The following is a 72,089-nucleotide window of genomic DNA, read 5'->3' as shown; positions in this document are numbered from 1 at the left end:
GTTACTCTTGTACATAATAAGAAAATCATTCATTTGAAGTTAGAAAGTATTCAGTGTAATTTATTATTGTCTGTGGGTGAAATACGCTGCAAACAGAAGAAAATTTATGAATTATTCTTTAATTAATACTTGCACTACATAGTCAAGATCCAACACTTCAGCACTTATGCACACACCTTATTGAAAGATATGTACACATCCAGAATTGAAAGATAAAGAAGGGCCTCAATTTGAAGGCAGTGGTGTAAATAGGTGAGAAGTACATAGACATTTACATATGCAGTATATATATTCTTTAATTTTTCTCTTTATTTATTTATTTATTTTTTGAAATGGAGTTTGCTCTTGTTGCCCAGGCTGGAGTGCAATGGCGCGATCTCAGCTCACTGCAACCTTTGCCTCCCAGGTTCAAGTGATTCTCCCGCTTCAGCCTCCTGAGTAGCTGGGATTACAGGCATGCACCACCACGCCCAGCTCATTTTATATTTTTAGTAGATAGGGTTTCTCCATGTTGGTCAGGCTGGTCTCGAACTTCCAACGTCAGGTGATCCACCTGCCTCAGCCTCCCAAAGTGATGGGATTACAGACATGAGCCACCTCGCCTAGCCTCTTTTATTTGAATTACACAAACATTATAGACATTATAATTTCTCTGCTGAGTGATGATATCCAACAACTAGTACCTGGTTATAGCCTAATTTATTAGTACTTCTGAATAATGGCCGTCAGAAGAGAATATAGCTTAAAGGTATTAGAAAAAAGAGTCAAAAATTATACAAAATAAATATAAAGTAAAGAAGAATGAGCCAAGGCCCCAACACTACACTTTGTTCATGTCTAAGACCTATATATGAATTTTGGAGATGGTGAATCTGGCCAATTCCATCTAATACCATTAGCATATTATAATAAAATTCCACTGTTCTGAAAGAAATAATTGATAGACTTTCTTAACAACATTTTATGAATCATGCACATTTTACACTGTAGAAAAATGCATTGACTACAAGACTACCTGAAAATGAACAAATTGATAATTTACTTACACACATGTCCCTATAACTTGGTTACATTGAAATGGGTGCTTAGAAACCGATACCCTCTATCTAACAAATCATTGCATGTGCTTGCAAAACTAAAAAGCCTATTTTTGAATTATTTCATTGAGGGCAAATTGCCAAGGAAGAATTTTTGCCTATAACATAATATTTTTTCACCTATCAACACATATTCTTTAAAGGTTAAAAATTTCAGACAGTTACAGGAGCATTTATTTGGAAACTTAAAGTTAGATGAAATTAGGCTGAGAAACAGGCTTCTCAACGTATGAGATGGTTCTTCATACTATTTCACATCTTACCAACCACACTTCTTACTTGAGACACTGCTGTAACAATATCTCTGCTGAGGTTTTCATCAGTGTCACTCAGATGCTGTTAAAGAAACGTCTCTTTTTTGTGCCAATAACTCTACTCCTGGTTTTTTTGGACACTCACTTATTATTAGTGCTCGGGAGTCCAAACTACTCCAGCAAAACAGTGGAGGATTCAGGGTCATACCTGATGAAGCAACTGACAATACCTAGTGGCTTTAGGAAACTGAGGGGGCGATGAGACCTATAGTGTATCAATACAAAGATATTACTTAAGAGCCATGACGTTAGAAGCTCCAGTTGTATTGCTACCTTTCCTTTTTCTCGTGGTGGAAGAAATTAGCTAGAAGTAGTACATGTAATAATAACACAAAAGAGATATCTCTTGGACATAAAAAGAAAGACATAAAGCTTAAACTTTATGAAGAATATTCACAGGTAATGATTTGGACAACATACAATATAGCAATAACTTTTATCTACCTATTATTCTGAATATTTATTAAAACTACTATACCTCTTATGGACCTGTGGATTTTGTATTGTATTCTAAAATTCAAATTGTTTATACTGACAGGGCCCCACACAAATAGAACATATTTTTCTTTTTTTTGTTTTTTTTAAAATTATTATTATATTTTAAGTTCTAGGGTACATGGGCATAATGTGCAGGTTTGTTACATATGTATACTTGTGCCATGTTGGTGTGCTGCACCCATCAACTCATCAGCACCCATCAACTCGTCATTTACATCAGGTATAACTCCCAATGCAATCCCTCCCTCCTCCCCCCTCCCCATGATAGGCCCCAGTGTGTGATGTTCCCCTTCCCGAGGCCAAGTGATGTCATTATTCAGTTCCCACCTATGAGTGAGAACACACGGTGTTTGGTTTTCTGTTGTTGCGATACTTTGCTGAGAATGATGGTTTCCAGCTGCATCCATCTCCCTACAAAGGACACAAACTCATCCTTTTTTATGGCTGCATAGTATTCCATGGTGTATATGTGCCACATTTTCTTAATCCAGTCTGTCACAGATGGACATTTGGGTTGATTCCAAGTCTTTGCTATTGTGAATAGTGCCGCAATAAACACACGTGTGCATGTGTCTTTATAGCAGCATGATTTATAATCCTTTGGGTATATACCCAGTGATGGGATGGCTGGGTCATATAGTACTTCTAGTTCTAGATCCTTGAGGAATCGCCATACTGTTTACCATAATGGTTGAACTAGTTTACAATCACACCAACAGTGTAAAAGTGTTCCTATTTCTCCACATCCTCTCTAGCACCTGTTGTTTCCTGACATTTTAATGATTGCCATTCTAACTGGTATGAGATGGTATCTCATTGTGGTTTTGATTTGCATTTCTCTGATGGCCAGTGATGATGAGCATTTTTTCATGTGTCTGTTGGCTGTATGAATGTCTTCTTTTGAGAAATGTCTGTTCATACACTTTGCCCATTTTTTGATGGGGTTGTTTGTTTTTTTCTTGCAAATGTGTTTGAGTTCTTTGTAGGTTCTGGATATTATCCCTTTGTCAGATGAGTAGATTGCAAAAATTTTCTCCCATTCTGTAGGTTGCCTGTTCACTCTGACGGTAGTTTCTTTCGCTTTGCAGAAGCTCTTTAGTGTAATTAGATCCCATTTGTAAATTTTGGCTTTTGTTGCCGTTGCTCTTGGTGTTTTAGACATGAAGTCCTTGCCCATTCCTATGTCCTGAATGGTATTACCTATGTTTTCATCTAGGGTTTTTATGGTATTAGGTCTAACATTTAAGTCTCTACTCCATCTTGAATTAATTTTCATATAAAGAGTAAGGAAAGGATCCAGTTTCAGCTTTCTACTTATGGCAAGCCAATTTTCTCAACACCATTTATTAAATAGGGAATCCTTTCCCCATTTCTTGTTTTTCTCAGGTTTATCAAAGATCAGATGGCTGTAGATATGTGGTATTATTTCTGAGGACTCTGTTCTATTCCATTGGTCTATATCTCTGTTTTGGTACCAGTACCATGCTGTTTTGGTTACTGTAGCCTTGTAGTATAGTTTGAAGTCAGGTAGCGTGATGCCTCCAGCTTTGTTCTTTTGACTTAGGATCGTCTTGGCAATGTGGGCTCTTTTTTGGTTCAATATGAACTTTAAAGCAGTTTTTTCCAATTCTGTGAAGAAACTCATTGGTAGCTTGATGGGGATGGCATTGAATCTATAGATTACTTTGGGCAGTATGGCCATTTTCATGGTATTGACTCTTCCTATCCATGAGCATGGTATGTTCTTCCATTTGTTTGTGTCCTCTTTGATTTCACTGAGCAGTGGTTTGTAGTTCTCCTTGAAGAGGTCCTTTACATCCCTTGTAAGTTGGATTCCTAAATATTTTATTCTCTTTGAAGCAATTGTGAATGGAAGTTCATTCATGATTTGACTTTCTGTTTGTCTGTTACTGGTGTATAAGAATGCTTGTGATTTTTGCACATTGATTTTGTATCCTGAGACTTTGCTGAAGTTTCTTATCAGCTTAAGGAGATTTTGGGCTGAGACAATGGGGTTTTCCAAATATACAATCATGTCATCTGCAAACAGGGACAATTTGACTTCTTCTTTTCCTAACGGAATACCCTTGATTTCTTTCTCTTGCCTGATTGCCCTGGCCAGAACTTCCAACACTATGTTGAATAGGAGTGGTGAGAGAGGGCATCCCTGTCTTGTGCCAGGTTTCAAAGGGAATTTTTCCGGTTTTTGTCCATTCAGTATGATATTGGTGATGGGTTTGTCATAAGTAGCTCTTATTATTTTGAGATATGTTCCATCAATACCAAATTTATTGAGCGTTTTTAGCATGAAGGGCTGTTGAATTTTGTCAAAGGCCTTTTCTGCATCTATTGAGATAATCATATGGTTCTTGTCTTTGGTTCTGTTTATTTGCTGGATTACATTAATTGTTTTGTGTATGTTGAACCAGACTTGCATCCCAGGGATGAAGCCCACTTGATCATGGAGGATAAGCTTTTTGATGTGCTGCTGGATATGGTTTACCAGTATTTTATAGAGGATTTTTGTATCAATGTTCATCAGGGATATTGGTCTAAAATTCTCTTTTTTTGTTGTGTCTCTGCCAGGCTTTGGTATCAGGATGATGTTGGCCTCATAAAATGAGTTAGAGAGGATTCCCTCTTTTTCTATTGATTGGAATAGTTTCAGAAGGAATGGTACCAGCTCTTCCTTGTACCTCTGGTAGAATTCAGCTGTGAATCCATCTGGTCCTGGACTTTTTTTGGTTGGTAGGCTATTAATTATTGCCTCAATTTCAGAGCCTCCTATTTGTCTATTCAGGGATTCAGCTTCTTCCTGGTTCAGTCTTGGGAGACTGTAAGTGTCCAGGAAATTATCCATTTCTTCTAGATTTTCCAGTTGATTTGCATGGAGGTGTTTATAGCATTCTCTGATGGTAATTTGTATTTCTGTGGGGTCAGTGGTGATATCCCCTTTATCATTTTTTATTGCGTCTATTTGATTCTTCTCTCTTTTCTTCTTTATTCATTTTGCTAGCGGTCTATCAATTTTGTTGATCTTTTCAAAAAACCAACTCCTGGATTCATTGATTTTTTGGAGGGTTTTTTGTGTCTCTATCTCCTTCAGTTCTGCTCTGATCTTAGTTATTTCTTGCCTTCTGCTAGCTTTTGAATGTGTTTGCTCTTGCTTCTCTAGTTCTTTTAATTGTGATGTTAGAGTGTCCATTTTAGATCTTTCCAGCTTTCTCTTGTGGGCATTTCGTGCTATAAATTTCCCTCTACACACTGCTTTAAATGTGCCCCAGAGATTCTGGTATGTTGTATCTTTGTTCTCACTGGTTTCAAAGAACATCTTTATTTCTGCCTTCATTGCATTATGTACCCAGTAGTCATTCAGGAGCAGGTTATTCAGTTTCCATGTAGTTGAGCAGTTTTGATTGAGTTTCTTAGTCCTGAGTTCTAGTTTGATTGCACTGTGGTCTGAGAGACAGTTTGTTATAATTTCTGTTCTTGTACATTTGCTGAGGAGTGCTTTACTTCCAATTATGTGATCAATTTTGGAATAAGTGTGATGTGGTGCTGAGAAGAATGTTTATTCTGTTGATTTGGGGTGGAGAGTTCTGTAGATGTCTATTAGGTCTGCTTGCTGCAGAGATGAGTTCAATTCCTCGATATCCTTGTTAACTTTCTGTCTCGTTGATCTGTCTAATGTTGACAGTGGAGTGTTGAAGTCTCCCTTTATTATTGTATGGGAGTCTAAGTCTCTTTGTAAGTCTCTAAGGACTTGCTTTATGAATCTGGGTGCTCCTGTATTGGGTGCATATATATTTAGGAGGGTTAGCTCTTCCTGTTGAATTGATCCCTTTACCATTATGTAATGGCCTTCTTTGTCTCTTTTGATCTTTGATGGTTTAAAGTCTGTTTTATCAGAGACTAGGATTGCAACCCCTGCTTTTTTTTGTTCTCCATTTGCTTGGTAGATCTTCCTCCATCCCTTTATTTTGAGCCTATGTATGTCTCTGCATGTGAGATGGGTCTCCTGAGTACAGCAGACTGATGGGTCCTGACTCTTTATCCAGTTTGTCAGTCCATGTTTTTAATTAGACCATTTAGTCCATTTACATTTAAGGTTAATATTGTTATGTGTGAACTTGATCCTACTATTATGATATTAACTGGTTATTTTGCTCATTAGTTGATGCAGTTTCTTCCTAGCCTTGATGGTCTTTACATTTTGGCGTGTTTTTGCAATGGCTGGTACCGGTTGTTCCTTTCCATGTTTAGTGCTTCTTTCAGGGTCTCTTGTAAGGCAGGCCTGGTGGTGACAAAATCTCTAAGCATTTGCTTCTCTGTTAAGGATTTTATTTCTCCTTCACTTATGAAACTTAGTTTGGCTGGATATGAAATTCTGGGTTTAAAATTCTTTTCTTTGAGAATGTTGAATATTGGCCCCCACTCTCTTCTGGCTTGTAGAGTTTCTACTGAGAGATCTGCTGTGAGTCTGATGGGCTTCCCTTTGTGGGTAACCCGACCTTTCTCTCTGGCTGCCCTTAAGATTTTTTCCTTCATTTCAACTTTGGTGAATCTGGCAATTATGTGTCTTGGAGTTGCTCTTCTCGAGGAGTATCTTTGTGGCGTTCTCTGTATTTCCTGAATTTGAATGTTGGCCTGCCCTACTAGGTTGGGGAAGTTCTCCTGGATGATATCCTGAAGAGTGTTTTCCAACTTGGTTCCATTTTCCCCTTCACTTTCAGGCACCCCAATCCGAAGTAGATTTGGTCTTTTTACATAATCCCGTACTTCTTGAAGCCTTTGTTCATTTATTTTTCTTCTTTTTTCTTTAGATTTCTCTTCTCGCTTCATTTCATTCATTTGATCCTCAATTACTGATACTCTTTCTTCCAGTTGATCGAGTCGGTTACTGAAGCTTCTGCATTTGTCATGTATTTGCATGTCATGGTTTTCATCTCTGTCAGTTCGTTTATGGCCTTCTCTGCATTAATTATTCTAGTTTTCAATTCTTCCACTCTTTTTTCAAGATTTTTAGTTTCTTTGCACTGGGTACATAATTCCTCCTTTAGCTCTGAGAATTTTGATGGACTGACGCCTTCTTCTCTCATCTCGTCAAAGTCATTCTCCGTCCAACTTTGATCCATTGCTGGCGATGAACTGCATTCCTTTGGAGGGGGAGATGCGCTCTTATTTTTTGAATTTCCATCTTTTCTGACCTGCTTTTTCCCCATCTTTGTGGTTTTATCTGCCTCTGGTCTTTGATGATGGTGACGTACTGATGGGGTCTTGGTGTGGGTCTCCTTCCTGTTTGTTAGTTTTCCTTCTAACAGTCAGGACCCTCAGCTGTAGATCTGTTGGAGGTTACTTGAGGTCCACTCCCGACCCTGTTTGCCTGGGTATCAGCAGCAGAGCCTGCAGAAGATAGAATATTGCTGAACAGTGAGTGTACCTGTCTGATTCTTGCTTTGGAAACTTCCTCTCAGGGGTGTACTCCACTGTGTTAGGTGTGGGGTGTCGGTCTGCCCCTAGTGGAGGATGTCTCTCAGTTAGGCTACTCAGGGGTCAGGGACCCACTTGAGCAGGCAGTCTGTCCCTTCTCACATCTCAACCTCCATGTTTGGAGATCCACTGCTCTCTTCAAAGCTGTCAGACAGAGTCGTTTGAGTCTGCAGAGGTTTCTGCTGCTTTTTTTTTTTTTTTTTTTTTTTTTTTTTTTGTTGTTGTTGTTGTTGATTAGCTCTGCCCTGTCCCCAGAGGTGAAGTGTACAGAGACAGGCAGGGCTCCTGGAGCTGCTGTGAGCTCTACCCAGTTCGATCTTCCCAGCAGCTTTGTTTACCTACTTAAGTCTCAGCAATGGTGGGCGCCCCTCCCCCAGCCTCGCTGCTGCCTTGCAGTTAGATCGCAGGCTGCTGTGCTAGCAATGAGGGAGGCAGTCATGGGACCCTCCCAGCCAGGTGTGGGATATAATCTCCTGGTGTACCAGTTTGCTAAGACCCTTGGTACAGTGCAGTATTGGGGTGGGAGTTACCCGATTTTCCAGGTGTTGTGTGTCTCAGTTCCCCTGGCTAGGAAAAGAGATTCACTTCCCCCTTGTGCTTCCCAGGTGAGGCAATGCCTCACCTTGCTTCAGCTCTGGCTGGTTGGGCTGCACCAGCTGACCAGCACTGATTGTCTGGCACTCCCTAGTGTGATGAACCCAGTACCTCAGTTGAAAATGCAGAAATCACTTGTTTTCTGTGTTGCTCGTGCTGGGAGCTGGAGACTGGAGCTGTTCCTATTCGGCCATCTTGCTCCGCCCTCCCCCAATAGAACATATTTTTCTAAGGCCTTTTGTAACTTAGGAGTGCCTGCTGTGGATTATTTTTATGAAGTTCTATTAACCACTTGTTAACCATTTTGGTTTTTTTACAATTGTTTTTGGCATCTTTGGCATGAAATCATTCTCATTTTGGAGCAGGTGTTTATTCAGATTCACACACTAAGGTTTTGTGAGGTGAATATGGTAATACTGGCAATAAAATACGTTTTGGAAAATATTACCAGAGTGTGTTTACTGATTTAGTTTTCTTTTCACATTACTTGACTAGGGATAAACTATAGTAATATTCTTTTGGGGTTGAGAACAATTAAAGCAAATTCAAAGAAAACAAATGTGGGTAATGATAGTGATGACAGTGTAATCATCAATTATTTGCCATTTTGGGGATAAACATTTAGTACTTGAGCACATCTATGAAGAGATTTCAACAGCAGTAATTTTCAACTTACTACTTTCTGATTTCTCTGGCTTGGAAAATCGTCATCCTTAGATCTCCATCTTCTTCTATGTTTTATATTTAATTTCCATTATAGGCAACAGTGCCATATTGGTAGGAATATGGGTGGAACAATCACTTTATGAACCCAAGTGCTTCTTTATTTCCATGCTGGCAGTCCATGACCTAAGCCTCTGTGCCACCATCCTACATACAGTGCTTGAGATTTTCTGGTTCAAAGCTCATGAAATACACTTCAATGCATGTCTTGCCTGGATGTGCTTTATCCACATTTCTTCATGATTTTTTCAAGCCTACTGCTATGGCTTTTGACTGCTATATAGCCATATTCAAATCTCTCAGATACACGCTATTCTAAACGGTGCTCCCATTGTGAAATTTTCTCTGGGGTTTGTGTAATGGGTTGTCATTGTCCTCATCCCAGCTTTTATTCTCATTAAACAGCTAAAATTGTGTGAGACCAATGTACTTTCCTGTACTTATGTCTATAATAGGATAGCATCAAGTTTTTCTGCCATGACCAACATATTAATGGGCTTTTATGCCTCATTGTCATTACTCATCATATGTTAGGTAAATTTTATTCTTACCTAGCTTTCCTATTTGATTATAGTTCTGGGTATTGTTTCCCAAGAAGAGTGAGTCAAGGCTCTCAACACCTGTGTTTACCACATATGTGATGTGCTGCTGGTCTATATTCCCATATTAGAAGTGGCCTTTATTCACCACTTTAGGAAGTAGATCTCACCTGTAGTTCATGTCATCATGGGGAATTCCTTTTATGTAATATGGTGCCTCAATCTAGTTGTTTACTGTTTCATTACAAAGCTGAACCCTTTAACGATCTTAAGGAACAGATATTATTTTCAAGGTATTAAGAAATTAATTCCAGGGCCAAGAAAACTAGATTTCTATAACTAGCCTCTCTTATAAGATTAGAAAATTTATTCTATCATGGGAACCTAATGACACAAATTGCAAATAAGAGAATAACACCACCATTAATGCCACCATTTCCACCCCTTTCTTTGGATGTGATTCCAGGACAAATAAGGAGAATCATGACTATCAATTAAGTTTTCTAGTCACCTACTTCAAGAAAATTATATTTTTTCTGGAAACAAAGATATGTATTTTGGTAGCCCAAAACATAGGGTTTCCCGTTAAAGGTAACACATTAGCATTTTTTCTACAAATACAATATGAGATTGCATATGAACATGAGTACTCTTGAGTCTTACTATTTTAGGTCTGGATGAAGAGCTATAAATTAAAGTAATAGATCCTAAACTATACTGATCTAAGCAAATAAATGGCAGATTGCATGCTGTGGGTGGGTACAAGCTAATTTCCTAAGTTATAAATACATTCTTATCTGAAGTCTTTGAGATCACATTTTTACAATTTGATCACTCTAAAGACTAAAACAAGCAAAGGGCAAATACAATTCAGTGAAGAAAAGACAGTCTTTTCAACAAATGATACTGGAACAACTAGACATTCACGTGCAAAAAGATGAATCTGAACACAGATCTCACACATTTTGAAAAGTTAACTGAAAATGCATCATATACCTAAATGTAAAACACAAAACTATAAAATGACCTATAAAATCTAGGTGACTGTGAGTTTGGCAATGGCTTTATAGATATAGGACCAAAAGTATAACATATGAAAATTTAAAAAAATGACACATTGATTTCATTAAGATTTAAAAGTTTCTGTCTATGAAGAAATACTGTTAAGAGAATGAAAGATAAACAATAGACTGGCTTATCTGATTAAAAAAAAAAAAACAATCTTGTACCAAAAAATAAACCAAAAATCCTTAAAACTCAAGAAAATAAACGTAGTTTTATAAAAGACAAAGAGATCTTAACAGATACTTGACCAAAGAAGATATATGAATAACAAGGAAGAATATGCACAGATCCTTAACAACATATGTATCAGGGAATTACAAATTAAAACAGCAATATAATCACATTACACATCTTTTATGATGGCAAAAATCTAAAATATTGAAGTATTTAAATATTTCTTTATTTCTCTTGCTTTCTTGCTTTTTTTTTTTTTTTTTTTTTTTTTAAATGTTCTGGCTCTGGCTCTTTGCCCAGGTTGGAGTGCAGTGGCACAACCTTGACTCACTGCAAACTCCCTCTCCCGGGTTCCAGCAATTCTCCAACCTCAGCCTTGCAAGTAGCTGGGACTACAGGCACACACCACCATGCCTGGATTATTTTTGTATTTTTAGTAGAGATGGGGTTTCGCTTTGTAGCCCAACTCCTGGGCTCATGTGATCCACCTGCAACAGCCTCCCAAAGTGCTGGGATTACAGGCATGAGTCATATATGTCAGGCATGTGTGTATATATATATGTGTGTGTGTGTATATATATATATATATATGTATATATAAATACATACACACACACACACACACACACAAGCTAGTAGCTCCTTATTCAATGATTGATTCATTTATTATTTACACATTTAGTAATTATAGAGTGCCTCATTTACACCAAGCATAGTGCTAATTCTTGCACTTTCTGCTAAATAGTAGTTAGAATAAGATAAGAAAACATATTATCCGTTATTGAGACCTATACAAATATTGAGAACCATAAAGCATTTTTCAAGTCTTTTACCTCCATTTTTTTCTCCTTGAAACAAGTGTAGACATGTGAACTAAGAAAATTAATATACATTTGCAAGTATTATTGTACAATTCTATACACAGTCATGTGCTAATTTCAGAGATAATAAAAAAAGAAAAGATAGTTTTGTTTATCAAAAAGAGTTCTAAATCAAAATTAAAGAGTTCTATATTATCTGTTTCCTGCTGCCACAAAGTTGTAAGTAGCTATACCTCAGTAAGCTACATTTTTGATATTTAAATTAATAGTGTACTCTAAACTAAGATACATTTAAACCAATGGATTACAATCACTGGTTTCTCATAATAATATCTGGAGGGTTTCAAAAATTACTGTCTTAACTTTCTATAAGATTAAAATTATTTCCAAAAATTCAGTAAAAGAAAAAATTACATAAAAGTCCCTTTTTATTCCTGAGAAAACTAAACCTCCTCAAACAGGGCTGAACACGTGTATAAGCATGTAAAAATTGATGCTGACGCCCCATGATAGGTAATAACTTCTGCTTTCGGCCATAATATGCTCTTATATCAATACAATAGTTTATAATCTTTAAATAGATGTATTATGTAGAATTACGAATGCAGAAATCATATAACAAAAAGGTAGTGTAAGATTCCTGGCAAATATTATACAATATCAAAAAGCAAAAAAATAATAATGTTTCCTACAGTCAAGAAAAACTTCATGGATTAGTGACCTTGAATAAAGTTTGGAATTAGAAATTGGAGAGAATAAATAAAAATGATTTTCAACACACTACTGTGTCACATGTTTGTAGTTAAAAAGGATTTATGAGGCACACATTAAATTAGGCTGTAGAGTCTCATTAGTCACTAACCCTGTCCTTTAGAACCTCCTTTGTGATTCTCTGGTGACTCAATTTCTGTTCTTTAAGTTGGCTTTGGTCAACAACTCATCCAACATACCTACAGCAGACAAATCACTGTGAGTTTACTTTCTTAGTACTGATGCCATCATTGTCTTGAGGACATGCCTACTTCACAGTAGAACTAATATTTTTGAGGAAAAACAAGTGGAGAATTCCTTGGCGGATCTTCTTGATCTTCACACTATAGATGATTGGATTGAGCACAGGTGGAACTAATAAGTAGATATGAGCCATAAAGATATGGATAAGTGGGGAGGAGTGTTTGGCCAAACGATGGATAATAGACAGGCCTATCATAGGCACATACAGAATGAGTACAGCACAGATATGGGATACACATGTGTTGAGGGCCTTAAGCCTCCCCTCATGAGATACAATTCTTAATACTGAGAGAATGATAAAAACATAAGATACTAAAATACCCAACGAGTCCATGTCCCACAGGACAGTGATCAGAACCAACCCATATACAACATTAAACCTGGTGTCAGCACAGGCAAGGTGGATCAGGTCCTGATGTAGACAATAGGAATGAGAAAGGATGTGGGAGTGGCAGAAGGGAAAGAAAGACAGATGAGCTAGAAGTGGAATTATTGCAATAGCACTCCTGAGCATGGCTGCAATTCTTATCTTGGTGATAAGTTTTGGGGTAAGAATGGTTGCATATCGCAGAGGGTGACAGATAGCCACATACCGGTCCAGGGCTATGGCCAAGAGCACAGATGATTCAGTGAAGGAGAAAGTGTGAATGAAAAACATTTGGACCACACAGATATTGAACTGAATCTCTTTGGAAATGGACCACAACACCCTGAAAAGTGTTATCATTGTGGGCAGGGATATTCCCATGTCGGTAAGAGAAAGCATGGCCAGAAAGTAGTACATGAGCTCATGGAGCCTGGGGTCTGTCCAGACAATATGCAGAATGGTACAGTTGCCCATTATTCCAGCAAGGTAGAGAAGACAGAAGGGGATGGAAATCCAGTGGTGAAATTCTTCATAGCCAGGGATACCTGTCAGATAGAATGTGGAGGACAGGGTAGTGCTGGAATTTGAGGTTGACTGTTAAACCACAATCCAATTCCACAATCACCCTCCAATGGAGAAAGCAATAATAAGATCAGGATCTACATCAGAAAAAAACAAAAAGAAAAAAGAAAACAAAACTTAAATGTTTACCTATAGTCATCACTCCTTAACCGATCCCCACATTTCTGATTTGGTTCTCCTCCATTTTACTGGTAGGTATTGTTGGTTAAGTATCCAATTTATAGCCACAAGGATCTTTTTCCCCACATTCTAGATGCAACGCCATTAAATATCATCTCTAAACACAGATCATCTTCTTCCAAAGACATTACCCAAACAGAACAGCACACACAAATTCTAGATTACATTTTTATTTTTCCAATTTTCTAATTTTATTTAGGAATTTTCTTGGCCAGGTTGACTTGTCTTACATAATCATTTTTATGGTGATTTACATTAAATTTGGTTATCTCCCTAAGCTTGATAGTTTCCTTAACAGTGCTAGAATTTCAGAATTCAGGTAACTATTGGCCAGCATGAATCTTGTTCTTACTAACCTATCCCAACTATACTGTCACAAGTCTGGTCTCTTCAGACAATTAACTCTGATATCATTTGATTTTGGCCCATCATCTGCAAGAGCTAAATACAGGTTAAGAGATATGTAGCTGAAATAATTATACATTTTAAAAAGCAAATCTTGTAATAAAAAATATGTAATTTAAGGAAACTAGAAGTGGCAGTACTTCTAAATTTTCAAAATTCAGAGTCTTCCATTATGTTTCAAAACTGATAAATCATTTAGAAACTGATTACTTTTATAAAAAATGCAAAATTATAGATAGAGTCTATGGAAACATAGCACAGAAGAAACCCACTATCCAAAGCAAAAAAACAAGATTTTATAATACATAATGGCCAGAATAAGCCTATCGGCTCTAACCTTAACACTAAATGATTTGTACCAAGAACAAATGAGAAAAATATTTTTCCTTATTTGTGTAGTAAAAAAAAAAAAAAAAAAATACTGAGATAAATCCCACTTGTACCTCATTTATGAATCATTTAAGTTCACCAAAATATTCATACAAAATTTTAAAATCCATGAGACAGACTACTCCCCTTTGTAAGTAAATATAAATGCATTTTTATGTCTTGCAAAGTCTTCTTTGGCCCATGGGGACACTCAAATCCCCTTCAATCTCCTCTAGTCACATGTAGATAAAGTCTCAATATAGCAGATATTTGCCTGGGATGTTTAATAATGGCAATTTTCTAAGAAATGAAAGACTTGTCAACAAAAAATCAAACAAGTAAATTGTTGAAATTGATTTACTCTTTCTGACTGCTTATATTATAATAAAATTCTACCCAAATACTGTGTAAACTGATACTTACTGCCCTTATGTTTTCTTTACTCTGTCTCCCTTACAACTACCTCAAATCAGGGGTCTCTAAACTTGGGCTCGTCTACCTCATCCTTCTGTCTATACTTGCACTCATTATCACCTTCAATGCCCACATTTACAGATCTTATGCTTTCTTTTCATTGATTCCTTTCCTAGTTTTCATCCATGATCGGAACTGGAAAATTATTCTTTGTTGCCTCACTACTTAGTCAGTTCATACCATTTTTTACAAACTCTGATCTTACAAACTCTGTCTCTGACTGCCAAGAAGGGTAAACTTTGCCTTTAATTGAAAGCTGGAAGACATCTGATCTGGAGGCCCATCTGAAAGATACTTAGCTTTCTCTCAATGACTTTTTTTTTGAGGCTTTAAAAAGAACTCCACACCAACTCATCGTTCGCCCTCCATTTCTCTGTCTCTGCAGTCACATCAACCTAGGTTATATTGTGGTTCCCATGCTTGCTCACTTTTTGACTGTAGATAATTTTTTTTTCTAATCTGCACCAAAGTTGCAAAATTTGGTAAATAATAACAATGTGAAATAACTGTGCTGAGAAGTAAAGGAGATATTGTGGGTAAAATACTTATAACAAATCTTTACATGTAATGACCATAAAATAATGATGATGATGATGACAACAATGACAGTGATGACAAAGACTGTAACAAAAACCACAATAATAATAATTATTTGAGATATAGTGGGAATGCAGAAAAAATGAGATTTTGAAGTACCCTCTCATCTAAAAAAATGTAATATGTGGGAATCCCAAAAGTGATCTAAGAAGTCTGTGTGGTGGGTGTTGGATGATGTTAGTTTCATCTCCGTTTCATCCAGTGAAGACTCAGCATAGCCAGGGATAAGAATTTCTTTTTAACCTTATTTTCTACATTGAAGTTCCTCTGATAATTATGATGGACTTCATCATGCACATTTTGTCCATTCAGTGACTTTTTTAAAAGTCTAGTAATTAGAAGTTTCACCGAGAAAAGGAATGAGAGATCCTTGAGACTTCAGTGAGCTACAAATCTGACCAGCCATGTTTGTATTCTGCAGTTACCACGAAATATATTTTCACGATATTTTACATATTTACTGGTATCTGGCCCTCTTATTGTTCTATAACCTCTTATGTTGTAGTGCTGCTTCATTTTGACAGTTTAAATCCTATTGCTTCTGACCCTATCATTTCAAACTCACCCACATGGCCATGTGATCTATTCCATCATGTCCTAGAGAAGAATTAGGGAGTTTGTGGAGTTAATTTGTAAACCTGTAAGTCTAAAAGGACTTATAAAATAAGGTTGAGATCACTGAGCCATATTTCAAGTCATGTTAAAAATCACTGGTACTTGGGATTTGAAGAAACCCTGGAATTTATCAGTGAAATACAAATCATATTCTAAAATTCCTTCTCTGTTATGTCTGAAAATAGCCTTCACCCTGTGAAAATAGCATGTCCATGGACAGAAACCACCTACCCTAAAAGTCAAGGGCATCTTAGGGAAGCTCTGTCTATCTGAAATGTCTGAGTCAGACTAGAGTGCCAGGAACATGAGGATGAATAATAAAATAGTTGGTTTAAATTATCTTCTGTCCTGAACTGAGAACTCCCCCTTCCGGAAGCAGTCCCTGTGTCCTCCTTCTTGCACTTTGGATTTCTGCCCTCCATTTCTGACTCTCAAAGTCTGATGGGCTTCCCTTTGTGGGTAACCCGACCTTTCTCTCTGGCTGCCCTTAAGATTTTTTCCTTCATTTCAACTTTGGTGAATCTGGCAATTATGTGTCTTGGAGTTGCTCTTCTCAAGAAGTGTCTTTGTGGCGTTCTCTGTATTTCCTGAATTTGAATGTTGGCCTGCCCTATTAGGTTGGGGAAGTTCTCCTGGATGATATCCTGAAGAGTGCTTTCCAACTTGGTTCCATTTTCTCCCTCAGTTTCAGGCACCCCAATCAGACGTAGATTTGGTCTTTTTACATAATCCCATACTTCTTGCAGACTTTGTTCCTTTCTTTTTCTTCTTTTTTCTTTAGACTTCTCTTCTCGCTTCATTTCATTCATTTGATCTTCAATCGCTGATACTCTTTCTTCCAGTTGATCGAGATGGTTACCGAAGCTTGTGCATTTGTCACGTGTTTCTCATGTCATGGTTTTCATCTCTGTGAGTTCATTTATTACCTTCTCTGCATTAATTATTCTGGTTATCAATTCTTCCATTCTTTTTTCAAGATTTTTAGTTTCTTTGCGTTGGGTATGTAACTCCTCCTTTAGCTCTGAGAAGTTTGATGGACTGAAGCCTTCTTCTCTCATCTCAGCAAAGTCATTCTCTGTCCAGTTTTGAACCGTTGCTGGTGATGCGCTGCATTCCTTTGGAGGGGGAGATGCGCTCTTATTTTTTGAATTTCCAGCTTTTCTGACCTGCTTTTTCCCCATCTTTGTGGTTTTATCTGCCTCTGGTCTTTGATGATGGTGACGTACTGATAGGGTTTTGGTGTGGGTGTCCTTCCTGTTTGTTAGTTTTCCTTCTAACAGTCAGGACCCTCAGCTGTAGATCTGTTGGAGGTTACTTGAGGTCCACTCCAGACGCTGTTTGCCTGTGTGTCAGCATCAGAGGCTGCAGAAGATAGAATACTGCTAAACAGCGAGTGTACCTGTCTGATTCTTACTTTGGAAGCTTCCTCTCAGGGGTGTACTCCACCGTGTTAGGTGTGAGGTATCGGTCTGCCCCTAGTGGAGGATGTCTCCCAGTTAGGCTACTCAGGGTTCAGGGACCCACTTGAGCAGGCAGTCTGTCCCTTCTCAGATCTCAGCCTCCGTGTTGGGAGATCCACTGCTCTCTTCAAAGCTGTCAGACAGAGTCGTTTGCATCTGCATAGTTTCTGCTGCTTTGTTGTTGTTGTTGTTGTTGTTGTTGTTGTTGTTTAGCTGTGCCCTGTCCCCAGAGGTGGAGTCTACAGAGACTGGCAGGCCTCCTTAAGCTGCTGTGAGCTCCATCCAGTTTGATCTTCCTAGGGCTTTGTTTACCTACTTAAGCCTCAGCAATGGCGGGTGCCCCTTCCCCAGCCTCGCTGCTGCCTTGCAGTTAGATCGCAGACTGCTGTGTTAGCAATGAGGAAGGCTCCGTTGACATGGACCCTCCCGGCCAGGTGTGGGAAATAATCTCCTGGTGTGTCCGTTTGCTTAAAGCGCAGTATTGGGGTGGGTGTTACCCGATTTCCCAGGTGTTGTGTGTCTCAGATCCCCTGGCTAGGAAAAGGGATTCCCTTCCCCCTTGCACTTCCCAGGTGAGGTGATGCCTCGCCCTGCTTCAGCCCTTGCTGGTCGGGCTGCAACAGCTGACCAGCACGATTGTCTGGCACTCCCTAGTGAGATAAACCCAGTACCTCTGTTGAAAATGCAGAAATCAACTGTCTTTTGTGTTGCTGGTGTTGGGAGCTGGAGACTGGAGCTGTTCCTATTCAGCCATCTTGCTCTGCCCCTCGGTCACTTCTTTTGAAAAGTGTTTGTTTGCGCTATTTACCAATTTTTTAATGAGGTTGTTTGTTTTTTGCTTGTTGATTTGTTTAACTTCCTTATAGATTATGGATATTAGATAGTTGTTGGATGCATATTTTGCACACATTTCCTCCCATTCTGTAGGTTGTCTGTTTTCTCTGTGGATAGTTTCTTTTGCTGTACAGAGGCTCTTTGGTTTAATCAGATTCCACTTGTAATTTTTTGTTTTTGTTCCAATTGGTTTTTGAGACTTCATCATAAAATTATGCAAAGACTCATGTCCAGAATGGTATTTCTTAAAATGTTTTCTAGGACTTTTATAGTTCTAGGTTTTACATTTAAGCCTTTTGTCCATCCTGAGTTGATTTTTGTATATGGTGAAATGTAGGAGTTAAGTTTTCATCTTCTGCATATGGCTAGACAGTTATCCCAACAGCATTTATTGAATAGAGAGTCCTTTCGCCATTGCTTGTTATTGTTGGTTTGTTGAAGTTCACATGGTTGTAGGTGTGCAGTTTTATTTCTGGGTTCTCTAACCTGTTCCATTGGTCTATAGGTCTAGTTTTCTATCAGTATCATGCTGTTCTAATCACTGTAGCTTTGAAGTATTGTTTGAGTTGGGTAATGTAACGTCTCCAGCTTTGTTTGTTTTGCTTAGGATTGCTTTGGCTTAATAGGTTTTTTTTTTTTTTTTTTTTTTTTTTTGGCACTAAATTAATTGTAAACTTTTTTATTGAATTTTGTGAAAAATGTCTGGAGTTTGAGAAAAATAACATTGAACCTGTTAATAGCTTTGGGCAGTATGGTCATTTTAAAATATTAATTATTTCTGTCCATGTGCATGGTATATTTTCCATTTCTCTGTGTTATCTCTGATCTTCTTTAACCATGTTATAACCATGTAATTATCATTGTGGAGATCTTTCACCTCTTTTGTTGGCTGTATTCCTACATATTTTATTGTTTTTCTGGCTATTGTGAATGCGATTGTGTTCTTGGTTTGGCTCTCGGATGGGATGTTATTAGTATATAGAAATGCTCCTGGTTTTTTTACATTGATTTTGTATCCTGAAACTTTGCTGATATTATTTATCAGATCTAGGAGCCTTTGAGCAGAAACTATGGGATTTTTCTAGGCATAAAATCATAATGTGTGCTAACAGAGAGAGTTTGAATTAGCATCTTTCTATTGGGATTCCTTTTTTTAAAAAATTTTGCTTGATTTTTCTGGCTAAGACATCCAGTATTATGTTGAATAGGATTGGTAAGATTGGGCCTCCTTGTCTTGTTCTGGTGCTCAAGGAAAATGTTTACACCTTTTGCCTGTTCAGTCAGTTGTTGACTGTGTGTTCACCATAGATGGCTCTTATTTTTATTGTTTATTTTTTGAGGTAAGTGTTTTTGATGCCTAGTTTGTTGAGGGTTTTTTCATAAAGCAATACTGAATTTTATCAAAAATCTTTTCTGCAACTATTGAGATGATCATGTGGTGTCGGTTTTTAGTTCCGTTTATGTGTTGAATCATACTTACTGATTTACATATGTTGAACCAATCTTGAATCCCAGAAATAAAGCCTACTTGTTTGGGATAGATTAATTTCTGATGTGCTGCTGGATTTGGTTCGCTAGTATTTTGCTGAGTATTTTTGTATATATGTTCACCAGGGATATTGACCTGAAGTTTCATGTGTGTTTGTGTGTGTGTGTTTGTCTGACAGGTATTTGTATCAAAATGATGCTGGCATCATAGAATGAGTTAGGAAAGAGTCCCTGCTCCTCCATTTTTTGGAATAGTGTCATTAAACTTGTTACTAGCTCTTCTTTATAAGTCTGGTGGAATTCAGTTGTGAATCCATCTGGTCCAGAGCTTTTTCTGGTTGGTAGTTTTTTTTTTTTTTTTTAATGACTGATTCAATTTCAGAACTCATTATTGCTCTGCTCAGGATTTCAGTTGTTTTAAAGTGCAATCTTGGGAGTTTGTCTGTCCAGGAATTTATCTGTATCTTCTAGATTTTCTAGTTTGTGCACATAGAAGTGTCATAATAGTCTCTGAGGGTGGAGCTCACAGCAGCTCAAGGAAGCTTGCCTGTCTCTGTAGACTCCACCTCGGGGGACAGGGCACAGCTAAACAACAACAACAAAAAAAAAAAAGAAAAAAAAAAAGCAGCAGAAACCTCTGCAGACGCAAACGACTCTGTCTGACAGCTTTGAAGAGAGCACTGGATCTCCCAACATGGAGGTTGAGATCTGAGAAGGGACAGACTGCCTGCTCAAGTGGGTCCCTGAACCCTGAGTACCCTAACTGGGAGACATCCCCCACTAGGGGCAGGCTGACACCCCACACCTCACAGGGTGGAGTACACCCCTGAGAGGAAGCTTCCAAAGTAAGAATCAGACAGGTACATTCACTGTTCAGCAATATTCTATCTTCTGCAACCTCTGCTGCTGATACCCAGGCAAACAGGGTCTGGAGTGGACCTTAAGCAATCTCCAAGAGACCTACAGCTGAGGGTCCTGACTGTTAGAAGGAAAACTATCAAACAGGAAGGACACCTATACCAAAACCCCATCAGTACGACACCATCATCGAAGACCAGAGGCAGATAAAACCACAAAGATGGGGAAAAAGTAGGGCAGAAAACCTGCAAATTGAAAAATAAGAGCGCATCTCCCTCTGCAAAGAAGCGCAGCCCATCGCCAGCAATGGAACAAAGCTGGTCAGAGAATGACTTTGACGAGATGACAGAAGAAGGCTTCAGTCCATCAAACTTCTCAGAGCTAAAGGAGGAATTACGTACCCAGCACAAAGAAACTAAAAATCTAGAAACAGAGGGGAAGAATTCATAGTGAGAATAATTAATGCAAAGAAGGTCATAAATGAACTCACAGAGATGAAAACCATGACACGAGAAATACGTGACAAATGCAAAAGCTTCAGTAACCAACTCGATCAACTGGAAGAAAGAGTATTAGCGATTGAGGATCAAATGAATGAAATAAAGCAAGAAGAGAAATCTAAAAAAAAAAGAAGAAAAAGAAATGAACAAAGCTTGCAAGAAGTATGGGATTATGTATAAAGACCAAATCTATGTCTGATTGGGGTGCCTGAAAGTGAGGGGGAAAATGGAACCAAGTTGGAAAACACTCTTCAGGATATCATCCAGGAGAACTTCCCCAACCTAGTAGGGCAGGCCAACATTCAAATTCAGGAAATACAGAGAACGCCACAAAGATACTCCTCCAGAAGAGCAACTCCAAGACACATAATTGCCAGATTCACCAAAGTTGAAACGAAGGAAAAAATCTTAAGGGCAGCCAGAGAGAAAGGTTGGGTTATCCACAAAGGGAAGCCCATCAGACTCACAGCAGATCTCTCGGCAGAAACTCTACAAGCCAGAAGAGAGTGGGGGCCAATATTCAACATTCTTAAAGAAAAGAATTTTAAACCCAGAATTTCGTATCCAGCCAAACTAAGTTTAATAAGTGAAGGAGAAATAAAATCCTTTACAGATAAGCAAATGCTTAGAGATTTTGTCACCACCAGGCCTGCCTTACAAGAGACCCTGAAGGAAGCACTAAATATGGAAAGGAACAACCGGTACCAGCCATTGCAAAAACACGCCAAAATGTGAAGACCATCGAGGCTAGGAAGAAACTGCATCAACTAATGAGCAAAATAACCAGTTAATATCATAATAGTAGGATCAAGTTCACACATAACAATATTAAACCTAAATGTAAATGGACTAAATGGTCCAATTAAAAGACATGGACTGGCAAACGGGATAAAGAGTCAGGACCCATCACTGTGCTGTATGCAGGACACCCATCTCACATGCAGAGACATACATAGGCTCAAAATAAAGGGATGGAGGAAGATCTACCAAGCAAATGGAGAACAAAAAAAAGCAGGGGTTGCAATCCTAGTCTCTGATAAAACAAACTTTAAACCATCAAAGATCAAAAGAGACAAAGAAGGCCATTACATAATGGTAAACTGATCAATTCAACAGGAAGGGCTAACTATCCTAAATATATATGCACCCAATACAGGAGCACCCAGATTCATAAAGCAAGTCCTTAGAGACTTACAAAGAGATTTAGACTCCCATACAATAATAATGGGAGACGTCAACACTCCACTGTCAACATTAGACAGATCAATGAGACAGAAAGTTAACAAGGATATCCAGGAATTGAACTCATCTCTGCACCAAGCAGACCTAATAGACATCTACAGAACTCTCCACCCCAAATCAACAGAATATACATTCTTCTCAGCAGCACATCACACTTATTCCAAAATTGACCACATAATTGGAAGTAAAGCACTCCTCAGCAAAAGTACAAGAACAGAAATTATAACAAACTGTCTCTCAGACCACAGTGCAATCAAACTAGAACTCAGGACTAAGAAACTCAATCAAAACCGCTCAACTACATGGAAACTGAACAACCTGCTCCTGAGTGACTACTGGGTACATAACGAAATGAAGGCAGAAATAAAGATGTTCTTTGAAACCAATGAGAACAAAGATGCAACATACCAGAATCTCTGGGACACATTTAAAGCAGTGTGTAGAGGGAAATTTATAGCACTAAAAGCCCACAAGAGAAAGCTGGAAAGATCTAAAATGGACACTCTAACATCACAATTAAAAGAACTAGGGAACCAAGAGCAAACACATTCAAAAGCTAGCAGAAGGCAAGAAATAACTAAGATCAGAGCGGAACTGAAGGAGATAGAGACCAAAAAACCCTCCAAAAAATCACTGAATCCAGGAGTTGGTTTTTTGAAAAGATCAACAAAATTGACCGACCACTAGCAAGAATAATAAAGAAGAAAAGAGAGAAGAATCAAATAGACTCAATAAAAAATGATAAAGGGGATGTCACCAACGACCCCACAGAAATACAAGCTACCATCAGAGAATACTATAAACACCTCTACACAAATCAACTAGAAAATCTAGAAGAAATGGATAATTTCCTGGACACTTACAGTCTCCCAAGAATAAACCAGGAAGAAGCTGAATCCCTGAATAGAACAATAGCAGGCTCTGAAATTGAGACAATAATTAACAGTCTACCAACCAAAAAAAGTCCAGATCCAGATGGATTCACAGCTGAATTCTACCAGAGGTACAAGGAGGAGCTGGTACCATTCCTTCTGAAACTATTCCAATCAAGAGAAAAAGAGGGAATCCTGCCTAACTCATTTTATGAGGCCAACATCATCCTGATACCAAAGCCTGGCAGAGACACAACAAAAAAAGAGAATTTTTGACCAATATCCCTGATGAACATCAATGCAAAAATCCTCAATAAAATACTGGCAAACCGGATTCAGCAGCACATCAAAAAGCTTATCCACCATGATCAAGTGGGCTTCATCCCTGGGATGCAAGGCTGGTTCAACATACACAAATCAATAAATGTAATCCATCGTATAAACAGAACCAAAGACAAAAACCACACGAGTATCTCAATAGATAGAGAAAAGGCCTTTGACAAAATTCAACAGCCCTTCATGCTAAAAACACTCAATAAATTCGGTATTGATGGAACGTACCTCAAAATAATAAGAGCTATTTATGACAAACCCACAGCCAATATCATACTGAATGGGCAAAAACTGGAAAAATTCCCTTTGAAAACTGGCACAAGACAGGGATGCCCTCTCTCACCATTCCTATTCAACATAGGTTTGGAATTTCTGGCTAGGACAATCAGGCAAGAGAAAGAAATCAAGGGTATTCAGTTAGGAAAAGAAGAAGTCAAATTGTCCCTGTTTGCAGATGACATGATTGTATATTTAGAAAACCCCACTGTCTCAGCCCAAAATCTCCTTAAGCTGATAAGAAACTTCAGCAAAGTCTCAGGATACAAAATTAATGTGCAAAAATCATAAGCATTCTTATACACCAGTAACAGACAAGCAGAGAGCTGAATCAGGAATGAACTTCCATTCACAATTGCTTCAAAGAGAATAAAATACCTAGCAATCCAACTTACAAGGGATGTAAAGGATCTCTTCAAGAAGAACTACAAACCACTGCTCAGTGAAATAAAGAGGACACTAACAAATGGAAGAACATACCATGTTCATGGATAGGAAGAATCAATATCGTGAAAATGGCCATAGTGCCCAAGGTTATTTATAGATTCAATGCCATCCCCATCAAGCTACCAATGAGTTTCTTCACAGAATTGGAAAAAACTGCTTTAAAGTTCATGTGGAACCAAAAAAGAGCCCGCATTTCCAAGACAATTCTAAGTCAAAAGGACAAAGCTGGAGGCATCACGCTACCTGACTTCAAACTATACTACAAGGCTACAGTAACAAAAACAGCATGGTACTGGTACCAAAACAGAGCTATAGACCAATGGAACAGAACAGAGTCCTCAGAAATAATACCACGCATCTACAGCCATCTGATCTTTGACAACCCTGAGAGAAACAAGAAATGGGGAAAGGATTCCCTGTTTAATAAATGATGTTGGGAAAATTGGCTAGCCATAAGTAGAAAGCTGAAACTGGATCCTTTCCTTACTCCTTATACGAAAATTAATTCAAGATGGATTAGAGACTTAAATGTTAGACCTAATACCATAAAAATTCTAGAAGAAAACCTAGGTCGTATCATTCAGGACATAGGCATGGGCAAGGACTCCGTGTCTAAAACACCAAAAGCAACGGCAGCAAAAGCCAAAATTGACAAATGGGATCTAATTAAACTCAAGAGCTTCCGCACAGCAAAAGAACTACCATCAGAGTGAACAGGCAACCTACAGAATGGGAGAAAATTTTTGCACTCTGCTCATCAGACAAAGGCTAATTTCCAGAACCTACAAAGAACTCAAAACAAATATACAAGAAAAAAACAAACAATCCCATCAAAAAGTGGTCAAAGGATATGAACAGACATTTCTCAAAAGAAGACATTCATACAGCCAACAGACACATGAAAAAATGCTCATCATCAGTGGCCATCAGAGAAATGCAAATCAAAACCACTATGAGATACCATCTCACACCAGTTAGAATGGCAATCATTAAAAAATCAGGAAACAACAGTTGTTGGAGAGGATGTGGAGAAATACGAACACTTTTACACTGTTGGTGGGATTGTAAACTAGTTCAACCATTATGGAAAACAGTATGGCAATTCCTCAAGGATCTAGAACTAGATGTACCATATGACCCAGCCATCCCACTACTGGGTATATACCCAAAGGATTATAAATTATTCTACTACAAAGACACATGCACACGTATGTTTATTGCGGCACTATTCACAATAGCAAAGACTTGGAATCAACCCAAATGTCCATCTGTGACAGACTGGATTAAGAAAATGTGGCACATATACACCATGGAATACTTTGCAGCCATAAAAAAGGATGAGTTTGTGTCCTTTGTAGGGACATGGATGCAGCTGGAAACCATCATTCTTAGCAAACTATCACAAGAAGAGAAAACCAAACACCGCATGTTCTCACTCATAGGTGGGAACTGAACAATGAGATCACTTGGACTCGAGAAGGGGAACATCACACACCGGGGCCTATCATGGGGAGGGGGGAGGGGGGAGGGATTGCATTGGGAGTTATACCTGATGTAAATGACGAGTTGATGGGTGCTGACGAGTTGATGGGTGCAGCACACCAACATGGCACAAGTATAAATATGTAACAAACCTGCACGTTATGCACATGTACCCTAGATCTTAAAGTATAATAATAATAAATAAATAAATAAATAAATAAATAAATAAATAAATAAATAAAATGAGTTGCAAGAAGTAACCAGAATGTTATTGGTGATTGATTAGTCAAGAAAAAAAAAAAAAACCAGTGTTCAAAAAAAAAAAAAAAATAGTCTCTGAAGGTTTTTGTGTGTGTGTGTGAGGTTGCTGGTAATGTACACTTTGTCATTTCTAATTGTGTTTGGATACTGTGTCTCTTTTTCTTTGTTAGTCTAACTAGCAGTCTATCAATCTTACTTATTCTTTCAAATAACAAATTTTGGTTTGTTCATCTTTGGTATTTTTTCTCATATCTGTTTTATTCACTTCAGTTCTGATTCTGAATATTTATATTCTTTTGCTAGCTTTGGGCTTGATTTGCTCTTGTTTTTCCAGTTCTTCAAGGTTATGAGGTTTAGTTTGGCTGAATATGAAATTCTTTTTTGGGATTTCTTTAAAAATGCTAAATATACGTCCCTAATCTCTTCTGACTTAGTGGTTTCTGCTGAAAGGTTTACTGTTAGCCTAATGGGATTCTCTTTTAGGTGGCCTGCCCCTTCTCTCGAGCTGCCTCAAATATTTTTTCTTTTGTGTTGACCTTGTGGAATCCGATGACTATGTGTCTTGTATAATGTCTCACAGGAGTTCTCTACATTTCCTGAATTTGCATGGCAATTCTCTCTCTAGCAGAATTGAGGAAATTTTCATGGGCAAATATATTTTCCAAGTTGCTTACTCTTTTTCCCTCTCCTTCAAGGATGCCAATAAGTTATAGATTTGGTTTATATACATAATCCCTATTTATTGGAAGTTTTGTTTATTTTTCAAATTCTTTTTTCTTTATTTTTGACTGGCTGAGTTAATTTGAATAATTCATCTTTGAATTATTCTTTTCTCAGCTTCTCTATTCTGTCGTTAATACTTCCAGCTGTTTTATGAAATTCTTGTAGTGAATTTTTCAGCTCTATTGGATGTTTGGTTCTTAAAATGACTATTTCCTTTTTTTATTAATCTCTTGAATCATTTTAATGGATCCCTTGGATTCCTCAAAATGGTTTTCAACTTTCTCCTGAATCTTTATTATCTTCATTATAATCCAGATTCTGAATTCTATTTCATTTTAGCCATTTCATTCTGGTTATGAAACATTGCTGGGAAGGTACTGTGGTCATTTAGAAGTAAGAAGACACTCTGGCTTTTAGAATTGCCAGAGTTCTTATACTGGTTCTTTCTCATCTTTGTGGGCTGATGTTTTCTTAACTGTGGTATAATTTGAGAATAGTTAGTTGGCTTCATTTCCAGATGTTTTTAGAGGGCTGAGGCTTTGTGTATTGTCTTTATTTGTGGCCGAATTCTTGTTTTTGGTTTCAAAGTGAGGCATGTTATCAAAGTATTTTTGGTGTTCAAGTTTAGGCTGAAATCCAGCAGATAGCGCTACAGCATAATGGCTGTAGGTAGGCTCTTGTGATCACTGTATTTCCCTGCGTTTGCAAATGTAGGCGTAGTGTGTCTAGTTCTCTGAGACTGTGGGCTTCTCTCCCACTGGAGTGCTGGCAACAGATCTTGGCTTTGTACTTTGGGGCTGTGCACCACAGTCTGGGAGCAAGCTCAAGCTTTTTGTCCCTTGCCCTGTTTCGGGGCAGCAGGATTGGAGACCTTGGCAGTGGCAATGACTTGGGCTTTCCACTTGTCTCATGGGCCTTCTCCCCAGAAAAACTGGTGGGAACAATCAGCCTAGGATAGGGCAGCTGCCTGGTGAAGAGCAGGGAGAATGGAGGTCTTTCAGGGAATACAGTTTGGCCTATTCTCCATAGGGTGGCTGCAGTGTGCTAAAGGTGTGAGTAAAACACTCAGTCCCTTTGTTCTTTTCCTAGCCTGGTGGCAGCAAGAGCAGATACTGCTGCAGTGGAAGTGATGGGGGGCAGTCAGTTGCTTCTGGAAGCTCCACTCCAGAGAAACACAGAACCACTGCCAATGGAAATGTTCAGTTGTGGGTAGGGCAGCTCTGCTGAGGGCCTGAGCCGGAGGCACTACCTGGAGAAAAGCAGTGGGTTAGGGGCTCACAGAGAAGAGAGACTGGGCTACTCTCTACATGGCAGTTGCAGGGTGCTGGAGGTGCCATCAAAGTGATCAGGCTCTTTATTTTTTCCTCCAACATGAGGGCAGCAAGGTAGCACCACTGCAATGCAAATGGGAGAGAACCTGTATTTTGTCTTTGGGATTTCCTCTAAGAGAAATTCAAAGCCACAACCGACTGAAGTGCTCTGATTGGGGCAAGGAAGCTATGCTGGGAGCCCAGGCCAGTGGGCTTTGCCTGGCACCATGTAGTGGAATCGATGCCTGGAGTCTGCTCCTCAGCACTGTGGATGCAACCCCTATCCTGGGGGCATGCAAGAGAGTCTAGCCTCCCTTTTGGTGGAACTATGGCAGCTGATGCTGTGGTGCTGAGGAGTCCAAGGCCCTTGGTGCTCTAAGTGGGTCTGAGCAGCAGCTCTGCACAGACTACATACAGCTCTGCAGGTCAGTCTGGAGGCCCTGGGGAAAAGGGGTCGAGGAGAATCTCCTCTTCTCAGAGTTGCAAAAGTCCATGGCAGAAGTATGAGTCTGTGGGGTCTCTTGTTCACTCATCATTTCTTCATGGTGCAGAGCCTGCCTTGGCTCCACACCAATCCTGGTGAGTGTCTGTCCTGTCTCCCACGTCTCTGCTCACCATGGGTTGTGTGACTTTCTTGATGAAACCCAACATGTCCTCCTGAATGATGCAGTTGAAGAGCTAGTGTTTTACTGGCTCTTCCATCTCTTCTCTGTGAAAGCAGAAAACACTCGCTGCTTCTAGTCAGCTATCTTAACTCCAAACTTCCCAATTTAAAATATTTCACAAGAAAAAACTAAGATCAGAGCAGAACTGAAGGAGATAGAGACACAAAAAAACCCTCCAAAAAATCAATGAATCCAGGAGCTGGTTTTTTGAAAAGATGAAAAAAATTGATAGACCGCTAGCAATATGAATAAAGAAGAAAAGAGAGAAGAATCAAATAGATGCAATAAAAAATGATAAAGGGGATATCACCACCGACACCACAGAAATACAAACTACCATCAGAGAATACTATAAACACCTCTACACGAATAAACTACAAAATCTAGAAGAAATGGATAATTTCCTGGACACTTACACTCTTCCAAGACCAAACCAGGAAGAAGTTGAATCCCTGAATAGACCAATAGCAGGCTCTGAAATTGAAGCAATAATTAATAGCCTACCAACAAAAGAAAGTCCAGGACCAGGCGGATTCACAGCTGAATTCTACCAGAGGTACAAGGAGGAGCTGGTACCATTCCTTCTGAAACTATTCCAATCAATAGAAAAAGAGGAAATCCTCCCTAACCCATTTTATGAGGCCAACATCATCCTGATACCAAAGCCTGGCAGAGACACAACAAAAAAAGAGAATTTTTGACCAATATCCCTGATGAACATCAATGCAAAAATCCTCAATAAAATACTGGCAAATCGGATTCAGCAGCACATCAAAAAGCTTATCCACCATGATCAAGTGGGCTTCATCCCTGGGATGCAAGGCTGGTTCAACATTCGCAAATCAATAAACGTAATCCAGCATGTAAACAGAACCAAAGACAAGAACCACATGATTATCTCAATAGATGCAGAAAGGCTTTTGACAAAATTCAACAGCCCTTCATGCTAAAAACGCTCAATAAATTCGGTATTGATGGAACGTACCTCAAAATAATAAGAGCTATTTATGACAAACCCACAGCCAATATCATACTGAATGGGCAAAAACTGGAAAAATTCCCTTTGAAAACTGGCACAAGACAGGGATGCCCTCTCTCACCACTCCTATTCAACATAGTGTTGGAAGTTCTGGCTAGGGCAATCAGGAAAGAGAAAGAAATCAAGGGTATTCAGTTAGGAAAAGAAGAAGTCAAATTGTCCCTGTTTGCAGATGACATGATCGTATATTTAGAAAACCCCATTGTCTCAGTCCAAAATCTCCTTAAGCTGATAAGCAACTTCAGCAAAGTCTCAGGATACAAAATTAATGTGCAGAAATCACAAGCATTCTTATACACCAGTAACAGACAAACAGAGAGTGAAAACATGAATGAACTTCCATTCACAATTGTTTCAAAGAGAATAGAATACCTAGGAATCCAATTTACAAGGGATATAAAGGACCTCTTCAAGGAGAACTACAAACCACTGCTCAGTGAAATCAAAGAGGACACAAACAAATGGAAGAACATACCATGCTCATGGATAGGAAGACTCAATATCGTGAAAATGGCCATACTGCCCAAGGTTATTTATAGATTCAATGCCATCCCCATCAAGCTACCAATGAATTTCTTCACAGAATTGGAAAAAACTGCTTTAAAGTTCATGTGGAACCAAAAAAGAGCCCGCATTGCCAAGACAATCCTAAGTCAAAAGGACAAAGCTGGAGGCATCACGCTACCTGACTTCAAACTATACTACAAGGCTACAGTAACCAAAACAGCATGGTACTGGTACCAAAACAGAGATATAGACCAATGGAACAGAACAGAGTCCTCAGAAATAATACCACATATCTACAGCCATCTGATCTTTGACAAACCTGAGAGAAACAAGAAATGGGGAAAGGATTCCCTATGTAATAAATGGTGCTGGGAAAATTGGCTAGCCATAAGTAGAAAGCTGAAACTGGATCCTTTTCTTACTCCTTATATGAAAATTAATTCAAGATGGATTAGAGACTTAAATGTTAGACCTAATACCATAAAAACCCTAGAAGAAAACCTAGGTAGTACCATTCAGGACATAGGCATGGGCAAGAACTTCATGTCTAAAACACCAAAAGCAACGACAGCAAAAGCCAAAATTGACAAATGGGATCTAATTAAACTCAAGAGCTTCTGCACAGCTAAAGAAACTACCATCAGAGTGAACAGGCAACCTACAGAATGGGGGAAAATTTTTGCAATCTACTCATCTGACAAAGGGCTAATATCCAGAACCTACAAAGAACTCAATCAAATTTACAAGAAAAAAACAAACAACCCCATCAAAAAGTGGGCAAAGGATATGAACAGACATTTCTCAAAAGAAGACATTCATACAGCCAACAGACACATGAAAAAATGCTCATCATCACTGGCCATCAGAGAAATGCAAATCAAAACCACAATGAGATACCATCTCACACCAGTTAGAATGGCAATCATTAAAATGTCAGGAAACAACAGGTGCTGGAGAGGATGTGGAGAAACAGGAACACTTTTACGCTGTTGGTGGGATTGTAAACTAGTTCAACCATTATGGAAAACAGTATGGCAATTCCTCAAGGATCTAGAACTAGATGTACCATATGACCCAGCCATCCCACTACTGGGTATATACCCAAAGGATTATAAATCATGCTGCTATAAAGACACATGCACACGTATGTTTATTGCAGCACTATTCACAATAGCAAAGACTTGGAATCAACCCAAATGTCCATCTGTGACAGACTGGATTAAGAAAATGTGGCACATATACACCATGGAACACTATGCAGCCATAAGAAAGGATGAGTTTGCGTCCTTTGTAGGGACATGGATGCAGCTGGAGACTATCATTCTTAGCAAACTATCACAAGAAGAGAAAACCAAACACCGCATGTTCTCACTCATAGGTGGGAACTGAACAATGAGATCACCTGGACTCGGGAAGGGGAACATCACACACCGGGGCCTATCATGGGAAGGGGGGAGGGGGGAGGGATTGCATGGGGAGTTATACCTGATATAAATGATGAATTGATGGGTGCTGACGAGTTGATGGGTGCAGCACACCAACATGGCACAAGTATACATATGTAACAAACCTGCACGTTATGCACATGTACCCTAGAACTTAAAGTATAATAATAATAATAAAAAAAAATATATATATATATATAATGTCTTAATAGTTAATGAAGAGAAGGAAACCTTGTTGTACAATCTTCTGTAGCCACACATATCAGTAGGCTGTGTCCAAGGAAATAAAGAGATACACATTAAAACAATTAGAAATTTTATAAAAAGAAATTTCCCTTGATGCCCATATAAAACGATGTCAGGTGAAGAGTGGTAGATTGCCTAAAAGTGATTGCGGATAAACATAAATATGTGTTGTTGAAGTGGAACAAGTTGTTAAAGGCAGAGCCTACAGGAGCTACAATGATAATACATCCTAGATAATTATGTTTACATTGCCTGGTGATGTAAGGATAGAGTAAACATTAGCTCCATGTTCACTGTAATATATGATAATGCATTCATCAAATTAATTTTATTCTATGTACTATAGTAAGTAAAATGATGCAATATAAATTTAGAAATATAAAATATCATCTAATGCAGGTTCTACTATTTATCTTACTATAAATCGAGGGGGGATAATATTACTTATCCCACTAAATTATTAGGAGAACTAAATAAGATTCTATATGAAATTCTCAGCACACATTTCATGGAGAAGAGTAACTATTCAATGTCTGGTAGCTAGTGCTTGTCAGAGCCTGTGATAAACTTCTCTGAGGAGGAAGACATACTACTGGCTTCTTGAGGGAATGTAAAACCAGATAGAGAAATGAGAACATTTTTTTGAATAAAGAGTTGATAAAAGTAAGAAAGTGCCACTAGAAGATGAATTTCCTAAAGCTTAATCGCTTTTCTTAGTTAGATCTGTTAGACTGTATATTCATGTAAGTGGAACAAATGATCACTGTCACAATAGAAAACTGACGTCCCAGTTATGCACAGACCTCGATGGAGTCAATACACTTTACTAATTTAAACTAATTTGGTCATTTCATCTGAGGAATAATCATATTCTCCTTTAAGTTTTTACTAAGCAGATGGGAAAGGTATGTATATGCACACCTTTTTTTAAGTAGATGGGAAAAGTACGTACAAGCACACCATCTTTTTTAAAGAGTTTATGTTAAAAATTTCTTCTGTAACAGCAAAGGTATGCATTTTGTGCAATTTAGATTTCTATAATAATCAGATCAGAAAATGATCATTCCTGGGCTTGGAAGGAAAGAGAAGGAGAAAGAAATAAGAGGATTTCTTAAATGGAGGTGGAGTGAAGTATAAGACAAGAGACAAAAACATAAGGTGTTAATGTCTCTGATACAGAGAAATTTGGATTTCAGGAGATGGAGCATGAGCTGTGATCAATGTGGCAGTAGGACCAGACAACAAAGCTACCAAAAACAATAGGTTGCTCCTATCTTTGAAGTTCTCTTGACATTTTGAAACTCCTCTGCTCAAACTACACAGACAGAGACACACAGACCCATCCCTCCATGCATACTTTCAAACCACAAATTATCTTTTTATTAAAAAATTTTAATAAACCAATCAATGTGCATGTAACTATTTTGTATATAAAATTTGGAAGGGGATCCTGGAAACCTTATTCATACCCTGTTGTTGCTATTAATTAACCAGAGTGTGTCCATTACATTTCCTCCACATGCAATTAATAATACGGTACTAAATTACCTTTGCATCTCTTCCATCTTTAAATGACATGAATCTAGTTCATCTCTCATATTGTTTATAAAACAATCCAAGACACTGCCTGTGGGCAGGGGAGAAGAGAAAGAAGATGGCCATACCAAAGAAAGGTTTGTTGTTGAGAAGTACAGAATAAAGTTAATCTGACTCAATAATCCTCCTACTTCCTCTTAAAATTTGCTACAATGAGAAACTCTTAGCAATAAACAGATCCCAAAGCAAGGAGAACAAACTCACCCAGATAAATAGACAGCTAGTTGAAACGTAAGGACAATGGATTAAACAGCTCTTTCCTGCCGGATTTTGGATTTGGAAAGATATGAATGAATAACTACGTGTCTTTCATCATCTGCCCTTAACTGTTTATCTTCCTGGATTTTCTTAAAATCTGAGCTGATCCCAGGATGATGATGCTGACCTTGCCCCTAGGGAGGTCATTACCTTTCTGAAACTCAACCTTACTTTGTGTCAGAAAGGTATCTATTGCTTAAAAGCACATAGCAAGAAGCTGTTTCCAAGGAATAGGAACCAGGAAATACCAAATCGTAGGATCATTTGAAGTGTGGGAAAAATATCTGAGAAATGGAGAATTTGTAAACTGGAAATGCAGAAGACAGTCATTTGGTCAACTTTCTGGCCTATGGCAAGGTTTATAATGTAAGGAAACAAAATAGTACCTTTTATGTTTGCAAATATAATGATACTACAGCTGCAACTCATATAGCTTACAACTACTACTATTACTATTAATACCACTATTATTACCACTAAAATTATTTGAAACCATCATAGCACTTTGCAAGGTTTTTAAAATCACATTTATTAATGCGATTTAGTCCAATTTGAGAACGCATCATTCTCTACTTTGTTCCATTTTTGACACCACTTTGCACCCTCTCTTTGGCAATATTTATGAAACTTTGAAGTGACCATTTATGCAACTCTACTATCAGAGTATTCTACTCAAGATCTCTAGGTCATGAGTTTCAGAGAATTTTGGGTAATACTTCAAATATAATGTTAGTTTTATAACCCCAAATTTATTGTGATATATTTCTTTGCCATTGAATCCCATTAATTGTGTGCAATATTGTTTTTATTTACTTAGCGTTTTCTTCTTTACTCTTAGATGCAGGACCTGGTGTATCAGTTGAAATATGATGTTACATAATCTGTAATGAATTACACTTAAGGTTGTAACTAAGGATGAACCAATTCCTTAACCTCAACCATCAGGTAATGTTTCATTTGTTAGTTCTAGGATTAAACTCGTAGGACTGTGTAAGAAACTGATGACTGTGCTTTTTTCGCAACGGGTTTGCCGCCAGAACAGAGGTGTCGTGAAAACTACCCCTAAAAGCCAAAATGGGAAAGGAAAAGACTCATATCAACATTGTCATCATTGGACACGTAGATTCGGGCAAGTCCACCACTACTGGCCATCTGATCTACAAATGCGGTGGCATCGACAAAAGAACCATTGAAAAATTTGAGAAGGAGGCTGCTGAGATGGGAAAGGGCTCCTTCAAGTATGCCTGGGTCTTGGATAAACTGAAAGCTGAGCGGGAACGTGGTATCACCATTGATATCTCCTTGTGGAAATTTGAGACCAGCAAGTATTATGTGACTATCATTGACGCCCCAGGACACAGAGACTTCATCAAAAACACGATTACAGGGACATCTCAGGCTGACTGTGCTGTCCTAATTGTTGCTGCTGGTGTTGGTGAATTTGAAGCTGGTATCTCCAAGAATGGGCAGACCCGAGAGCATGCTCTTCTGGCTTACACACTGGGTGTGAAACAACTAATTGTTGGTGTTAACAAAATGGATTCCACTGAGCCACCCTACAGCCAGAAGAGATACGAGGAAATTGTTAAGGAAGTCAGCACTTACATTAAGAAAATTGGCTACAACCCCGACACAGTAGCATTTGTGCCAATTTCTGGTTGGAATGGTGACAACATGCTGGAGCCAAGTGCTAACATGCCTTGGTTCAAGGGATGGAAGGTCACCCGTAAGGATGGCAATGCCAGTGGAACCACGCTGCTTGAGGCTCTGGACTGCATCCTACCACCAACTCGTCCAACTGACAAGCCCTTGCGCCTGCCTCTCCAGGATGTCTACAAAATTGGTGGTATTGGTACTGTTCCTGTTGGCCGAGTGGAGACTGGTGTTCTCAAACCCGGTATGGTGGTCACCTTTGCTCCAGTCAACGTAACGACTGATGTAAAATCTGTCGAAATGCACCATGAAGCTTTGAGTGAAGCTCTTCCTGGGGACAACGTGGGCTTTAATGTCAAGAATGTGTCTGTCAAGGATGTTCGTCGTGGCAACGTTGCTGGTGACAGCAAAAACGACCCACCAATGGAAGCAGCTGGCTTCACTGCTCAGGTGATTATCCTGAACCATCCAGGCCAAATAAGTGCTGGCTATGCCCCTGTGTTGGATTGCCACACGGCTCACATTGCATGCAAGTTTGCTGAGCTGAAGGAAAAGATTGATCGCTGTTCTGGTAAAAAACTGGAAGATGGCCCTAAATTCTTGAAGTCTGGTGATGCTGCCGTTGTTGATATGGTTCCTGGCAAGCCTATGTGTGTTGAGAGCTTCTCAGACTATCCACCTTTGGGTCGCTTTGCTGTTCGTGATATGAGGCAGACAGTTGCGGTGGGTGTCATCAAAGCAGTGGACAAGAAGGCTGCTGGAGCTGGCAAGGTCACCAAGTCTGCCCAGAAAGCTCAGAAGGCTAAATGAATATTATCCCTAATACCTGCCACCCCACTCTTAATCAGTGGTGGAAGAACGGTCTCAGAACTGTTTGTTTCAATTGGCCATTTAAGTTTAGTAGTAAAAGACTGGTTAATGATAACAATGCATCGTAAAACCTTCAGAAGGAAAGGAGAATGTTTTGTGGACCACTTTGGTTTTCTTTTTTGTGTGTGGCAGTTTTAAGTTATTAGTTTTTAAAATCAGTACTTTTTAATGGAAACAACTTGACCAAAAATTTGTCACAGAATTTTGAGACCCATTAAAAAAGTTTAATGAGAAAAAAAAAAAAAAAAAAAGAAACTGATGACTGTGTGTCCCAGAACAATATATACCTTACACACTCAATATTCACTATAATTAAGATATAGCTTTTTCTTCCTTACTTTTTATTGTTTTTCCCCCCTTCTAGATCTATGTCTAAGCAATTTCTCCACAAATAGGCTTCAAAATTGATCACATCTGTTTTCCTTTCTACTCATCTTTTAAAATCTATTCTGCAAATATCTGGCCTTCTTCATTTTGTCCCTTTGTGGTACACAGCCATTGTTAAGCATTTTCTTCTTCTTCTCTCTTTATCAATTACTTCACGATTAGGGATCCATCATTTTTCTTCTGTTGTGTAGCTTCAAGTATCCCTCTCTATCTGTCCCTTCCCTAAACAGATAAGTATGTTCAGTCTTGAAAAATGTCATCTATTGAAACCAAAAGAAATCTAGAGAACTATCTCACTCTTTTCACCACAGCAAAGGTTTTGAAAGAGTCTGTCTTTGATTTTCTCTTTTCCTCATTTCCCATTACCAGTCTTTTCATTCTAACATTACATTGTTTCTTTCTTCTCTATTAAATTTACTCTTCATCACCTTATTAAGTTCACCCATGTTTATAGTTAACAACCTATGTGGGTAATATTTTTTGTCTACAGGGAAGTTAAATATTCAAAACTTGTTATACAATTAGCATCAAAACAGTACGATTTATTCTAGGAGTACAAGGCTTATTGAATTGAAATTCCATCAGTGAAATCCAGCATATTAAGAAGATTAACAAAGGAAGCACTTACATAATCATATCAATAGATGCAAAAAAATGGAACAAATCAATGGCAGTCTTGATAAAAAATTTAAAAATACACATTTAATCATAAGAAAAATAGGACTTAAATAGGCACTTCAAAATGTAAAGGGCGTATAGGAACACTTACAGTTAACATTACATGTAATGGTAAAAGACAATGTTTGTTCTCTACGATTAAGAACAGCATAAGGATGTTTATTCTTACCACTCCAATACTATGTCATAATTGAAAACCTAACATATGCAACGAGGATAGAAAAATGAATAAAATCCATTCGGATTGGAATGGGAGAACTAGTCATCTCTATTTGCAGATAATATGATTGCCTACATGGAAAATATCAAAGCATCTACAAACATTCTCCTGAAACTGAGTTCATCAAGTTACCAGAATAAAAGGTCAATGTACAAAATAAGTTATATTTTAATATATTATCAATAAAATGCAAATCAGATTTTAAAGTATATTTCCAATAGCTAAAAAAGTAACACCTTAGATAATAACCTACAATCTATGTGTAGAATCTGTCTGTTCAAAAATACCACACACTAAAAAAGGACCTAAATACATGCAAATATTTACCAAGCACATGGATTTAAGACACTACACACACACACACACACACACACAATGTGTATTATCTATGAATTGACCTATAGATTTAATACAATTTAATGTATCTATATATTCTACCTAAATTATATGTACAGTGTACGTTATTTCCTTTTCACTGAATAGCATTTTTAGATAAGCAAAAATTCTTATATTTTATACAGTCCAATTTTTTAATCTTTTTCCCAACGTTTATGTTTTTGTATTTGATTCATGATTCATTTGCTTATTCCAAAGTCATAAATAAATCCTCCACATTTTCACTTATAGCTTTATCATTTTACCTTTTACGTGTAAATATAAACTAAATCTAGACTTGACTTTTATTTTCAGGGGTTTGAGATTAGAATCATGGTTCATTTTGCTTCATATAAATATTTACTCAACATTGCATGTTCAAAAGAAAAAAAACTGTTCTTTACTGCATTGTGTTATAACTTTGTCCTATTCAGATAATTGTTCATACATGATCTATTTTATAGATTATACACTTTGCATTAGTCAGCTATTTTTATCTCTGCTTTAAGTCTATAGTAGGCCAGGCGTGGTGGCACATGCTTGCAATCCCAGCACTTTGGGAGGACAAAGCAGGAGGATCGCTTGGGCCCAGGAGTTCAAGACCAACCTGGGCAACATGGTGAAATTTCATCTCTACAAAAAATACAAAAATTAGCCAAGTGTGGTGGTGTGTACCTGAGGTTCCAGCTACTTGAGTAGGGAGGCTGAGGTGGGAGGATAACCTGAGCCTGAGAAATCAATGCATTGATGAGCCGTGATGTTGCCACCGAATTCCAGCCTGGGTGACAGAGTGAGATCTGTCTCAAAAAAAAGAAAAATCTATAGCATAATGATAATCATAATTGCAAACGTAAGACTGAGGTAACTCACTATATCTAGTAGTAGAAACATTTTGATTAGTCATCTGATGACCTGAAGTTATATTATAGTGTAGGTGTGTAGCTACATATAATACAAATATTCTATACTGAGAATACAGAATGCCTGCTTAGATAAAAGCTTCATAAAAAATGAAAAATATTGTAATAATGTACTTGCTATTGCTAATTGATACAACTTACCTAGAGCTTTTATGGGCATACTCTGTGCAGCTTCCTGAAGTTTGAGAAGTTCAGGGAAGATATTATGTACAGACAGGATATGAAAGAAACATTTGCTTGTATTTTGAAAGTCACTCTTTCTGAATTCTGGGCAATCTTACTCTCTTCTATATGCTTATACTCTTTGTTGTCTGAAAAATTTTTTTTTCACAAAGATATTTGTAAGTGAAATAATAATCTACCACATTTGGAACATTTAGCAGAATAATGAATTGCTCTAGCCATGTTAATGGCTTAGTAGAGGATTAGATGAACAGGTTTGAGGTTAAAAAAAAAAAAAATCTAAGATGACTGAAAGAGTAAAGCACTCACTCACTTTTTATTTTATTATAAAATAAAAGTTTTATTTACTAGTGTAAGTGAAAGAAATAACCTAACCATTTACTTGAAGTAACTATCTGGGTGCAGTAGTAATGACAGCTTTATTGTCCGTGAGTCAGGAATATTGCCTTACGGTCACAGAATGATACTGTGCACCATGGAATAAAGTAACTTCAGATATACAATGAAACAATTGACCTAGCTGGTTAAATGGGAAAGGTGCTTCAGGCATAATCTCCCTCACTATGACTTAATAATTACTCACATAAGGATAAAAGCCCAGAAAAAAAGAAAAAAATCGAATGAAGGAAATGTTGCTGATAGACTTATCATCTCTACCTATGGACCATGAAATGATCCTGTCAATAAACTCAGGTATATCTAGCCTGATGTGAATGAAAATGCCACTGGGGTATATGGTGGTCAGAGTTCAAACCAAGACGGGATATTTGAGTGGAGGTAGGAGAGTGTGCCTGCAAGCCTATAGACCAACAGGCTTTGAGTCTCATTCATACTGGGACATGCCTGAGAGTCCCCTCCATGAGACAGGTAAATCAAACTGCTAAATACCAGCCAACCAGGCTAGGATAACTGCAGGAGAGGAAGCTGAGCAGTCAGTCCTGCAGACCATATATATTTATCAATGGTTCCAAGGTCTGGAGTTGATAAGATTTTTCATTCCGCCAAAGCACCAGCTAACGTAGAATCACCTGGGAATTTCTGTGTGCCCACCTGAGTGCTTGAAATTTCTTTAGGCCATCTAGACTTCAATCACAGCTGCAATAGTGATAGTATGAGTTCAACCTACATGATGTTCTAGGGGTGACAAGAATAATGTCAGTGGCATAAGCAGAAACAATACAGCATCGTCCATGAACCTGCACAAAATTCCCTTTGGCCCTGACTCCTGCATAACTACACTCTATATTAAAATCTAAACAACATGCTCTGCTATCATGTTATCATCTAGCAGAGAATCATTGGGGATGTAGTCACACAAAATTATTAAAATGAGAGACTTTTACTTGATGTTTTAAAAGCTCAAGCCAGAAGAATATGAACTATATTTTATTATTTTTTGACTGGAGTATGATTGTGTCCTAAGACTTGATAAAACCCCATTTGAATAATGATGTCAGTGCATTTATCGTTTTTATAAAAGTGGTAAAAGTTATGTTGTTTTATGGTTTAATGCACTATTCCTTTTGTAAATGATAGTCATTGTAAACTTGCTTGTGATACCTGACATCAAAAGGTATTCAGGGCCTAGACAAATTAATTGGCTAGATAATAAGATGATTCATCAGGTTGTGAAGAAGACATTAATGACCGGTTAGATACAAATGTGTGTGATCAAGAACACTGCTTTTTACTATGTTTTTTAATTTAAGGTGTTAATCAACGTTTACAAGTGGAAGTAACAGAAATAAAAAGTACCCAAACCTTTTCCTCTTTCCAAGGGAAAAATCTATAAAAGAATAGCTTTATAGATCTAGTCCCCTGAAGACTTATACAGATGGATCCATAACCCCATAACTGCATTACCAGGCATTATTACTTATTGTAATATAAAATCTGATTGGTAAATTACACCTGGACTACAAATTCTATGAAGGAATTATGTTTACCATGTGGTAATAGTGTCTTTTGGCCTCACTAGTTTGGTATCCACTAATTCACCTGTACCCTTCTTGTGGAGCCCTAAGCCTATGCTCTTGAGATCTGCCAAGATACATTTTGGTTCTTGAGGGTTATAAAGCATGCAGAATCCACATGTACTATTTAATTCTCACTTCTTTACATGTAAGATGTGACCAAGGAGGATTTAAAGCTCTCCTCAGCTTGACTAAACCTTACATAGGCTTTCCCTGATCTCCCTTTCCTTGGAGTATTACCTTAGAAAATGTATAATTGTATATGCTTTCTCAGCCACTTTAAGATGTAAATATTTTCTGGGCCCGGTGGCTCACGCCTATAATCCAAGCACTTCAGGAGGCCAAGGCAGGCGGACTGCCTGAGTTCAGGAGTTCACGACCAGCCTGGGCAACATGGCGAAACCTTGTCTCTACTAAAAACAAAAAATTAGCTGGGCATGGTGGCACTTGCCTATAGTCCCAGCTACTCGGGAGGTTGAGGCAGGAGAATTGCTTGAACCCAGGAGGCGGAGGTTGCAGTACTCCATCCTGGGCGACAGGGTGAAACTCCATTTCAAAAATAAATAAGTGAATAAATAAATAAATAAATATTTTGAAAACCTCTTAGATTTTATAATCCAGGACTGTCTTTCCCAAGGACCTGGGGGCCATCTCTTTGAAATCGAATCATCAAGGAAGATAATGCCCCTATCTTCCAGGCTGTGTGCCAAGTAACGTGGGAGCCTGTATTTGGTGAGCACTTTGCTCTGTGTTGTAAAACTATTAAAACTACTTCCTGGCGAGGCGCGGCTGTCTTATGCCTGTAATTCCAGCACTTTGGGAGGCTGAGGCAGGTGCATTGCCTGAGCTCAGGAGTTTGAGACCACCCTGGGCAACATGGTGAAACCCTGTCTCTACTACAATACAAATAATTAGCTGGCTGTGGTGGCGCACGCCTGTAGTCCCAGCTACTCAGGAGGCTGAGGCAGGAGAATTCCTTGAGTTGCAGAGGCAGGTGGAGGTTTCAGTGAGCAATGATCATGCCACTGCACTCCAGCTTGGGGTACAGAATAAGATTCTGTCAAAAAAGAAAGAAAGAAAGAAAGAAAGAAAGAAAGAAAGAAAGAAAGAAAGAAAGAAAGAAAGAAAGAAAGAAAGAAAGAAAGAAGAAAGAAGGAAGGAAGGAAGGAAGGAAGGAAGGAAGGAAGGAAGGAAGGAAGGAAGGAAGGAAGGAAGGAAGGAAGGAAGGAAGGAAGGAAGGAAGGAAGGAAAAGAAAGAGAAAGAAAAAGAAGGAAGGAAGGAAGGAAGGAAAGAAAGAAAGAGAGAGAAAGAAAGAAGAGAAGAGAAAAGAAAAACTACTTCTTGTAATGAAGATGAGAGAAAGCTTACTTTTTTGTGGGTTAAGGCAATTAGTAAACACAGATGGCCTAAAATTCCCCAATACCAGCTCTTAAGAACTCTCCTACCCTTTTTTAAGTGGAGCTGTGTATTCAGATTTGGTCTGTATTTTCTCTCCTATTGCTAGTAATAATATTGAAATAAAATATAAACTGTTTGCTCATCTTGCCCTGTGTGATTTTTTTAAAATGACAGATGTCTCTTAAGGAAACAAAGAGAATAGTTTTCTTTGTGATCTATGTAGGGTGCAGGCCGCTGCAAGTACTACCCTCACTGAAGATAAATGCCTGGCATGACCCCATTTACATGTTGTATTTCAGATGCGTGTACAAATAACTCTATTATTTGCCATACAGACTACACTGGTTAATGATTGATTGTCTCCCAATTCTAAATTCACTCCTTTTGCCTTCTCTGCAAAAACGGACCTCAGCTTTTTAAGTTTTGTTGTTGTTTTTATAATCATGTGATACAACGCTAAACTTTCTCAATAGGTGGAAATGGTGAAACATTGCAGGAGGAGAAGGCTTTGCTTCCTGGATCTTACATGATCATTGCCCAGACTAACAGTTTGGGTGCCTTCAGTTTCCAGCAGGTTCCTGCTGCTCTTGCAACTTCTTCAGTGTCCTACGTCTGCAGCTCACAAAGCACATAAGGCCCAGTGACCAGCAGCTTTCTTGGAAACCTATGTATGGCTTTTCCTGGCAGCCTAGAGGGCAGATTCCTGGAAAATTCCACTAGAAAAGCATCACAGCCATTTTTTCTGTTTCTCAATGACCATATCTATATTTTTTCTAATGAGGTGTGGATTTCAGACCAAGGAAGGAGAGTTTCATTCTTGGGTACTCTATTTCAACCCTATGGGTACTGACTACTTCTTATATCCAATATCCTATATCCTTTAGGGTTCTCTTCACTTCTTAGTGACTAGTCTTTCATTATTTCAATCCCCTGTTAAAGTTAATAATTGTTTAAATTAAACGTTACTTGTCCAAAGTGTGGTTTCTCTTTTTTTATTGGATTCAGGATACACAGATCAATTATATTGTGGGACAAGATGGTAGTCTTTATGTATGTGGATCTGTAATCGATGCTTTGAAATATTTACATAATAATGCTAAAATGTATTAACAGATGAATTCAGTTCAGTTACTGCTACTTGGTTTTTGAAATGAATAAAACACTATGAACTTGCAAATTCCTTGTGTTTGAACTATCACTCCACTCTACATTTTATACAGTAATTATGACTGCCACTATATGATGTTACCTCTCTAAATTGACATTTGGGATGTTAACTTTTTTTAGATGAAATGTTCAGTATACTTTGTGCATATTGTCTGTAGCTTCAGCCTATACTTCCAATGGTACTTGTGATGTCTAACTTTATGTGTCAGTTGACCATGCTAAGAAATGCTCAGTTAGCTGGTAAAACTTTATCTTAGTGTGTCTGTGAATGTGTCTCTGGAAGAGATTAGCATTTGAATCAAGAACCTAAGTAAAGAAGATCACCTTCACCAATGTGAGTAGACATTATCTCATCTGTCGAGGACCTTAATGGAACAAAAAGTTGGAGAAATGCTAAATTCAGTCTTTGCTTAAGGTGAGAGATCCATTTCTTCTTACCCTTAGACACTGACTGACACTCCTGATTTTTGGGCTTTTGGACTCAGGCTTGGACTTATCATTGGCCCCCTGATTCTCAGGCTTTCGACCTCAGTCTGAATTATACATCACTAGCATTCCTGGTTTGCCACCTTGCAGACAGCAGATCATGAGACCTCTCAGCCTCCATAATTGAGTGAACCAATTTCTATAAAAAATCTCTTTATGTATATGTGTGTGTGTGTGTGTGTATTATTGTGTATTATACATAGTATATATACTCCCTATGTGTTTCTCTGTGTCTATACATATGTATAACAGATACTCTACATATATGTAAAATTGAAAGATATTATAAACAAATAGATCACTTTTCAGAATTAGGTCACTTTTCAGAATTTAAATGCATGTTGTGCTTAGAAACTCACCAATAATTTTAATCATATAGCACAAAAAAATTCAGCATTAGATGATTTATGATGCCCAGTAATAACTTTCTGTAGCTGTTTTGGAATAGATGGTTCTACAGGAAATTTGAAAACCATTAAAATAGTTATAGGCATGTAGCTTTTGGTATTTATTCATCAAGTTGTTATTTGTTATGCCACTGGATAATCCTTGATAAGCAGCCACAAAGAGAAATTCACAATATAATGGCATAAATCCTGGAACTATGAAATGAGGTGTGTAAAATGAGGTATGAAATGAGGCTTGCTAGGAGTAAAGAAGTCTGGATTGATTGATCATGGGAAGACAAAGAATTATACTATAGTTCGTGTGTACAGCTAAGCATTAATAAAAATATCATATTATGAATATACAGAGTGCCTTCTCAGTGAAATATGGTTAGAAAAAAATCATCACAACAACATTTCATAACTTGTAATAGTTTGCATTCACTTCAGAGTTGATAAAGTTAAGTTGGGAAATTTAGTGTGCTCCCTGCTGCCTAGCAACTTCTAGTTCAAACGCTCACAGAAAGTAGAACTTAAAATTGGAAAGGAAAGTAAAATGTCTGTTAAGGAGACGCTCTCAGAATTTCGATCCACTTCAATCTTTTGCCTTCCTAACAAATGAAACACAAAAACATACAATTCAGAGAGGTCTTTGGAATCATAAGAAATATCCTGTGACACTATATAAGTCTTTATATCTAATAGTCTACATACCCCAATTTTGTTCTTCTTTACATTTACCATGACTATAAAGGTGAGGCACTGAGATTCCAGACAAAATATGGAGTTGGTATGGTATTAAACATTTTATTAAAAACATGCGTAAAATTGTGACAATCTGGAGGAAAATAACACAACTATTCGAACACATGGGAAATGAATCAGTGTAGGCAGTAATAAATGAGGGGCTCTGATTATTGAGAGAATGGAGGAACAGAAGAGTAACTGCATTTCTCCAGCTCTTCCTAAAAGGTGTTTCTAATTATGAACATGGGGAAATAAAGTCACACAGGTAACAGTCTTCTGAATGGCAGTTCAACTAGATTATCCTGAGGTTCTACAACACATGTCAAGACAACACAAACAAGCAATCATGAAAAAGTTGTATTGCCACTATATAGTAGGTACAAATGGTGATGTTTCAGGATTTCTGACTTAGTTCTGGTATAAATGGAAGCTATGACACACAGCATTGATCTTTTGTATCTTCCATGACCTATTCACCAGTCTGCCTGCACACCATTAGATGTTCCTTATCTACTTCTAGAGGCCAGACAATTTCACCAGACTTAGAAATTCTTCTGAAAGAAGTCTCATCTCTAATGTCCAGTGTGCATCAGTAAATAATCTTATGAGAATATTCAGTACTAGCCACACTTCTCCTGGTCCCGGAAAATGAGTTATTTATCCCTGGGTCATTTTCATTTGTTCTCAAATGGGGTTTGTTAGAGGAGAGCTTTAATTCAAATCATTCCTTCATCAAAATCTTGAATAATCCATCATTTTTCAGAGCACCAAATGTGGCCTTTACAGAAGAATTGGAAAGGACTGTTCATTTCCAGAGACAGTTAAGGAAAGTTCTGTTCCTAAGTAAATTAAGGACCAGTTACATTTTCTGTTTTGGGTAGATTTGTAGAATCTAGATTTGATGTGGAAGAGGAAATGTAGATTATAGAGGCTGCAAATTCAATGCAAATAATACGAATGGAAAGACATGATAGATTAAATTAGAAGCCAAACACTAATTTGGTACAGAGCTAATATCAGTCTTCAATTGAACACTTTTTATGTCGACCTAGATGTAGTTATAAAAATAAATTGATATCCAGCATGATAATGTGAGCCTCCAGCCGTGAGCACACGGAGTCCAAACTCTCTCCATCTCTAGGAAAGTAAAGCTTTCTCTACATGGTCATAAACATTTGATAGATCACTGCTGGGATCCATAATTCAGAAGAGAAATTTGTGCCACACACTTTTGGATTATCTCGTTTTTTACACCATAGACAATAGGGTTGAGTGCAGGTGGCACAAGGAGGTAAATGGTAGACAACAGAAAATGGGTGGAGGGGGCCACATGTTCAAAATGGTGACTGAAGAAGGAGAAAAAGGCAAGAATATAAAATTCAAGGAAAACAAAAATTTGAGCTGTGCATGTGTTAAATGCTTTGAGCTGTGCCTCCTTTTGGTGTAGACGAAAAACAACTTGGAAAATCAGAACATAGGACACAAGGATAAAAATCATGTCAAATCCCAGAATGGTAAAGGCCACAAAAAGACCACATGCTTTATTGACTTGGATGTCTTCTGTAGCCAGCTTGACAACAGCCATGTGCTCACAGTAAGAGTGGGCAATAAGAATGTAATGGAAAATATGCAGTCTTTTGATAAGAATGGGTAACAGACCAAGCAGCACTGTAGCTCGGATTGCCACTGCCACTATCATGCAAACCAAGATGGAAGGTGTGAGGATGGATGTGTGTCTCAAAGGGTCACAGATGGCAAGGTAGCAGTCAAAGGCCATGGCCAACAGAATACCAGACTCCATGCACTGCATGGCATAGATAAAAACAGCTGAGCTAGGCAGGCATCAAAGGCCATGGAGCAAGACTTGAACCAAAAGATGGCCAACATCTTGGGAGCAATGGCTGCACACAGTCCTATGTCAGTTGCTGCCAGCACAGCCAGGAAGATGTACATGGACTGATGCAAATTACATTCTGCAGGGATGATAATCAGTAAAATGATGTTTCCCAACACAGCCACTGGGCACATGGAAAAAACGAAAGCCAATCCAAAACTGCACATTCTCTAGTCCAGGTATGCCAGTCAAAGTCACAGTTCTGGGGTTCAAATATGACATGTTGATGGATGCCATTGAGGTTGGTATTCTGTCTTTTCACCACTGATTCTGATACCTGTAGAAGAGTATTTGAATGGAAAGTGAAAATTTCTCAGCCTCCCTCTCATGCAACCACAGTGTGTGTTGAGCAAATAAGTCAGTGCCGTGAATGGCAGTTCAACTAGATTATCCTGAGGTTCTACAACACATGTCAAGATAGCACAAGCAAGCAATCATGAAAAAGTTGTACTACAACTATGTGGTAGGTTAAAATGGTGATGTTTCAGGATTTTGGACTTAGCTCTTGTGGAAATGGAAGCTATGACACAGAGCATTGATCTTTTGCATCTTCCATGCCTTATACACTAGTTTGCCTGCACACCACTATTAGGTGTTCCTTCTTTATCTACTTCTAGAGGCCAGACAATTTCACCAGACTTAGAAATTCTCCTGAAAGAAATCTCATTTCTGATGTCCTGTGTACACTAGTACATAATCTTATGAGAGTGTTCAGTATTAGCCACACTTCTCCCGGTCTCAGAAAATGAATTATTTATTCCTGTGTCATTTTCATCTGTTCTCGAATGGGGTTTGTTAAAGGAGAGTTTCAGTTTAAATCATTCCTTCATCAAAATCTTGAATAATCCACCATTTTTCAGAGCACCAAGTGTGGCCTTTAGAGAAGAATTGAAGAGGATTGTTCATTTCCAGAGACAGTTAAGGAAAGTTTATTTTTCCTAAGTAAATTAAGGACCAGTTACGTTTTATGTTTTCGGCAGATTTGTGGAGTCGAAGGAGAAATGTAGAATATAGAGGATTTTTTTTTAATTAGTTTGTTTTTTAACCAAGGCCAAGAATTTTTTTTAAAGAAGAATACAAAGATATCAAATTCAATGAAAAATGAACAAGTTGAAAAAGACAGTATGTATTCAAAAGCAGAACCTGGCTAGTTGGATTAACATGACTGAGAGTGTGTGTGCGCCTATGTGTGTGTGTGTGTGTGTGTGTGTGTGTGTGTGTGTGTGTGTGTGTTCATTTTCCCAGAGGTTAAAGATCCATGGATCACTAGACTCCTTGGGCTCTGGGTAAGACTTCATACCCTACTTTGTATAACTGACTCCCTACTTTCTCTTTTAAATAACTTTATGTAATATTATGAGTAATGAGCTGTGGTTTGAATTCTGAAGATCTGTTGAATATAATGCCCACATCTTAATACTTCCCTAGTTCTACAGTCTTTCCAGATTTTGACTCATGATCCTTTTGGGGGGATTCCATTAAATACAATCTTTTCCCCCTTTAGTCGTAGTTTTATTCATCACTCTCTAATTTTTGAACCGTTTCTCAGTTTGCTTCAAACTGTCCATACCTAAACACAGACCCCAGTTCCTCACATAAAGAGATTTTCTCCATCTGTTAACATCCATACATCCTAAAAAAAGGAAGCCTTTTATGAATAATGGTAAAAATTTCTGTTTCGTTTTCTCTCTGGATAGCAATCTCTTTAAAAATGTTAGATGAGCAGCTGCTTTATTTTCACAGAAAGTACATATTTGGGAGTACAAAAATAATTTGTGGTGTATTAATTCTTATATAACAGAATGGAAAAAACACTAAAATATCTTTGCTTGAGATCCTGCAGCAATACTAATGAGTGGACTGTGGGTAGAACAGCTACAAATAAGGATTAAAGCAATAAACATTGTGGGCCAGGCGCAGCGTCTCACGCCTGTAATCTCAGCACTTTCAGAGGCCGAGGCGGGCAGATCATCTAAGGTCAGGAGTTCGAGAGCAGCCCGCCCAACATGGCGAAACCCCATCTCTACTAAAAGTACAAAAAATTAGTAGGGCATGGTGGCAGGCACCTGTAATCCCTGCTACTTGGGAGTCAGAGGCAGGAGAATCACTTGAACCTGGCAGCTGGAGGTTGCAGTGAGCCGAGATCATGCCACTGCATTCCAGCCTGGATGACTACAGTAAAACTCTGTCAAAAAAAAACTCATAGACTTTGTGAAAAAAAAAATCCCGTTCATGCTGACATGAGATATTTGGGAGTATGTGGTAGAAGGAATGGTGAAGTATGTGGATAATGTTTCTGTTACTTATGAATGAGTTGCCAGAAATGATAGATACTGAAAGAAAAAGATCTCATAAGCTAAAACTGTTAGAATTTCCTTAATCATTCCATAAGTTTCTATTAACCTAAAAGCAAAAATAAATATTGTACTTATCCCTACCCACTTTATCATAATGTCTTTCTTTATCAGATTACCTCTTAGTATTCAACAAGTGATTAAAATCAAGGGCTTGAAAATCAGAAAGATGGCCTGGCTACCAATCCTGGATCCCTCATGTATTATGTGTAGCATCTTGCCTGAGTAGCTTACACACAATTTATTCATCTGCAAATTAAGAACACTAACCCTCACTTCATTGTTAAATGAGATACTGTATAGAAGAGATTAGTGTCTGGAACAATTTAAATATTCAATAAATGGTAGCTTATAATTACTTAGCCTGCTCTCAAACTCCTGGGCTCAAGCAATCTGCCTGCCTCGGCCTTTTAAAGTGCTGGGATTACAGGTGTGAGCCATTATGCCCAGTTTTATTTTATTTTATTTTTTTCTGTAGAGCCTGATATTTTGGCAAGGCAGAAACAGAAAGTAAAATATTCAGAAGAGATAAAAACAAAAAGAAGTAAAGTCTTCTTGATGATAGAAACAAAGAAAGCTAGAAGACAAGAAAAGATCTAGAGTCAAAGAGCTTTCCTCCATCACCTTGGGTATAAGATTAGCCATTCTTCCAAGCAGTCATCAAAAGATCTGATTTGAAGTAAAAAGGTGACATTCTAAAAATGTTTGCAGATTTTTTTTTTGGTGCCGTTAAAAAAAAGGTAATATGATTAAGAAAAAAGTAAATATTTACAGCACTCCTCCTTTATAGGCTTCTGAGTACGTAGTAATTTAATGGGGGAAATATATACATGTAAATTACCTCAAACCCACTTTCTATAAGAGACAACAGGGTATGAGCTTAAGAGCTTGATGACTCTTAACTTTTTAAAATAATCTAACTGTTTTCATATAATGGGTGTCTTATTCTTGCCCACTGAGTGGAAGCCAAAGAAAAGAATAGACGATCTCTGACAGAGACAAGAAGGAAAAATGGAGGTTGGGAAGTCCTTTGACCTGACAGAGAGAAGTTTGAGGTGCTGGGCAAATAAATAAGATATGAAATACTTAGAAACTGTATGATTCTCCTCTCCATCCCTTACTTTCTACATTGCTCAGACGTCTATCTCACTTACACCCAATGGTAGATTGCTATTAATTATTCTTTTTAATTTTCCTAAATTAGGAAATATTAGAATTAATTGGCATTCAATTGACTAGACTCTAAAACACTTGGTCACAAACTTGCTTATGTAATTAATTATTTGGAGAACAGAAACACATGAAGATATTACCTAATTACTTATGAAAATATTTTAAGTCTAAATTATATTAATCTATCCCTTCATTTTTTTATGAAAAATTATAAACACAGAAGAAACATGGACAAAGGACTCATTGAGTTAAGTAAGATTTAAAGCCACTATTCTATCAATTTTTTCTAGGTGAACTGCCATCACAGCCATATCCACTCTCAGTGGATCCCACTTTGCACAGGGAGAAACTTACCTGCGTAGAGTTGAAGACTGGTCTATTATGTGATTAAGTTGGTTTTATCACTTGTTTCTACCAAAATTTTCAGCACATATAGATATTAATGGAAGAGTCACTGGGTTTTCCTGAAGGCCTGGACTAACCATAGAGCATCATTATCCTTCTGGTGTCCCTAGAATATCATTATCCTTCTGAGTCCCAGGCTTCCTTACCAGGAGCAAGTAGGTCTCAGACCTGGAATGCAAGGTCATAAAGTTTTCTGATTTTTAGAAGAAAAGAGTCTCTCAGGAAACAGAACCAGGAAATATCTGGTTTTGCTCACATTCAGAGTAAGTTGATTATGGGCTCATTAGGAATGCAATCAAGTGAATATGAGAGATGGAGATTTCCTAAGAAGTAGAAATGAAGATTAATTATCTTTTCTGTTCTATCATCTGGCAAGTCCTTTAACTGCAGTGGAAGAGTAGGAGCTATTCTGCTTATAAATAGTGTAGTAATACTATTACTACTACAATTACGTGATACACTTTACTCCATTGCCTTGCCCAATATTGAATAGTAAATTTAAATACCCCTTTTTCAGGGACAAGATTTCCAAGTTTTCTCTGTTGATTGAGACATCAGATATTTCATTTTTTTCTCCTTTCTTGATAGAAATTGAGACTAACTTCAGTGACAATGTGTATACAGTTTCATTGATCTGCTCAAAGTCTTCAGATAACAAGTTTTATAGAATATATCCATAATGTGTTTTTCCTTCAAAATATCTGGGGATATTGTAGGGAAAAACAACTGTAGGTTGTTTTTCTAACTTCAGAGTTTTTAGCATTTCACCTGGTATGTAAGGTCAATAATCCACTGATTGTAATTATGAAGCTGACAAACTGCCTTCCTCTAGAAGACTCCTAGGTAACAGTATTTTAGATTATAATGAACAAAGTATAGATTTTTTTGGTCTGTTAGAATGTGGTTTAACTGCCTGGCACTCACTTTCCAGTCTCATGTGAGAACATTGCTGATTGGTTTATGTTCAGTGTTCCAGCAATCTTACATGGTCAGTAGCTACCCAGCTTCAAAATCACTTGTCCAACCTCATTATGCATACAAAATTCATTGAGTTGTAGAGGAAAGAATAAAATATTTTTTGGACTATCAGTTGTCTTTTTTTTCTTACTCTCAGTTTCCTTAGAAGTTTTTTCCTTCCTCTTCTACCTCTTTTTTAATTTTCCTGTTGACTTGCTTGTTTATAATTCCAATTTTTATCTTAGATTCAGGGGTTACATTTGCAGTTTTGCATAATACATGATGCTGAGGTTTGGAAAACAAATGCTTTCACCTCACATATAGTGAGCATAGTACCTCAAATTTAGTTTTTCATCCCTTGCCTCCCTCTCCCCCTCCCTTTCTATTTATCCCCGGTATCTATTATTCCCATCTTTATGTCCATGAGTACTCAATGTTTAGCTCCCACTGGGGATGACCTCCAGCTTTTCTTCTTCTTTTTTTTCCTTTCCTTTTCTACCACTTATTTTTCTCTTTCTCCTTCTCTCTCTTATCCTTTTATTTTTTGTCAGTTTCACTGAGTCCCAAAGGGTCAAGTCTCATTAATCTTCTACACTTAAATGGACACTGGTACATTTCACTAACTCCCCCACATTTTTCCTATAGGCATATATAAATGTTAAATTATCATTAAAATAACATAATGTCTCTTTTGCATAAAAATATTCCTGAGACTTTCCCATTTGATAACAGGTTATATTTATGTTTTTGCTCACATATCATATTAATATGGTTTTATGGTTTTTGCTCTCTACTGCAAGTTTCCACACAAGGAAACACATATCTACTTTATGGCCCAGCAATTGTACTATTTGGTGTTTACTCAAGAGAAGCAAACATGTAAGTTCACAATAAGATTTGTATACTATTTTTATACCAGTTTCTGCACAATAGCACTACAATGAAAACAATCCAAATGTCCATCAAAAGAATAATGGGTCATAAGCATTCAGTTTGATGAAATTTGACATGTGTATACTATTGCATAACCAACATACAAATTAAGTTATTAAAAACTTCCAATACCCAGAAAGATCCCTCATGCCCCATTCTAGCCATTCTGCAACTAAATTCCTCACTCTAGGTATCTTGATACTTTACTGATTTTTATCAAAGATTAATTTGTTTTTTCTTAATTTTATTTAATTTTCATTTTAAAACAGAAGTTGGAGTGGATTAAGCAAAAACTATAATAATGTATTTCAAACAGAGGGATTGCATTAACAAAGGAAGGAGTCCTGAACTGTAGCATACAGATCTATCTATACCCACTTAAGTAAAATTATGTATAGGAATCTGTGTGTGTTTGTGTGTGTGTGTGTGTTAAACATTATTTACTATACCAGAGACACCTTTGACAGATTGTTGACCATTAACAGAGGGTCAATGAAGTCATATTTGCAACTGTACAATAGAAAAGTCAGTCTGAAAACTGATGTAAGAACTTGAAGATGAAAACGTAGTGAGAAAATACATTTAAAAGTGGTTGAAATCATTTAAGCAAGAGATGAGACACATATTTACTTCGATCAAAGGATGCATCAGAACTCCCCTCTTATTTCCTCTTATCTCTAGAGAATTTTGTCTTCTATTTATATACTTCACATATAGTTCACTTAAAGATCTTAAAAATTCTGTCTACAAGTGAAGGTATGCATTGCTTTGACCATAGCCATTATCTGCATCTGAGGTGATGTTATTTTAAACAGAAACCTCCTCTACATGGTTCTGGGAGCTATAAGCCAGGATGAAGTCATGATACACAACAGTGCATTTCAGGTGCAAACAGAAGCTTTATAATGTCACATTTATTCTCTGTTGTCAGAACTGCACTCAGAAAATATCTTTCATTGAAGAGTCCTTTCTAAAATCCTCTCTAACATAGGGGTCATCTGAAATGGGTCAGGCATGTGAGTAGAATCACATGATATTTGTACATTTTATGACTGGCTTATTTCACTAAGCATAATGTAAGTTTCATCCAGGTTGTAGCATGTGTAAGAATGTCATCATTTTTAAGGTTGAATAAATATTCCATTGTATGTATATACCACATTTTATTTATCCATGCATTTGTTTATAGGTATTGTGTTGTTTCCACCTTTTGGAGATTATAAATTGTAGGGTACAGCTCCACGGGGTCGATGGGTTTTTCTCCCCATGTGCGGAGACGAGAGATTGTAGAAATAAAGACACAAGACAAAAAGATAAGAGAAAGGACAGCTGGACCCGAGGGCCACTACCACCAAGACGCGGAGACCGGTAGTGGCCCCGAATGCCAGGCTGCACTGATATTTATTGGATACAAGACAAAGGGGCAGGGTAAGGAGTGTGAGCCATCTCCGATAATAGGTAAGGCCATGTGGGTCACATATCCACTGGACAAGGGGCCCTTTCTGTCTGGCAGGCAAGGCAGAAGGAGAGAGAGGGAGAGACAGAGACAGCTTACGCCATTATTTCTGCATATCAGAGACTTTTAGTACTTTCACTAATTTTGCTACTGTTATCTAAAAGGCAGAGCCAGGTGTACAGGATGGAACATGAAGGCGGATTAGAGCGTGACCACTGAAGCACAGCATCACAGGGGGCCTGACTGATGTCAGGCCCTCCCCAAGAGGTGGAGGAGTAGAGCCTTCTCTAAACTCCCCCAGGGAAAGGGAGATTCCCTTTCCAGGTCTGCTAATTAGCGGGTGTTTTTCCTTGACACTGACGCTACTGCAAGACCACGGTCCGCCTGGCAACGGGCATCTTCCAAGACTCTGGCATTACCTCTAGACCAAGGAGCCCTCTGGTGGCCCTGCCTGGGCATAACAGAAGGCTCGCACTCTCACTATGTCCCCTCAGCTCCTATCTCTGTATGGCCTAGTTTTTCCTAGGTTATGATTATAGAGCGAGGATTATTATAATATTGGAATAAAGAGTAATTGCTACAAACTAATGATTAATGATATTCATATATAATCATGTCTATGATCTAGATCTAGTATAACTCTTGTTGTTTTATATATTTTATTATACTGGAACAGTTTGTGCCCTCCGTCTCTTGCCTCAGCACCTAGGTGGCTTGCTGCCTACAATGAATGATGCTGCTATGAATATGGGTGAACAAAACAACATTTTGGTTATTGGGAGTCCCTTTAGTATCCATGTGAATTTTAGAGTAGTTTTTAAAAATTATCATTGAAAACTTAACAAAGATTGAATTGGGTCTGTAGATTGCTTTGGATAGTATCAACATCTTAGCAATATTAAGTCTTTCAATCCTTCAACATGGGATGTCTTTCTATTTATGGTGTTTAATTTCTTGTTAATGTTTACTTCGTGTATTTAGGAGCTCACAGCTCTGGTACATATATTTCTAAATTTTTATCTTCTTGATTAATTGGACTTTTAGTATTACAATGTTTTTGTCTCTTGTAACAGTTTTTGCCTTTAATTCTATTTTGTCTAATATTGGTATAACAGTACTACTCTCTTTTGGTGATTCACCTGTCTTAGCCTCCTGAGTAGCTGGGACTGCAGGTGCATGCCACCATGCCCATCTAATTTTTGTAGTTTTAGTAGAGACGGGGTTTCACCATGTTGACCAGGCTGGTCACGAACTTCTGCCCTAAGGTGATCTGCCCCTCTCAGCCTCCCAAAGTGCTGGGATTACAGGAGTGAGCCATCATGCCCAGCTGTTTCTTGACTTTTTAATAATTGCCGTCTGACTGGCATGAGATGGTATCTCATTGTGATTTTGATTTGCATTTCTCTAATAATCAGTGGTGTTGAGCTTTTTTTTCATATGTTTCTTGGCCACGTGAATGTCTTCTTTTGAGAAGCGTCTGTTCATCTCTTTTGCCTATTTCATAATTTTGTTGTTGCAAATATATTTAAGTTCCTTGTAGACTATGGATATTAGACCTTTGTCAGATGGATAGATCGCAAAACCTTTCTCCCATTCTGTAGGTTGTCTGCTCACTCTGCTGATAGCTTTTTTTCTGTGCAGAAGCTCTTTAGTATAATTAGAACTAATTAAATTTAATTTAACTAATTTAATTTAACTAAACTAATTTAACTAAACTAATTTAATTCTTGCTTTTGCTGCAATTGCTTTCGATGTTTTCATCACGAAATCTTTGCCTGTGCCTATGTCCTGAATGGATAACCTAGATTTTCTTTTAGGGTTTTTATGGTTTGGGGGTTTTACATTTAACTCTTTAATTCATCTTGACTTAATTTTTGTATAAGGTGTAAGGAAAGGGTCCAGTTCCAATTTTCTGCATATGGCTAGCCAGTTTCCCCAGCAGCATTTATTAAATAGGCAATCCTTTCCCCATTGCTTGTTTTTGTCAGATTTGTTGAAAATCAGATGGTTTAAGACGTGAGGTCTTATTTCTGTGTTGTCTATTCTGTTCCATTGGTCTATGTGTCTTTTTTTTTTTTGTACCAGTACCATGCTGTTTTGATTACTGTAGCCTTGCAGTTTAGTTTGAAGTTGGTGAATGTGATACCTTCATCTTTGTTCTTTTTCATTAGGATTGTCTTGCTATATGGGCTCTTTTTTTGTTTCATATGAATTTTAAAATAGTTTTTGTTCTAATTATGTGAAGAATGTCAATGGTAGTTTAATGGAAATAGCATTGAATGTATAAATTACTTTGGGCAATTATAGCCATTTTCACAATATTGATTCTCCCTATCGATGAACTTGGAATGTTTTTCCATTTGTTTGTGTCCTCTCTGATTTCCTTGAGCAGTTGTTTGTAGTTCTCCTCGAAGAGGTACTTCTCTTCCCTTGTTAGTGGTATTCATAGGTATTTTATTCTCTTTGTATCAGTTGTAAGTGGGAGTTCATTCATGATTTGGCTCTCTACTTGCTTGTTGTTAGTATATAGGAATGCTAGTGAGTTTTGCACATTGATTTTGTATCCTGAAAATTTACTGGAGTGGAATATCAGCTTAAGAAGCTTTGGGGCTGAGATGATGGCGTTGTCTAGAAATAGGATCATGTCATCTGCAAAGAAAGGTAATTTGACTTCTCATCTTCCTATATGAATACACTTTATTTCTTTCTCTTACCTGATTGCCCTGGCCAGAACTTCCAATACCATGTTGAATAGGAGTGGTAAGTGAGAGCATCCCTTGTCTCATGGTGGTTTTCAAGGGGAATGCTTCCAACTTTTGCCCATTCAATAGGATATTGGCTGTGGGTTTGCCAACATATAACATTTTAACCAATTTCCCATTTTTCCTGAGAATACTGTGCTGGCAGCAAGCTGCATATTTTTTTTCCTAAACGGGAAATGCAATTGTAACAATATGTTTTAAACTGATACCAACTTAAGTTCAACTCACTTACTAAAGCTCTACTCCTTTAGTTCTTCACCTCCTATACAAACATACCATGTTTTTTTTTCTGCTATGTTTTTGTTATCACATTTTATATATTGTGTATCCATTAATATGGATTCATAATTATTTGTATACTTTTTTTATTTCTGTAAAAGAATACAAAGTAAAGTTATGGATAAAAATAATGATGATACTAATTTTTTATTTGTCCATGTGTTTTAGCCTTACTGAAAAACTTTATATTTTTATATAAGTTTCTGTCAGTCTCTAGCCTCTTCCATTTCTATATAAAATACTCACTTTTATATTTCCCATACACCAGGTATGGTGACAATAAATTACCTCAGATTTTTTTATCTGGGGATATCTTAACTTCTCTTTTATTTTTAAGGGAGAGTTTCTCACGTGTATGATTTCTGGCTTGAATTGGTATTGAAATTAGATTAGTGAATTAAAGGGAAAAAATGTGTTCTGGGTCATTTTACTTTCATTCAGGACCGGTCCTGGTAAGTGGTTGATATAATATTTCAAACTACTGAGGTATGGCTACATCTGCAGGCATAAACCTGTGAGACTGCAAAGATAATTTATTCCTGAAATTATGTCTATTTTCAATCATTATCACCACCAAAAAAAAAAAAAAAAAATTCCCTCCTCTGCCAATGATTCCATAGGGACCTGTTGTATCAAATGTTATTCTCACTTATCCCTTGAGATGACCATGCTGAAACTGCTACATGTGGAGACAATGTGTTTAGGTTGCTTCTTGACTCTGAATAAGTTTATGTATGAACTAGTTAAGGTTTTTTTGAAATGAGAGAGGAATGGAAAGAAAGAGAATAGCTTGAATATCTATAGAAAAATTTAAAAGACATGAGACTCCCTCAAAAAATAACTTCTATATTAATTTTCGGACTGAGGGAATACATATTTCTTTATTCTCCATGGATAAAATGAAGAAACAGCTAGATTCTAGGAAATATACATCTTTTTAAAAGGATTTAATAGAAATGAGAGTTCTTTCTCAATTTGAGCATATTTCGTATTTTGTGGATCTATTGAAATAACGAAAACATGGCTGTCTGTGACTACTGGACTCAAATACAGGTTGGAATTTTTAGGGAGACAATATTAGAGGGATTATGTCATGAGTACTTGGGCTAACAATTGTTTTATAAGCCAGTGTGTATATCTGTGAGTGTGTGTGCTTTTCAACTCTACTCTTGCAATGTCTGTATTGCATTTATATATCCAGTGTATACTTACTGAGCACTTAGTAAGTGACAGTCACTGCTCTAGAGACTACATTATAAAATTTACCGTTAGTTAAGTGTTTACTCATTGATGTGTGGGGACTCTTGCTTGCCCATATAATCTTACCCACGTAAATATCTTTGTATACTTTGAATCTCAACTATATTAGATTTTAATTTGGTATTTCATAATTTGTTTTTCATGAAACTTTATGCTTTTGTTCTTATTATGTGTGTTTATATAGATATATAGATAGATCTCTATTATATCTATATAATTGCATATAATTATACATCTATCCTTATTTTTGCTTTTGTTTAAATCCAATATGCCATTGTTTTATATTCTCCACATCCCAGTCTGAGTACCATTTATTCAAGAAGGCTTTATGTGACTCACTAAACTTGATTTGGTCTCTTGCAAGTATTTCCACATAACTCATTTTTTTCTCCTATTTGGGATCATTTACTGATTCTGGAAAGTATATTTTGAGGTAATGGTGTTGAAATTCATACGAGTGCATATTATACTTATAAGAATTTGTTTGCTACATAGTGAAAGCAGGTTCTTCTTGAGGCTAATGGCAATACTACCCAAGGTCACTGCCTTGACAGGTGATGGGAAAGACCAAAAATAATAGAGTTTGTCTAAAACTGAAGTATTTGTGGTGACTTACAGTCTTTCTCTACGGTAACCCTCATACTCCCTGACTTGTGCTTAACCATTTTATCCCAGGGTTTCTCTGCCACGGAGACTGGACTATTTACTGGAACTATGAGAAGATGTATAAGAAAGCCTCTTTAGTAAGTAACTGATAACTCTGATATCATTAGGTCAATTTACCAATCCAGTAAACAAATTACTTTGCATGTGTTATAATTTGAGCTTCTAAATCAACACATTAAAATACACAAGAAGGATCCATCTCCATAGCGAAATGTTCTAAGTCAGAATAAAGGAGGATGGGAAGTTGGGAAGGTAGTGAGTGTGGTTAATGTTAAGAAATACCTTTTCTTGAAATCTATCTGTCTATCTATCTATGTATGTATGTATCTATCTATCTATCTGTCTAGTCCAAAATGATATATTCTATGCCCTACTTAAACGGTGCATGAGAGAAATGAATAAGTGATCAGAAATTAAAAAAAAAAACATGATATTTTATTTGTCAAATTAACTACTAACTCAGGGTGGCAAATTAAAGAGCAAATATGTAGATTATATTAATCCTATCTTAGAACACACACTAACAACTGCAATATCATATTCATATGGGGAAGGCAGAAACTATCTCAATTCTCTAAGTCAATTAAATTATGGATTATGAAATCTTCTACCTAAAGCAAAGGTACTTTATAACTCACTAAAATCTTATAAGGCTTCTGCTTGATCTCTTGTGTTTATAGATAATTCACTTACATGAGAGAAATACTGAAGGAGAGCTCAAAGAAGCAGCATTTCAAAAACCCTATTTCATTCAAAATAATGTCTGGTTATAACTGATATGAAAGCATCCCATTGAGATTGACTTATAAATTCAAACCCATGTACCATTGAAGGGCACCTCTTATGCCTTAGGAGTAACAGTTTGCATCTTTCACATTTGGATATCTGAAGTACACTCTATGAGCTCCAATTTATGGGTGGTACTAAATACAGGTCTTCAATATTTACTAAGCATGTATCATATTTGACACCGGATTCAACATTTTTGGTAAAACAGTAAATATGTTAGATTTAGAGCTTTCTGGTAACTAAGATTAGGGGAACATAGAGGAAAATCTAAGAAAATGCTATGAAATAAATGATATGGAGAGCTTACAATAAAATATAGATGGAAAACATGACAAGCTATGGGATTGTTACCTATAACATCTGTAATTTGGCAACCAGTTAATTGATACAAAAACAGGTATTTTTCAGAAAGTCCTGGTAAAAGGAAATGAAGCAGAGAAATTTTTATATTTTCATATAACTGTTAATGTAACTGACATTTTTCTACAATGGGCAGAGGAAACAGTGAAGACATGAAGATGCTGATAAAAGGGATAAATAACCCTTTTCTCCCATGATTTTCTTTCTTGCTTCCTAAGTTTTAGAAGCCTTGGCCTCCTTGTCCTTCCTGTTTGTTCCTTCTTCATAACATTTTTTCTTAATATTTTTATTACCAGAATATATAATATCCCAGACTCTGAATAGTTAAAGCTCCATCATAAAGTTCCAACTTAAATGTGACAACTGTCACTACCCAATCTAATACCCATGCACACTAGTCACTATGTATCATCTTATGGTGTCTTCCTTCTCCTTGTAGAGTGTTACCTCCTTGATATATCCATGTATTTATCCCCAGTTTCTAGAACATTGTTTCTTATGGAAAAACTGCGCAGGAAATATTCGTGGGATGAAGTACAAGTATGACTCTATAGATGGAATCTTTTAGTGGAAATGAATAGACAACGTGACTTACAGGTCCCTATGATAATATGACATTTTATAAGAGTTATCTTTCAGTATTACAAGAGTTTGTACAGCAACAAAATGTACAACACTTTGGTACATTGTCAGTAATCATTTTATTATTCTGGTTCTAGTGAATTTAAACACTCCAGATTATGAATTTGGATTGCTTACAACAACAGATAATTAAAGATTCTTCTGAACAAAATCACCCCATTTATCAGCATATGATTGTGATCATATTATCATAGTAACCTTATTTTCAGAAGAATGCATAAAGAAAGCAAAAGAAAATAAAAATATGCCTCTTCTCAACACTTCTTGTCCATCTCCTGTCACCTTCTTGCTGATGGGCATCCCAGGACTAGAGCATCTTCATGCCTGGATTGGGATTCCCTTCTGCTCCATGTACATGGTGGCGTTGGTGGGGAATGTGACCATCCTGGCCGTGGTGAGGGCAGAGAGAAGCCTCCATCAGCCTATGTTCCTGTTTCTTTGCATGCTGTCAGTCACTGACCTTGTCCTCTCCACATCCACACTGCCCCGCATGCTCTGTCTGTTCTGGCTCAGAGTTCATGACATTGCCTTTGATGCTTGCCTGGCCCAAATGTTCTTCATACACAGCTTTACTGCCATGGAATCTGGCTTCTTCCTCGCCATGGCCATTGACCGCTATGTGGCTATCTGTGACCCACTGCGCCACGCCACCATTCTCACACACAGTCGCATAACTATAATGGGTATCATTGTCGTGTGTCGGGGAGTAGCTTTCTTTTCTCCACATCCCATCCTGCTGAAACAGCTGCCCTACTGCAGAACTCGAATCATTGCCCACACCTACTGTGAGTTTATGGCTGTGGTGAAGCTGGCGTGTATGGACATAGGTGCTACCAAAAGCTATAGCCTCAGTATGGCTTCTATCATTGGTTCATGTGATGTCATTCTCATTGCTGTATCCTATGTCTTCATCCTGCGCTCTGCATTCCGCCTGCCATCTCGAGAAGCTAGCTTCAAGGCTTTGGGCACGTGTGGCTCCCATGTCTGTGTCATCCTTGTTTTCTATTCCACAGCTGGGTTTTCAATTTTCACTCATCGTTTTGGGAAAAACGTGCCAGCACATGTTCATATTTTCATTGCAAATATGTACCTTTTGATTCCCCCTTTTCTCAATCCCATTGTGTACGGAGTAAGGACCAAGAAAATACGGGAGCATGTTCTTAAGCTGCTAAGGGTCAAAGCTGCTTGATTTTATTTGGATCACCAAGAGAGATGGTTGAAGAATAAATCTAAATGCAAGAGATGATGTAGGGAAAATAACTAACTATTGTTACTCTCATAAAAGGAATAGTATTCATTATCTGAAAGTTCTGTTATTTACCAGATTACTATAAGTTCCAAAAATTGTAATTAAACAAGTTGTTTCAGATTTTTTATTTAGTAAATACTGAAGAAGAGATTAACCTTCCCCTATGTATCTGTTGGATCCTCCTTTTTTTTTTTTTTTTTTTTTTTTTTTTTTAATATTCTCATTCCCACCTCACCTCCCGAGTCTTCAGTCTCATAGTTTCACTGATGAACAACATTCCTTGATTAGAAGGCTTAGGTTTTGTTTCCTTTAATTAAACATATATCTTCCTGATAAATGTCTAAACTGAACATATATTATATTTTGTAGCATTTAGATTCCATACTTTTTCTGAGTAGTTTAATAGTTTATTGGTTAATGGTCTAGGCTTTGGAGTTAGACTGCCTGGGTCTTAGTCCAGTATTCTTCCCTGGTTAGCTTTATTTCCATTTATTTCATTTTTGCTGCAGTTTCCTAATATATCAAAATAAGTGATAATAGAACCTGCTTTATATGGTTGTGTGAGAATTACATGAGATGTGTAACTTGAAATGTCACAGAGAAAACACTCAATTAAAAAAAAAAGGTTATTTTATTCTTCCTTCAATGATTATGATTTCCGAAGTTCACCACTCTTGGCTTGCTTCAAGAACTTTAGGAAATATCCATTATATCTTATTTAATATATTTGCAACTGTGTAAAATTTGTATCTTTTGATGATTATATAATGAATATGTTTGATTCTATTTTGTTTTAGCAAATATGGCCATACTTCAATATTATTTTTCCTTTTTCTGTGGAATATTTTGCTTAATTTCATGCCATAAATTGTTTACGTTATTAAAGCCTTGTAGAAAATTAGATAATGCTATGGAAATGCAATAGAAGAGTGATAAGAATGTAGTGACTACTTTCATCTCTTTCGTTGACACAATTATTCATTCATTTGTAATGTGTGTTCAATAAATTTAAATTGGATTAGATGGATTTAGATTAATGTTCATAACACTCTCATTTATTCTATCATCTTTATTTAGTATTTTTCTCTTAACTTTTCCTTAGAAAACATTTGCATAAAGATGTCATAATTAAGTTATTTAGAATCCTTTGATACCTGGGAAACACTGAAACAAAATCACTCGTCTTGTTTGAGTGCACAGCCATTTCAGATTTCTCTGATCATTTAGGGCCTCCAGCTTTCTTGTTTCATCATGTGCACTAAACAGATGGGGTCAAATTAGAATTCTACTGACTAAATTGTAAATAAAACAGACTATATTATGTTTGGTATATACTTATGTACTGTTGCATATGCTTTCCTTTCTTCCTCAAATACCTTTTACTGCCCATATATCATTGTCATACACTTCCCACCATTACTTATATTTTATGATGCAGCTCAGTGTCAACTGAAGAAAGCCTTCCCTGATGTTTCTTTTTTAAATATATATTTATATGCTAATAATAAAGAAAAAAAATATCTACATAATCATCACTCATGTTTCTAGCATTAAGACTAAAGGTACCTAAAGGACATTTCACTGTTAAGTGTGTGAAATTGTAGTAAAATACATATAACAGTTATCATTATAACCATTTGAAGTATACAGTTCAGTGACATTAAGTACTTTCACATTGTTGTGCATCCATCACCACCATAACCACCATACATCTCCTGAACATTTTTGGATCTTTCCCAACTGAAATTCTATATTCATTAAACATTAAGTCCTCATTCTTCCCTCCTGTCATCCCCTGGCATCTACCATTTCACATACTGTCTTTAAATGTGACCATTCTAGGTACCTCATATAAGTGGAACCATACAACGTGTGTCCTTTTGTGATTGGCTTATTTCTTTTTTTTTTTTTTAATTCTTTTATTTTTAGTCTTTATTATTCACAGCGAAACCTAATCGGTTGGCAGGTATAGGAGTTGGTAGGCAGAATAATGACCTTCCAAAGGTATCCACACTCTAATCCCCAGAACCTGTGAATTATGTTACCCTACATGGCAAAAGAAAATTAAGATTGCACATGCAATAAACATTTCTAATGGGCTCAACTTGAGATGGGCAGATTACACTGAATTACCAGGTGGGTCCAATATGATCACATAAATTTAAAAGTGGAAAAAGAGGAGGGCAGAAGAGTAGTTCAGAGAGATGTGACATAATGACTTAGCCAAACATTGCTGGCTTTGCATATGAAGGAAAGGCCATGAGCCAAGAAATAAGGGCTCTGTAGAAGCTGGAAAAGGAAAGAAAAAAACTTTCCCTTAGAGCCTCCTGAAAGGAACTCTGCCCAGCAAATAACTTGATTTTAGCCTGGCAAGATCTCTGTTGAACTTCTGACCTCTAATACTGTAAGATAATAAATTTGTGTGTGGATTGTGGGGGATGGCGAGGTTAAGCCAGTAAATTTATGGTACTCTGTATTGCCAAATAGAAAGTAAATATATGTTACTAAACAAAATAGCACAAAATCCAGTGTGAGTGTGTGATGAGAAATAACTGTAAACATGAACCCCAAATATGAAGAAGCCAAGTAGGCAAGCAACTTTCCTTGAATGGCACCTTTACAAACGTCAACAAAATGTTAATTATAGGTAAGACAAAAATGGGCTTGGTCCCTTCTGATAGTTCTTTAAGCTGTATACTAGATAATAAGAGCAGAAACTTTAATTCTGTTAGAATTTAATATGTATCCTGCACATTGTTTGACTGTCACTAATGCCTGACACATCCAAATAAAATATCAATTATATTACAAAAATCTTCACTGGGCATGGTAGATCATGTCTGTAATCCCAGCACTTTGGAAGGCTGAGACAGAAGGATTGCTTGAGCCCAGGAGTTTGAGACTAGTCTAGGCAACATAGTAAGACCTTGCCTCATAAAAAAATTTTTTTTAATGACAAAAGTCTTAAAAAATTAATATAAGCCTTACTGAAGACTTCTTTTAAATTTTTACTTAATTTTTTAAAAAGACAGTGAAGTAGATGCCTAACATCATATGCTACACTTCATACTCCTCCTCCTTCTCTTGCCATGCTGCTCAGACCCAGGCTATCAAAGGCTAAATTGATCCTCCTTTTTCAGTCCCTGCAGAGAAACCTTGTTGATTTTCCATTTTCGCTTACTGATTGTATTAGTCTGTTCTCATGCTGCTAATAAAGACATATCTGAGACTGAGTAACATATAAAGAAAAGAGGTTTAATTGACTCACATTTCAGCATGGGTAGGGAGTCCTCAGGAAGCTTACAATCATGGCAGGAGGCAAAAGGGATGCAAAGCACCTTCTTCACAAGGAGGCAAGAAAGAGAATTGCTGAGCAAAGGGGGAAAGTCCCTTATGAAACCATCAGATCTTGTGAGAACTCACTGTCACAAGAACAGCATGAGGATAACTGCCCCATGGTTCAATTACCTCTCACTTAGAAAGTCTTTAAGATTCATCTACATTGTAGCATGTGTTAGAATTTCCTTCCTTTTAAGTTTCAATCATATTAAAATGCATGCATATATATATTTATATATAGTCTCACATACATATATATGTGTGTGTGTATATATATAGACACACACAGCCAAAAGGTAGAAACAACCCAAATGTCCATCAGATGAATGGATAAACAAAATGTGTGTGTGTACGTGTGTGTGTGTGTGTGTGTGGATAAATACTATTTTTAGTAGAGATGGGTTTTGGTCATGTTGGCCAGGCTGGTCTCAAAGTCCTGACATCAGGTGATCCACCCACCTTGGTTGGCCTCCCAAAATGCTAAGATTACAGACATGAGCCACCACACCCAGCCTCAGCAATATTTTATAGTCAGTTTACAAGTATTTCACTATTTCACTACTTTGCTTCAATTTATTCTTATTTTTTTGATATGTTTGTAAATGACATTATTCTCTGACTTTACTTTTTCAGATTGTTCATGATTAGCACACAGAAATGCAACTGACTTTTGCTTGTTGATTTTGTTTTTCTTCTTTCTATGTGTACATAGAATCTTTGTGAATTTCTACTACTAAGGTAATGTCATTGTGAACAAATATAATTTTAGTTCTTCTTTTCCAACTTGGATGCCTTTTCTTTCTTTTTCTTGTGTAATTGCTCTGGCTAGGACTTCTAGTACTATGTTTAACATGAGTGGTGAAAGCAGGTGTTTTTGCCTTGTTCCTGATCTTAAAGAATAAGCTTTTTAATATTTTGTGATTGACTGTGGTGTTTGCCGTGAGTATTTCACATATGGCCTTTATTATCTTGAGGTTATTAGTGGTTTTTAATTGTTTCTTTCATAATCATTAAAATCAGATAACTATGAGGGCAATGCTATGCCAATGTTCAATGTTTTAAATAAACAGATTACTGAAACCTCAACCAATTACTGAAACCTCTAACTCTATAGTATATTAGTCAGAGTCTAATGAGATAACCAAAAGCACTTGAATATTTAGTTTTTGGCATCCTTATTGCAGATAACTATTTACACAAATTACAGAATTGCTGAAAAGTCAAATATTTGACCGTGAAGACTCCCAGAAATTAGGAAGAAATGATTCTAATGTGACTCTAGGCCAGTGAAATAGAAAGGGCAGCAGTAGTGTAGTCATACATTATTCAGAGGTGTGAATCTCTCAGTGGAAACTGAAAACATAGCAGTCCCCTCTGGCAGGATTTAGAACCATGGGCTAAATGCAGTTGAAGAATATAAAACATTAGGAAAAATACCCTGACATCTCTTTCATCTTCTCTAATATTTGTTTTTCAGTGTCCCTATTGAACAAACTCTGCAGAAGATAGATGATCTGTTATCCTGGAAAATATAGCCTCCAAAATCTATCCTTCCTGAAATATTAGAGAAGAAAAAAATTGAGGAACATATCTGTAGGAAAGCAAATATAGTATTTACATAACATCTTAACCAAAATAAAAATAATGATGCACCTATACATGATAATGCATATCGTGTCCTTGATCAAGCAAGTAAAGTTCAGGGGGATTCGGGAACAGGAAGCCGGCTAGGAAATTTCCTGTAGCTTTGTTTTTTGGAGCTAAATACAGTTTAGGTAAGTTACTTCAGGATATCTGGAGACATATGAGGATATTAATGTGATCACCCTTGTTAATTAACAGGCCAGTCTCTCCATGATGTCCTCTAGTCCCTTCATGTCTCATCACATATGTTCTAAAGAAGCATTTAGTTTACAACATCTGCATGTACTTAAGTCTAAGAAGTACAAGAAATAAAGTATCTCAAGAGGCCTGACATCTAGAGACCATCTCTTATTGGTTTCTATGATCAGAGTTCAGGTGGTAAAGAACAACCAGATTGAATCCCTTTAAGAGACCATATTTTGCCTGGAAAGACTGGGAAAGATAGAACTAAACAGCATTCTCATGAGAGGATATATATATATGTGTGTGTGTGTATATGTGTGTGTGTGTGTGTGTGTGTGTGTGTGTGTATATATACATATATATATACATATATATATATATATATATATATATATATATATATAGAGAGAGAGAGAGAGAGAGAGAGAGAGAGAGGGAGAATATGTTCCTTGCAGGCCTCTTGTCCCCCAGGATTAGAAGTATTAGGACACCTATTGTCCTTATAGCCATCATTCAGCTGAATCTCTGGCTGTGAAGCAAGACCATCTACTTACAGAGGTAAGATAAACAGGTTATAGGAAGTAAAGAGATGGCTAGTTTGGGGGAGAAGTCAGTGCTTCCATGAAAAAGGAATGTTGAAGCCTAGGATGGAGGTTGCAAACTAAATCCTAAGGAGTGAATTCTCAGCCTCGTGGCTGTCTGAAAGGTACTTTTTGACTTTACAGAAAGTGACATAGAAGACTAACTCAATATTCAAGCTGAGATTTATCTTGCCATTGGATTTAGTCCTGATATACCTTGGTCAAAACTTTATTTTTCTTAACATGATTACTTTCACTCATACAAAAAGGATTCCTCAAATTCCATAGGTTCTTTATATTAATATATTGATATTTCAAGCAAAATAGCAATTTATTTTATTGTATACATTTAGGGTGTACAACATGATGTTTTGATATACTTATATTGATAAACATATACACAACAAATGATCACTATAGTCAACCAAATTAACATATTCATTATATCCTATAGTTGATTTAATTTAATTTATTTTATGGAGACACTGGTATGATCTTGGCTCACTACAGCCTCCATCTCCTGGGTTCAGGCGATTCTCCTGCCTCAGACCCCAAGTAGCGGGGATTACAGATGTGCACCAGCATCTCTGGCTAATTTTTGTGTTTTTAGCAGAGACAAGGTTTAACCATGTTGGCCAGGTTGGTCTTGAACTCCTGACTTCAGATTACTCACTTGCCTCACTCTCCCAAAGTGCTGGGATTACAGGCTTGAGACACCATGCCTGGTCAATTTTATTTTTTTTAATGTACTTAAAATCTACTCTTTTGGCCAATTACCAATATGTAATACAACATTATTAACTAAAAATAATGATTTACCAATTTAAAATTTAGTATTGTTAGAACTTTTTCCAAAGTAATTGTTTATATTTTCCAAGCCAATCATTCCGAAAACTGATATCTGTGAGCCAATGATTTTTTTACAAAAGTTCACTTTGGAAACAAAAATCAAGTCACATGCATTGTGTGATTTTGAGGAATACATTGTGTACATTCTCAATCTGATTGATCATTTATAAAAGAACATAAGTATATAGTAGCATGAATACTATGGTTCCAAGATTTAGACATCTTCTAAATCAGATTATCCTTTGTAAAATGATAATTTCTTACTATTGAGTTTGTATGATTTTATGAAGAATAAGGTATTTTCTTTATTAACTCAATGATTTGCCTTCCAGTATAGCACCTGCTTTGTTTACACCTCTTCCTTCTGAAATATCAGCTAATTACCTTAGCTGCTTTTCAGTATTTCCTAAATCTCCTGTTCCTCCTTTCTCTAAGCACTATCACTGATAATAGACAAGAAAAGTTAAAAATACAAATGGCAAGGTAGTTGTTCTTTTTCTTTTTTGACTGTCTCAGATGGTAGAAAATTATATCTCTATATTTGTCAATATATCAATTGCTATCTCTGTAATACTACTACAATGTATCTAGCCAGCTGAACAATACTTTCTGAAAAAAATCACAAATATATATGTAATATATACTCACATAGAATACTTTTCTGTCAATTATTCTTACCCAAAAAAGCACACTCACATGCATCTGATTCATTGAAAGGTGGTACTACTGAGAACATTATTCCATAGCCAATTCTATGTTGTTGAATGTACACATCTTTCCCAGTCCATAATAATAATAATAAGGTTGGTATTCATGTATCTATAATATTTGTGATTTTTATTTTCAGCAGAAACATGAACTATCCATTGCTTACATAATGCTAGCTTTCAACAGGACCAATCTTCTACCTATCATCTTCCTACTGCTTGGCATTCCAGGGTTGGAGGCTGCCCACAAGTGGATCTCTGTCCCTTTCTGCCTGGTCTACATATTGTCACTGATGGGAAATATTGCTCTTTTGTTAATTGTCAAGACAGACCCAAAACTGCATGAACCTATGTACCTTTTTCTATGTATGCTCTCTGTGGCTGATTTGATGCTTACTTCTACTACTCTTCCTAAAATACTGAGCCTCTTCTGGTTCAATGACAGAGAGATCTACTTTGAAGCCTGCCTCACTCAAATGTATCTTATCCATTCTCTGTCTACCATGGAATCTGCATTTATCTTGGCCATGGCTTTTGACTGGTATGTGGTCATTTGTCACCCAATGAGACATTCTACTATCCTAACACCTACAATGATTGGAAACTTAGGTTTGGTTATTGTTTTCAGAGGAGCTGTACTACTCAGTCCACATCCCTTCTTCCTGAGGTGGCTTTCCTACTGCAGAATGAATGTCATCTCACATACCGACTATGAGTTTATGGCCCTGATAAAGCTAGTTTGTACTGAAACCAAGATTCGTAGAGCTTACAGCCTAATCATAGCATTCCTGACAGGAGGACTGGACTTCATATTGATCATCTGTTCTTATACTCTTATTCTTCTAACTGTCTTCAACCTCCCATCCAAAGCTGCCCGCCACAAGACCTTAAGTACCTGTGTCTCCCATGTATGTGTCATCTTGGTGTTTTACACACCAGCCTTTTTCTCTTTTCTTACCCATAGGTTTGGCCACCACATTGCTCCACAGATCCACATTTTTGTAGCCAATATATACCTTCTTATTCCACCCATGATAAATCCTATTATTTATGGTGTTAAAACTAAAACGATCAGGGAGAGGTTCTTTAAGTTCTTAACAATAAAAGGTTTTTGATTTTGCAAGGATATTTGATTCTCCTGGGTCATCAACAAAGATAAGGGTTTACAGAGAACATTTAAAATAAATCAGCATTCCCTTAAACTTTAACTTTTCAGTGAACGTTCTGCTTCATATAGACTGTTAAATCATGTTAAGCATACTGACTTCAGTGAGCAGTAATGAGTATGGAAGATGCACAGAAGGTTGAAATATTTTAGACCAAAATTCTAAATCATTATTTGTGTTTCTAAACCTAATTTTCTGTGTAGACTTTACAACTTGTTAAGATATAACTAAATTTATATTTAAATAATTTTGGGCTTGATAACGTCTAATTCATCTTATTTTCTTTTATGAATAATTTTTGTGTTATATCTAAGAAATGTATTGCATAAATTTGGGAAATGAAAATTTTCTCCAAAAATTTCTGCTAAAACTTTTATGTTAGATAAGGTGTAAGGTTTTGGTTCAGGTTTATCTATGGTATAAGAATAACTGGAAATTCATGATTGTGAATTTGTGTCTTAAGTGAGATGATGCACCTTCATAATTCTGAACATAATTGAATCTAATTTCCCTGTTTCATAGCTAAATGTTTTAATCTCTACTCTATTTTCCTGAATCATATACACATTTTTGAAAACCAACATAATAGCTATGAAGGAAATAAAAATATTTTAGTCCAAAATATATTTATTTAACATATTCTGAAGTGGCCCTGCAAAGCTGTCTTTTGTGGGGAACATTTGTATCTGTAGATCTATAGAGAATCTGCATTAATGCGCCTGGCCCTTCCCTTTTTGGTTAACGGAGAGTCTGATACCTTTAAAGTTCTGAAAAGAAACATTTGTCTTCTCATCTCCCTGGGGGCTTCTACCTGTGAGGTTTCATCTACATAACAACCTGTGCTAGAAACAAATACATAGTTAATATGTGGGATAGAGTTGGTCCTCGCAAATGGAAGACATGCAATATTTTGTGAGAGGTATTGCTTTTTTCATTACAAGGTGATTTCTTCATTTGTGTTTGCCCAGCACCTAAATTTGGGTTCAAAACACATCGACTACATAGTAATTCCTTTTTTAAAACAGATGTTCACTCATTCTGCTACTTCTTGGTAGACACAGACATGTTGGCCGGGAGTGACTGATACACAAATGTCAATACAAGTTTATAGAGAGGCAACATTTTTTTCTCTTGCTTGTAAACAGTTGCTATTCTAGTAACTAAAAATAGAAAAGTAATTAAGGACAAAGTGTGTATCTGAAAATCTTAGATATTCTTCCATTTGAAAGAAAGTGGG

At 37.2% G+C, this 72,089-nt stretch overlaps 1 protein-coding gene and 2 pseudogenes across 2 annotated transcripts; 2 read left to right on the top strand and 1 right to left on the bottom strand.

The window, feature by feature from the left end:
- The first annotated feature begins 34,767 nt into the window (after positions 1 to 34,767).
- Positions 34,768 to 36,355, top strand: LOC115893555 (annotated as a pseudogene). Its single transcript, XR_004053576.1, has one exon. The product of XR_004053576.1 is annotated as an elongation factor 1-alpha 1 pseudogene (transcript).
- A 10,006-nt stretch (positions 36,356 to 46,361) lies between these two features.
- LOC104677203 lies at positions 46,362 to 47,265 on the bottom strand (annotated as a pseudogene).
- Positions 47,266 to 61,378: 14,113 nt separating this feature from the next.
- Positions 61,379 to 62,323, top strand: LOC104677206 (olfactory receptor 52D1-like). Its single transcript, XM_010382170.2, has one exon. The coding sequence runs from the start codon at positions 61,379 to 61,381 to the stop codon at positions 62,321 to 62,323; it is 945 nt and encodes a 314-aa protein (XP_010380472.2).
- Positions 62,324 to 72,089: the final 9,766 nt, after the last annotated feature.

The sequence above is a fragment of the Rhinopithecus roxellana genome, chromosome 15 (genome assembly GCF_007565055.1).
Source record: "Rhinopithecus roxellana isolate Shanxi Qingling chromosome 15, ASM756505v1, whole genome shotgun sequence".
Classification (NCBI taxonomy): Eukaryota; Metazoa; Chordata; class Mammalia; order Primates; family Cercopithecidae; genus Rhinopithecus; species Rhinopithecus roxellana.
Note: the sequence above shows the minus strand (reverse complement) of the source record. Positions and strands in the feature narration are given on the sequence as shown.

Bases quoted from the DNA above. Each gene is read 5' to 3' on its own strand.
- LOC104677206 (XM_010382170.2), top strand. From the start codon at position 61,379: ATGCCTCTTCTCAACACTTCTTGTCCATCTCCTGTCACCTTCTTGCTG.